At 38.6% G+C, this 72,089-nt stretch overlaps 6 protein-coding genes across 6 annotated transcripts; 2 read left to right on the top strand and 4 right to left on the bottom strand.

Annotated features, from left to right (window-relative positions):
- Positions 1-33,203: 33,203 nt before the first annotated feature.
- On the bottom strand, positions 33,204-34,385 carry LOC130719378 (uncharacterized). The gene has a single exon (XM_057570001.1). The coding sequence runs from the start codon at positions 34,383-34,385 to the stop codon at positions 33,204-33,206; it is 1,182 nt and encodes a 393-aa protein (XP_057425984.1).
- Positions 34,386-39,331: 4,946 nt separating this feature from the next.
- LOC130721308 (MLP-like protein 43) lies at positions 39,332-40,336 on the bottom strand. The gene is made up of 2 exons (XM_057572072.1): positions 40,064-40,336; positions 39,332-39,828 (listed from the first exon to the last, which is right to left on the bottom strand). The coding sequence occupies exons 1-2, from the start codon at positions 40,245-40,247 to the stop codon at positions 39,557-39,559; spliced, it is 456 nt and encodes a 151-aa protein (XP_057428055.1). The 5' UTR covers positions 40,248-40,336; the 3' UTR covers positions 39,332-39,556.
- A 4,082-nt stretch (positions 40,337-44,418) lies between these two features.
- On the top strand, positions 44,419-45,108 carry LOC130719377 (uncharacterized). Its single transcript, XM_057569999.1, has one exon. It carries the CDS (start codon positions 44,419-44,421, stop codon positions 45,106-45,108), a length of 690 nt encoding a protein of 229 aa, XP_057425982.1.
- A 45-nt stretch (positions 45,109-45,153) lies between these two features.
- LOC130719376 (uncharacterized) lies at positions 45,154-46,179 on the top strand. Its single transcript, XM_057569998.1, has one exon. The coding sequence runs from the start codon at positions 45,154-45,156 to the stop codon at positions 46,177-46,179; it is 1,026 nt and encodes a 341-aa protein (XP_057425981.1).
- Positions 46,180-62,130: 15,951 nt separating this feature from the next.
- On the bottom strand, positions 62,131-65,870 carry LOC130716591 (uncharacterized). Its single transcript, XM_057566565.1, has 3 exons — positions 65,312-65,870; positions 63,987-65,204; positions 62,131-63,898 (listed from the first exon to the last, which is right to left on the bottom strand). Exons 1-3 carry the CDS (start codon positions 65,868-65,870, stop codon positions 62,232-62,234), a joined length of 3,444 nt encoding a protein of 1,147 aa, XP_057422548.1. The 3' UTR covers positions 62,131-62,231.
- Positions 65,871-65,967: 97 nt separating this feature from the next.
- On the bottom strand, positions 65,968-68,392 carry LOC130716592 (uncharacterized). Its single transcript, XM_057566566.1, has 7 exons — positions 68,059-68,392; positions 67,851-67,904; positions 67,674-67,754; positions 67,325-67,405; positions 66,850-66,951; positions 66,326-66,764; positions 65,968-66,239 (listed from the first exon to the last, which is right to left on the bottom strand). Exons 1-7 carry the CDS (start codon positions 68,159-68,161, stop codon positions 65,969-65,971), a joined length of 1,131 nt encoding a protein of 376 aa, XP_057422549.1. The 5' UTR covers positions 68,162-68,392; the 3' UTR covers position 65,968.
- Positions 68,393-72,089: the final 3,697 nt, after the last annotated feature.

Genomic DNA, 72,089 nt, shown 5'->3' with positions numbered 1-72,089 from the left:
TTTTAGGATACATTTCAAGGGGGGTGATCTATCATTGGTATATATATCATTCTATGTAAGGTGTTGCAGCAGCTTTGTTGATTTCACTCATTTGTGCAATTCCTTTCATGGATTTGCTTTACTCATGTATTTTCACTTGTATTAAGGGCTTGGGGCACCCCTTGTGCTCCCTTTAATACAATCTTTGCTTATAAAAAAAATAGAGAAAGTGGGCATGCTGTGTTTATGTGTTCTTGGATTGGGAGTGGAAGGGTATGTTTTAAATTTCATCTCTCTGTTTTTTCTAGTTCAATTTTATTGGGCTTTTCTCTAGGTTTAAATTTGTCTGTGCTGCAAGAGACATACCATCTTCTCAATGATTTTGGGTTGAAGGATTTTGGTTTTTGGAAGGGAAAAATGGTTGGGGTGAGGGAGAGTGAGAGAGGGAGGGGATGAGGGTGGGAAGAAGAAGAAGGATGAAGAAGATGGAGATGGAGAGAGGGTGTTGGTGGTGGGGAGAGGTAGAGGAAGATGGGGAGTGAAAGAAATTGTTTTCAACCATAGGGACTACATTGAAATTTTTAAAACTTTCCCAACATTCAAGGACTAAATTGAACCATTCCTAACGTTTACATGCCACATCGGCCTCTGCCTTAAAAAAAAAAGCCATGTCACACTTCCGTTAACGGACGTGAACATTTTTTAACGGAGGGACTCCTGATGAAGGAGATTTGGCACATCCAGGGACCACGGGCGTCATTTTGAAAGTTTAGGGACGAAGTTGAAGGCGGCGAACACTTTCAGGGACCAACTTGGCTATTTATCCATCTTTCATTGAAAGGGGCAAAAAGCCCAAAGGCACAGGGCCAATACAAAGACTAGGGGATGTAACCCCGGTTTACACTGTTAAGAGAGTGAGCGATAAAATAAACAGCAACGGGTCCTAGTCAACAAAAGTAGGGGAAACTCATAAAAGTCATAAATTCCCAGATAACTACCCCACCCAATTCATAACCGAATCTCAATAACTTGGGGGGAATAAACATTAGTAGAAAAACAGTTCCATTTGCTTCTACACAGGTAAAGACAACAACCACGATAGATTCCCAGGGGTATTGTTTCCTCTATAAGCAAGTGCTTTCACACCCCATCTTGTGCTAGCATGGAATCTCTCACCAAAGCTCTCCTTACGAGTGGGGGAAGGTTGAAGAACCAGGATCCTTGGAGCTGCCCTCTTCTGCAGAGATCTGCAATACTGTGTGTTGTCTCGTTGCAAGATCTGGGTGCCCAGCAAAAATCCTTCCAATTCATATGCCTGGTAAGTTCTTTGATATCTCTGACAATATTATGAATTTCACCCACCTCCTTCCTGCCTCTATAAGCTTCAATTAAGGTTCTATTATCTGATTCAAAGAGCACATGAGACCATTCCAGGTTGTGAGCCAGGGTAACAGCTTCTCTCAAGGCAATGCCTTCCGCTATGAGGGGGGATGGAGCATGGATAATTCTTGCAGATCCAGCCAGCGGTTGGCCTTGGTGATCCTTAGCAATCAAGGCAATACTGTGATTCATGGTCCCCGGGTTCCAACTCGCATATGTATTGATATTTGTTGTGCCCTGTATAGGTGGTTTCCAGATCTTCCGCCCCTGCCCTCTTATGTGTTCATTTCCTTGAGATTCTCCTCTGATAACTTGAGTTGTGCTTGTTGAGTAACACTCTGCTTGGAGAGCTCGAGCTTTCATGATGGTCTTAATTGGGTCAGGCTCAATTCCTTGGAAGGTCCAATCATTCCTACCTTTCCAGATTTGCCATAAAATGGTGCTGATGGAAATTAGCACTTGCTTGAGGAGATCCAGGCTGTTCCTGAGAGGGAAAATATTTTCTAGTAACCAGGAGTCCATCCTTGCTAGTTGTTGTATGCCAGGGTCCCACTGGAGTTGGGAACCAAACCATATTGGCCTGGTCCAGGGGCAGTGCAGAAGCGCAGCTCAATGGTTTCAGGAGCACCACAACAAATAGGACAGGTGGGGTTTTGGATAATTTTCCTTTTGAACAGGTTCTCCCTGACAACTAGGGAATTATGACATGATTTCCATAAGAACATTCTGATCTTTTGAGGGATTTCCACTCTCCAAATAGTGTCCCGAAACTCCTTAGGTAAGGTCACGGAAGTTGAGGGAGCTTGAGCATGATGTAGTCTTTCATCCTTGGTTGCATGGTATCCAGATCGAATTGTGTAATCCCTATGGTTGTGTGCGGCCAGAACAATTTATCATTAGATCTAGTTGAGCTCAAAGGGGTCTGTTCAATTTCTTTCACTACCTCTTCTGGGAATAAGTGGTGTAGCTTGTAGGTATTCCAGGATTTTGAGGATTGGTCGATGAGATCCTTCACCATGGTGCAAGTGATGGTTCTGAAGGGAGATAGATTGGTACCATTAGCTACCCAGTTATGGTCCCAAATGTTTATTGCTTCACCATTGCCTACTGACCATTTTCCTTTCCTGAGTAAGAAGTCCTTTCTTTCAAAATGCTTGACCATATCCAGGAACAGTTCCTTTTCCTCTGTATTGCCATGAAGTTAGTGTTTGGAAAATAGATTTCTTTCACTATCTGACCCCATAGAGAGTTGGTTTGATTGTATAATCTCCAAGCTCGCTTTCCTAAATAAGAGATGTTCTGCTGTAAGAAGTCCCTAAAGCCCAAACCTCCACTGCTTTTACTTATAGAGATCTTCTCCCAACTTCGCCAGTGAATCCCTTTATCTTTACCTTGACTGCGCCACCAAAAACGTGCTACCACTGAGTTGAGGGTTTTGCAGAAGCTCTTTGGGAAGAGCACCACGGCCATGGCATAGGAAGGTAATGTTTGGATGACAGCTTTGATTAAGACTTCTTTTCCGGCGTGGTTGAGGTACGATTCTTTCCATCCCTCAACTTTGCTCTTGACTTTCTCTAAAACCCATTCCAACGCTTTCACTTTGGATCTTCCCCATATTGATGGCAGTCCCAAATACTTCCCCGGGTCATCCCATAAGCCCATGTTCAGAAGTTGGCATAATTGTGATTTAATAGTTGGCGGTGTCCCTTTGCTACACGTAAATCCTGACTTGCTATTATTGATCCTTTGTCCCGAGGCTCTAGAAAAGGTGTTGAGGGTGTGTATGATGTTGTAAGCCTCAGAGGGGCAAACCTTAGCAAAAAGGAGTGAGTCATCCGCAAAGAGGAGATGAGTCAAGTTTGGTGTCGTAGGAGCAAGCTTGATACCCTCAATTCTTCCTTCCCTTTGTGCCTTGAGTAGCATGTGTGACAAAACATCAATAGAGAGGACAAAAATATAAGGGGAGAGAGGATCACCTTGCCGGAGACCTATTTGGGGAATCAACCTCTTACTCAAAAAACCATTAACTTTGTACCGATAGGAAACACCTTTGATGAGCTTCATAATCATGGTCACCCAATTCACATCAAAGCCATATTGTAGTAATGCTCGCTCCACAAAGCTCCATTCCAATCTATCATATGCTTTGCTCATGTCAAGTTTGATTGCCATTTGGCTCTCCATGGGATTAGTGTTTCTTTGGAGTGCATGGAACACCTCATGTGCTATGATAATATTATCTTGTATGAGACTTCCCCCAATAAAAGCACTTTGGTTAGGTGATACCAACACATCCATGTAATAAGCCGAGAGACACAAATTTTGCTTATGATTTTATAGAGAAAGTTGCAACAACTAATTGGCCTGTATTGTTGGACACTTTATGGCATTGGGATTTTAGGGACCAAGGCTATTACAACTTCATTCACCTCCTCTGGCAGCGCACCTGTTTGGAAAAAAGTTTTAATGGAGTTGCAAATGTTAGTTTTGATTGTTTCCCAGTGTGTTTTATAAAATAGCCCATTCAGGCCATCCGGTCCTGGGGCTTTCAAGCTCCCTAAACTAAGCATAGCCTCCTTGATTTCTTCTTCACTCACATCAGCCCTAAGGTTAGCATTTATCTCACTCGCAACTAGTTTAGGGATCCCAGTCATGCACTGATCAAGCTCATTTGTAGGGGAGGCGCTGAAAATACCTTGAAAGTGGTTGGTGATTGCTTGCATGACTTCACTTTGGCCTTCCACCCAGACTCAATTCTCATCTTTCACTCTTTTCATGCGGTTGTGCTCCCTTCTCTGGATTGTGGTGTTATGAAAAAAACTCGTGTTCTTGTCTCCCAGTTTTTCCCATTTAAGTCTAGAGCACTGGCCCCAATAAGCTTCTTCTTGCTTCCAAAGGTCACCCATTTTCCTTTTGACTTCCGCAACTTCTTCCCATTGGCCCTCTTCACTGTTAATATGAAATCAGTGTCGGCCCAAGGCCCATATGCACCAAGTAAGGGACTTAGATCCCAAAAATAAATTTACAAAGTAAAATGTCTCTCACTCATGTAATAAGTTCAATGTCTCCGAAGGAAAACTCAAATGGTAAGAGTTAGGGACATAAGGGTTGAGTGAGATGTTGGGTGAAGAGTTTAGGGTTCGAACCCTGAGAATGACTAATTTACTAACATTACTAACAACTAACATTTGTCTATAAAAAATGTAATAAGTCAAATAGTCTTTTTGTAAAACATGCCTCAAATAAAAATCAAGGTGTCATCAGTTCAAAAAATCAAGTCCGCTAGTCTCCATGAAAAGAAAAAAAAAACACAATCTCACGTTAAATCAAATTGATTATGATAATTTAATAAATGATTTTTCATCTCAAAAAACTCATAATATAAATTTTAAATAAAAAATAATTTTTACATAGAAAATTTTACTAAAGTAATATGTTTTTAGGTAAAAAAGTCTTACTTTAAAGTTTGTTTTAGGGCTCATTTTGTAACGCCCCAATTTCTCAACTGAGAAATCACATTGGAAACCTATCAAAGTCTAAAGACTAATTTGCAATCCTAAAATACAAGGGTAATTTTTTGTTTGAAAAGAACTAAACACAACATCGTTAAAGCGAATACACCTGCCACTTGTTTGATAAAAACACTTCAACCATAGGTTTAGAAACATAACATAACCTTAATTAAACAACTCGTTCCTGAATACAGTAATAGTTATTTACAGTATCATAACAGAGTTCAAAATAAGTATGCATATTTAGACAGTGGCGAAAGCAAGGTTTCAATAACAGAGTTTTCAGATGGCGAAGAAGACTTATACATAGTCTACAAAAAGAAAGTTAAACTGTTTCTCCCATCGCTACTCTGACGCCTAAAATCCTGGTCTCCAACTCGACATAGCTAAACTTCGGCAGAAGGACCTCCATCGCCTAATAGCGTTAAGCGCCCAAACAACAAGTAGCAAACAGAAAGGGTTAACTCCATGCAATTACTTCACATAAAAGAGAAAAGAATGTTATTCAAATTGAAGTGCATAACATGGCACATGAGCTAGAAACTTAATTCAAGATAGATGAGAACATATGTCCAACAACAGGAAATCAAATCATATATCAACAAAATCAACAATATGGATTTAAATCAGATATAAACAGAATCAACAACATAGAATTAAATCAGGTATAAAATGAATCAAATATTAGTGCCCTATAATGCGACTATATGCTGCTACAAAGATGGATCGATCAATAACGTCTTACAAGACGGGATGATCACATGGGACAATCACCACCACACCACCACTTAGCGCCTCAAAGGATGAGACAATCACGTGAGACAATCACCACCACATTGCCACTTTAGGACATCTCGAAAGATGGGACGATCCCGTGGGACAATATCCACCATATCGCCACTTTATAACGCCTCGAAAGACGGGACAATCACGTGGGACAATCACCACCACATTGCCACTTCAAGTTCAAGCACTATATGCCAAAGTTAGTCAACAACATCTCATCAAACTCATTGGTCACTTAATCAACAAGTCCAAGTCCAATAATCAAGTCAGAGTAACCACATGTTCTTCATAATTTCAACAATAATCAATGGCCGAAAACCCTAAAAACGGAGACGCACGTCTCTATTGTTTAACAATGGCCGAAGCCTCAGAAAATGTTTGATAAAAGCCTCAGAAATAGTCAACATAAGCTAATATAACGCTGTAAAACATGTCAATACTTCAATTAAATGCCAATCAAAGTAAACACCTTCATCTCAAAGGCAAGCAGTGCGATTAAAGCATGCAAGACTCAAAGACACTCTATACTGAGTTACCCTTACCTTCGCCACTTTCTTTTCTAAGTTCTGACTTCGATCCAATCACGTCATCGCTCCTCGTACCGGCTAGCTTTCCTTCCATTCTTTAGCTCCGACACGAGCACATTATCGCACTTTCTATCTTTAGAAAATTAATCGCTTTTAAAAATACTAAGCTTCAAGATCCTAGCTTTCGCTCAAAAAATTCAAGAATTTCCTCACACTCAAACCAAAAACCCAGGAACTTTGTCTAAGAATGAATTCACTCACAATTAGTAGTATATGTGTTTCAATACTTGTGTGTGTTGCATGGATGGTGAATTGATATGAAGAAAAAAAACTCAGTACGTGCCTTGCCTTTTATAGGCTTCAAAAGATTAGAAAATAAACGAACTTCTTGGTGAAGAAATCAGAAGATGTGGATACATATGAGGAAAAGCAGAATGCGTGAGCTGTGTGGATCATGAGAGCTAGAGTTGGAGGTGTCAAGTTGTGATAGATGGTAGAGTATGTGTTGTCAAGAAACTAGAAAATGATTCAACATTTGAATATATGTGTCATGCTTAAAGAAATTTAAGAACCTGCTTCTCTGCCACGGACATAATATATTTAAGAATTGAAGTTATATAATATATATATGAAAATAATGTTTCCTTCTAGAAGCCTATGCCACATGTCCCTTCCTAAATAATTCATTTTCCCTCCAAGAAAAAAAAAAAGACATCCCACTTTTTTGTTACAACATATTTCATCTCTCACCCTATTTAATTTCATTTATTATTAATAATTCCTTATTCCATATGATACACTTGAATGTATATTTTTAAATGTTATATTTATGAAAGTTTGTAACAATTCAAGTATTATTACGAATCTTTTTCTTTTTTTTTAAATTTTAAATATAAAAATAACTTGAAATTATTTTAAAAATAAATCTAACATTAATTTTTTATTACAAATTCAAAAATATGATACACACCAAAAATTGGAATCCTTTGTATGTGCAACTCCAACAGCAGTGTTGATAATAAATATTGAAACTTTTAATTTAAAATATCATTATTTTCTAACCTATAACTATAACTATATCTATATATATATATGAAAATAAGGTTTTCTTCTAGAAACCTATGACACACGACACCCCCAAAGTCTTCCATTTTCCCTCCAAGAAAAAAAAAACTCATTCTACTTTTTTGTCCCAACATAAAACCATGACTCACCATAATTGTTGTGGGCTAATTTAATTACAATTTTCATTTTCAGTTTTCTTTTATAATCATAAATTTGAAACAATTGCAAAACACATGCCTAACATTCAAAAAATTAAACAATACGGCTAACTTAATTACAATTTTCATTTTCAGTTTTCTTTTTTTTATGTAAAAAGAGATATTAACAAAAAAAGGATTGAAACCCAGATTCTTTTTTATTAATTTTTTTTCATAGCAAAATATATTAAAACCCAGCTTTTTTTTTATACAAAATTATTACAACACAGCTTTTAAAATAAAAATTTCATAATGTTTTAACATTATAAATAAATAATGCAAAATTATAATTTAAAAACCCTTTTTTTTTATCAGAAAAAAACCCCATATTTGTTTTTTACAAAAAAAAATACAACACAGCTTTTAAAATAATACCAAAGAAAAGATGATTTGCAATACAATTATATTAAAAAAATTCATTCAAATAATTTAAAATTTTTTCATATTTTAAACAACCATTGTTTTTTTTTGAATCTAAACAACCATTGTTAATACCGCCAAACTCATTAAGTTTCTACCTAAATTAGAAATGTTTTCCTATTTTTAATAACGATCAATGCTAAACAAAACACATGCCTAACATTCAAAAAATTAAACAATACGACTAATTTAATTACAATTTTCATTTTCAGTTTTCTTTTTTTTTTATGTAAAAAGAGATATTAACAAAAAAAAGTATTGAAACCCATATTCTTTTTTATTGATTTTTTTTAAAAGAATTTAAACACGTATTTTGATGCAGTGGTTATTAACAATTGAAAACTAATTCTAATGGTTTTCAAAATGACACCCCCAAATTCATCCACATTCCCTCCAAGAAAAAAAATAATTCTATTTTTTTGTCACAACATACAATCAAGACCCACCCTATATATTATTGTCTTATTTAATTAAAGTTTTAATTTTGGTACTCCCACATTTTTTATTTCATATGATCATCTCGGCAAATTTCAAAAAAGAAAAGCATATGATCATCTCTCACCCTATTTAATATCCTCTACTATTATAAAATTTCATATTTTTAATGTAAAATTTACTTGAAAATATTTTTAAATATATCAAATATTATAAGAAAAATAAGAAATTCAAAAATATCAACATATAAATATTATATCATTTATTTTAATTAATTTACAAATATTAAATAATTTATATAAGTAAAGTTTTTCAAATTTGAATTCAAATTAGTTAATTAAGGAATATAAAGAGCAATTGAAACCAAATAATTTTTACTACATTTATGACTCTTATTGTTACAAAGATATATGTGCATATATTGGTCAAGAAATTGTAATGCCCCGTATTCAAGTTCTCTACTTCGCATATTTTAATTATTTAGTTAATTTTATAAATACTTTAAACATTTAAATTAACAAGTGCTTCAAATTCAAATCATTTCTTTAACACAATCAATTTTGTGATTCAATTATAAAAATACATTTTTAAATGTTTTCCATTATTCAGGGATATCAACTCCTAATCATTCCATGGAATGAAAAAAACTATTAATAATTCCTTATTTAGTTATTCTAATTAATATAATATAATAAAAAATCAAATCAGAATATATTTTTTGTTAGCAATTAAGACACACTAATTTAAATTGTAATTCTTATATGTTTACTATAAATTATAAACGCGAGACCTTCCCATTCGTTGTAACTCACGTTTCTTCATTATTTTTACTCATTCATGTTTCTCTTTGGTTGCATTAAGGAGTTTGTTCAGATGCAATAACAATTTTTTAAAGGTACATTCTTTTTCACTCACGTTCTCTTCCCCTCTCATTCACTCCACCAAACTCATGTTCACCCATTTCCAACAGTTTCATTCATATGCAGAGTTGATTTGCTATAGGTACTTCTTTAAAATGTTTTTGCTTGGATAATATACCTTTAAAATTAGTGCCATACACATTTTTCCTCTTTAATGTTTCTTCCAGGTAGCAGATGCTTCATGATAATTAACTAGATGTTTTGAAGAAAGTGATTCTTTCCTTCAGAGTTTATTTTAAAAGCTACGTTTTCCAAATAATAATTTATCTATATCTATATAAATATGAAAAGAATGTTTTCTTCTACAAGACCTAATGCCACATGTCTCCTCTTAAGTAATTCATTTTCCCTCGAAAACAAAAAAATTTATTTCAACTTTTATTATCACATGAATTGCTAAGTTTAATAATATTATGGCCACATACACAATACATTAATAATTTTAAAAAATGTTTAGAAAAATAATAATATATCAACAAAAGTAAATTGCCACATACCAGTAACCACATTTATTTTATTTTTTGTTACACTCAGAGGTAAATTCTTTTTTAATAATAAAACATAAGTAATACTTATAAAAACTATCAAAGTAAGGATATAAATTCCAAATAATATTATTTTCAGCCCCTCCAAATTTTTGAAAAGATGATACAATACATGAACATCTCTGAACCTATTTCATTTCATCCATGATTAAATTTTTTTATTATATTAAATTTTTTTGCAAATTAATCAATTCTGATTGTAAAAAAATTCAATTTATATTTTCCCTTAAATTCTTTTTTTAAGATATATCAAATATTAAAAAAAAATATTACAACTTTGCAAATATGATTCATAAAAATAATTGGAATCCTTTTTAATTTTAATTAATAATATACTAAATACCAATAATAAATATTCGTATTTATTTCAAATAAAAATAAATATTGAATTTTTTAAATTTTCAGCATCATTATTTTTTATTTTGAATTTTCCAAAAAAATTCCAATTGAATAAATACTTCCTATTTTAGATACTACAATTTTTATTAGGGGTGTAAACGGGTATGGTCTGATCCATGAACCTGATCAAACTGATCCGAACCAAACACATTATGATGGATGAGATTGGATCATTGGTTCGGTTCAGATTTTTTTACTGAATCTGATCACCATCGGTTCGGGTATCATATTTGGGGATTGAAACACTTTCAGCCCATTACATTACATATTTATATTTGTATTAGAAGTGTTATTTTTATTTCGATTATATGGATTATGTCATTATTGAATGTTCTGTTCTTTGAAAATGTTAGATTTTTCTATAGTTTTTTATAATTTTTCACGTTTTTAGAAGAATTTTCGTGCATATTTCCAAATAATATTTTTTTATTTCAAATCCGACCATCCGGACCGAACCAATCCGAACATGTTAGAAGTAAAAATCATAAATTAGAATCAATCTGATCCGATTACACCCTTAATTTATATTTCTTATAATTGAAATTAATGCCTCTAATTAATTCCTAAATTTAATGAGTATAATTCATTATCTTTTTGAAATTCAAATTTTAAAAACGTTGATGCTCAAGAATTGATAATTTATTGGAACAATGAAATAGTTTTTAATAAATAATGAAAAAATTTAATTATATTAGACAGGATTAATTAAAGAATTGAATTTTCAAAATGGAATATTCCACATTTTCGAAAATAAATTGATATAATTTAGTTAATGAATCCTTAAAACATTAATACTTACAATTTTGTTGATATGTTTGATTTCTGATTAATTTTTCATTGACAAATAATGAATATTTCATTTTAGGAAAAAATTAAGCATTGATAAATCAAAATTATTAATTTAGGAAATAAAATTACATGTTAAATTTATAGCATTAGTAACAATTTCAGCATCAGTGTGTGCATATCTCCTCGACAACAAGGCAAGGACTTCCATTTTCCTCCTTTTTGTATTCATCCTATACTTCTTATTCCCATTTTTTGGATTTCTTATGAAAAAAAACTCATCCTGTTTTTTTTTCTCCGTTCGTCTACTCCATGGTAAGTATTTTCAACCTTCTTCCATATTTTCCATACTCCACTCTTTCCTCCCTTTCATTTTTCTATTTCTCAATTCGTTATTCGATTTCATGTTTATGAACTTTCACCTTCAAATTTTCTTTCATTTGAAACAACTATAGAAAAAAATAATTTATCAATCATGTGCAAGGTAGTGCAAGGTAATGCTTTTTATCTTAATGCGAAAATAATTAATTTTGCTATACATGCACATTGGTTAGAATTCATTTGCTCTTTTGAGACAATTCTCACATTATTTCTTTAATCTATAACATTCTCTTTCACCTGTTCTTTGTGACATTGTTTAATAAGTATTTTGATTTATTGTTTTCAGAGTTTTATTCCATTTTTTATTTTATAATTCTCCACCACCACTGTATGATCGCAATATTATTAGTTTATTATTATCCTCTTATTCACTCCTTTTTATTTGTTGTGTAAAATGATTTATTTCATGTTTCATGATAGGGTGCTCGCGGTTCGGTTTTAAATGATAAATTCATCCGATCCGATCGTTTCAGTTTTATAATTTAATCATTCAATCTTTTTTTTTTCAAATCCGATCCGATCCGATCCAATTTTTATTAGTTTGGATTGGATTAGATTGAATTTCAGTTTTTCAAAGAAACTAAAAATCTTGAAATAAATAACGAAATAGAAAATAAAATCATAAAACAAAACAAAAAGAACTGGAAAAGTTACAGAGAGAAGATATCATCAATATTGTAAAAAATGAATTAAGTACGCTTTGATATGATGATTGTAATTTGTAACATTACTGTATTTCATGGACAATATCTAATTAACTCTATCTAAATTGATTATCAATCAATGTTAATTACAAACGTGTTGTTTTGAGTAAGAGACAAAGAAGCAGAACATTGATGGTTTCACTTTCACTGAATGAAAAGAAAACATATGTCTCCTAACTTGGAAAAGGTTAAACACATTACTGTAAAGGTTTGAGTATACATGAAATAAAACATTATAAGTATGGTTAAATGGGTAATACTGCATGTCAAAATTTAAATAAGTAAATACTTTTGGTTTGGTTTGGATCGGTTCGATTTTGAACATGGGAACCAAAAACCAAACCGATCCATTAACAAAATATCGGTTTTTGCGGTTTTCAGTTTTTTTGGTTATCGGTTTTGGTTTTTTGGATCGGTTTGAGCGGTTTTAATTCCTCTGGTTCGGTTATAAATACCCATATTTCATGATCCTATTATTTACTCATTCTTCTCGATTCACCATTATATATCGCTTTTTATGGGTGTTTTGATGGGCAATTGGTTTTGTTGGATGCTCCTTGATTTTACTTCTTTTTGGATGGTCTTTTCACCTTTCTTAAGGGTTGTGTATTCATGTCTTATTCCATCATTTATATATATTTCTATTTTCGGAAAACATAACAAAAGTCACCCGTGCAGGGCACGGGTAATTCCGCTAGTATAATAGTGTTATTGAGAGTGAATATTTATGTATGAGATAATTTTAGTAGTGTAGGATTTTACTCAGTGCTATAGAAAAAATATAAGGAAAGTAAATTATTTTCCTAAAATTTATTAGGGACTCTACACTACCGCAAAACTTACCTTTAGCGACACATTTGTAGTGGCAATCACTCTTTTGCCGGAAATTTAACTAAAAAATTAAAAAATTTGTTAAGCTTAAAGATTAGTCAGATTAATTTAATGTACACCGGCAATTAGTGATAACTGCACGGGAAAACACACTTAGCTCTTCATTCCCTCATTTTGCTTCTCGTTTCCATATCTGATTGCGAAGGCTAGGGATTGATCTGCTTTCCTGTGAAATTGAACCACAAGGTGCGTCAATAGTGAGAGAATCGGAGAGGACGGTGACGGCGAATCAGAGGTGGCGGCGCCGATCACCTTAATAGCTATGATATAATTTAAGATCACTTTAAGTAAGTTTAAGTGATCAAAGAACAAGTGTTAACTCAAATATTATTATTAAGTTATATATATATATATATTCCAAATCACGTAAACAATCAATATCTTCTTCTTCTTTTTTTCTATGTAAGTCACTTACGTGACATTATTTTTTTCTTGATTTTTTTTTTTTAAAATCCTTATAATTGTAATAAGAAATTAATAATAGAAATGACACAAACATTTTTCACAAAATGAAACATATATCGTGTATGAACATCGGAGGAATCCAATTCTTGTTCTAATCCTAGTAAGGGTTTTCTATGATGTTCCTACGGCGAAGCGCCGTTAACAAATTTCTCGGAAAACGAACGAATCTTATGATGTCGTTCTGAAACACATCATGGCAAAGATTAGCTCATCTAACATGAGTCATAGACATATATTCTTATATAAAACACACAAGTACAATAAACACATCAACTTAAACTTAATAGAGCTTATCGTCCTTAAGCCGATAATTAACTAGTTAATTAAACGCTTAGTCTACCTGGGTCTTAATAGCGCTCATTTAGGGTTGATCAGTTGAAAACCAATATAATTGAAGTGTATATAAAAATATGTACATATATTGGATCAGAATTCTCTGATGTGAAAAATCCTTTCAAGTGTCATCATGTGATAGCTGGGATAGGAAATACGGAATAATGTTGCTTTTACACTCCTCTTTGAAGTAGAAAGATATGTGGAAGGATGAGAGAGATAAAAAGAAAAGAAAAAAAAATGAGAGAGAAAGTATGAAATGTGATAAATAATAAAAGAGAGATAAAAATAAAAATAGATGAAATGAAGTGTATAAAAAATGAAATGTGAATTGTTGAGAAAATATGTGAAGTATTATCATTTTAGTTAACAAAATATATTTTATTTTCTTAACTTTAAACAATTCAGAAATAATAAAAAGAACGCGCACAAATTCCCCACTATTTTTTGCACCTCTAAAAAATTCAACACGTTCTTCAAGACATCACCCAGATTGATCTTTATTACATAAAAATTAAAAGGAAAATGATTTTTCTAGTGGGTCTTTTGTTTACTCGGCTAGTTATGTCATTTTTTGGTGGGTATCGAGCGATTTGTTTCATCGTTTTTCGATTTCAATAGGGACTTATCTGGTGGGTAGATTCTAGGCTTTTAGCCATGTTTTCGTGCTTCTAGGTTTTTTTTCAAGGTGTTTGCTATAGTTGCAGAGTTTTTGTCGGCTTTATGCTGCTAGGTAACTTTACCCATGTTAAGAGGGGTTGTTTCTCAACACTTTATATTTATATATAATTATTCTTTTACTTTCAAAAAAAAAAAATATAATATATAATACTAATAACTCTATCTCTTCCAAAGCCGAAGTACTGCCAATACTAGTCATCACCGCTATCTCCAACTCACAACCGAGGCTTTGTTGTTAGTTTTCTCGAGTCTGCTCCCTTATCTGTTCCATTGTACCATTGTATGTTGTCTAGTTCGATATCCATTGAATTTAGGGAAAATATTAGGCCTTGCAATTGCGATGATTGAAAATAGAAGGAGAAAAACTGACTTATCCGCTGAAGTTGATCAAAGCTTGCTAAAAAATTAGAATCAGAATGGAAGTGATAAAAATGGCAAAAGAAGAGAGAAACGGAAAGTATTAATGAAGTTGTTTACACGGATTTTTGGTAAACAAATATCCTCTTAGTTCGACTAAAGGAAGTTTAGATTTCAGGGTCCTTTTGAGAAAACGCTTTGCCAAAGTGTTGTGTGTACATGAATGTGTTTTCGACCATAACAAACAGCTCAGAAGAAACTGGAATTAATTGAATACGAGTCGATTACAAAATAGTCAAACAAACTAAAATAACATGAAAACTACATGAACTGCAATTCGACAAACAAACTGCACAGAAGAACTGGAAATCAACAAACTGAAATGTGGGGAAACTAAAGTGTTGGTTCTGCAACGTACTCCTTCATCATCACGTTTTGCTCCTTGAGTCTCATTGATGCGGACATTAGAGCTTTCTGGTGAATTTTTCAGAGTTTGAGTTGGGAACCTTCTTTCTGAATTGGATTCTCCTATTTATAGAGTTTCGTGTTCTGCGTGTTAGTGGGTCTGGTTTCTCCCACGATCTGATGCTTGCTCCGGAAGTTCTGCGCATGGTGGTGGAGATCGTGTGCTTCAACTGCTCCAACCGTTTCCTGGCCATGTTTTCGACCATCGTGGGGGGAATTTGACTTGGTCAGTGTGGCACGTGTTACATGTGCCTGTGTTTAACAGTAATTGTGGTTGTCGAGTTTTGCCGCCCCATTAACTTGGTGCAACTTCCTCTTCCTTTCTTTAGTCAGAATTCGACTTCCTCGAGAGTTTTGGGCTGAATGCGTTTTTCTTTCTTGGGCCAAAATGTTGGGCAAACAGATGCCCCCCCAAAAATGTTGATTCTCGACTACCAGTCCTTGGAGAGATCAAGCATTTTTCGCTCGTGCATTTCGACGGACCTTGACGGCTGTTCGCGACTTTTCCTTTTCTGATTTCAAGTCCCATCAGAGATCCAATCGTTTGACTTTTGCTCCAATCAGAGGCTTTAGCGTCTGACCTCGTCTGCCGTGTGAGAGTAATCATGGCCTTTTCCTAGCCTTTTCATTAGGGTTTGCGGTTATATAATAAAATAACCGTTGGATTTCAAAAATTTTATGCATCACCCTGTAATGCAGCTTCATGTCCGACTATTCGCTTGCCTATAAATACGCCATTGTTGGCCTTCTTCAAGCTTTACCGTTCTTTCAGTCACTCACGCTTTCAAATCCTCAAGCTTTCGAACACTCAAACTTTTGCCTGATTTTGCTTGTGACCGCCTTCCATCGTTTGGTTTCTGTTTTCCCGGTGTATTCTCTGAACATTTCCATGGCTTCTGGTTCTGGTTCTGACAATGTCATCCCTTTGGCTGCTGCTTGTGAGGTGAATGAAGCCAAGCGCACTCCCATTCCAGATCCGCCGTATGACGTGGAGAAACGGGCTATCTGGAAATCCCAGGTATTTATTCCTATTTCTGTGAATGGCAATTTACATGCCATTTTGGGCCCTTTGAAGAAGGCGAAGAAGGGCAGGCCTAACAGTCTCCCTGAGGACTACGAGCATTTTCACCCCAGCATTCGTGGGGATGAGCTCATTCTTGCATTCCAACCTTCTTACCGCTTCCCTTTTCTGAAAGATCCCAAAAGGGCTTTCAGGTCTGCGCCTCCTAACCCATCTGCTGGTGAAGGAGCCTATCTGAGATGGCTCAACAGGGTGGAGGCCAGTAAGTCTGGGCATTGGAAAGTGACTGGCATTTTCGACCTCATTCAGTTGTCGAGGTCGCCGATTACTTACAACCCTGCCATGCTTCTGAGTTCTCTTTTCTTTTGGGAGCGGTCCACCAATAGCTTTCATGTCCCCTTTGGAATGCTTTCTCCTACTCTTCTCGATGTTGCTGCCATCACTGGCCTTTGGGTGGTGGGTGACGATTATCATTCTTCTGCTGTTCCCACTGATCCTATCGCCATTCCGACAGACAACATTGCTTTCAGTAAGTTTATTAAAGATCATTATGTCGAGAATGGTGAAGTCTCCGATGCTGAGCATGTCGCGTTTCTATTGTATTGGCTTTCTGCCTATGTGTTCTGCACCAAATCTTTGAGAATTCCGGCTAAACTTCTTCCTTTAGCCAATCTGTTGCACGAGGGTCGAATTATCGCCATGGCTAGGCTCGTGCTCGGTAATCTCTACCAAATGATCAATGAAGCAATCGCCGATATTCGAGATCCTAAAGTGGCGTCTTTGAATGCAGCTGGTCCTTTCTGGCTTCTTCAGCTTTGGATGAATGCGGTTTTCGAACCGTCTCTTCCAGCCAAGAACTCTCCTCCTGTGGTGTCTAACACAAGGATCGACGCTTTCAGGCTTGAAGCTCTCACCCCTCCTTATGATGCCTCCACGTTCGAGTTTGACTTTAAGAAGTATTTCACCATGTTTTTCGAGCTGAAACGTTTCCGCTCGAGCTTTTTACCGTATCACAAACCCTCTTACGGCCCTCGGTGGCTAAGGAATTCATATCCTAATCTTCCCGGTTCGGAAAACCTTTCTCAACACCAAGTCGAGCTTTGGCAGACTATATTGTCTCCCAGGGTGTTAACCATCAACTTCGCCAGTAATGATTTTACTCTTTGCGGTTACAATCCTCAGCTTGTGTCTCGACAGTTTGGACTGAGTCAAGATTTGCCCAATACTTGTTCGACAAATCCCTCATCCTCTATCCTGGTACCATCACCAAACGTAGTGTTTTCGACACTACCATTGGTTACTATAACGATGAGGAGCTACTTGGTCTTAGTCCTTTCAGTTTCACTCCATCCTTTTACGTCACCCAGGCGTTTAAGGCGTGGTGGTCTGCTTATTGGCATGATATTTCGACGCCAATTGAGGATTGCTTCCAGCGCATAACAAACGTTTTTCTTTTGCAGAGACAGGCCCCAAAGAAAACCAAAGGTATGCATACATCTGAGATCAACGCTTTTCAACAATTCTTCGGTGTAGTGTACTTTCCGGGTCCTCGACTTCAGGAAACGGTTGCCAAAGCAGCTCAAGTTCTCAGGCAAATGTGGGAAGCTAAAGCCAAGAAAACCCGATTGAACCTTCCTTCTGATGAGGACGTCTTTCTTTTATTATTCGAAAAACTGGCTTTAGGTTCCCACCATTGCCTACTTGTAAGTATGCTTTGGCTTTTCCGGTAGTGCTTCCTAAGTGGGTTGATCATGTAAGTATCAAAAACTTTTACCACAGTGCACTGCCCCCTCGGAAGCGGGTGACCTGGACCAAGCGTTACCTATGGAATTATCCTCTCCATGTGCCGGTTGAAATCTTCAACCACATATCGATAAGATCGCTTATTGGTCAAGGTAATCATTTCGACCTGGCATCTTTGCGATATTTATGGCTTAATCCTCCTTTGTTTTCTTTTTGTAGCTGAACCAATTCCTCGACCGACCCCTCAGGCTTCTCCTCGGGTGGCCTCTGCGATTGTCGAAGTGGAGGATGATGATGACGATGATGTTGCCTTGGCTGATAAGCTCAAGATTCCTAAGGTAATACTGAACCTTGTGAAACTCTGACTTTTACTCGACGTGTATATCTTTGTGATCATTTGCTTTTGTCTCAGAGTCGAAAACGGGGAGCCACCCCAACTACTTCTGCGAGCCAAAAGAGGGCTAAAGGCGCTGGTGAATCTTCTGTGGGAAATCCCTCCCCGGCTAAATCAGCTAGTCGACGTGAGGAAGTGCAGCGAGGTGTCGAACAAGGTGTTGATGAGCAGGCTTCTAATCCTCTGCTTCAAGGTACTACGCCAATTCCTGTCGAGATGGCTCAAGCCAAGAAGACCTCCGGGAAAAGGTCTAGTCGCAAATCTGGCAGCTCCTCTTCCCACCATTCTAAGAGTTCAACCAGTTCCAGTCCCCTCAGAGCATCTGGCCCTAAGGTGAATCATTAGATCACATCTTGTTTCAATTTGCTTCCTTTTCCTCTTTCTCAATCACTTTTACTTTGATTCTTCAGAGGGTTGGCATGTCTAAAATGGCTGTACCTCGGGCCACGTGGTTTTCTTCTAAACCTTCACCAATTGCCCTATCTAGTTCTTCGAGCGATTTAGAGTCCTCTAGCTCGAGTTTAGACTCTACTGAGTCAGACCCTGTGTGGGACAAACTGACATTCTATTTTAACTCGAAACCAATTGCTTGGCAACATCCTGGTTGTGAACCCTATTATACTAAAGAATGTCGAGATAACCTTTCTAATTTTCCTCCACAGGATATGCAGAACCTGCCTTCCCCTGCTCGTGAAGAAAGCATGCCACATGATGAAGTGCAGGGTGGTGAGGGTCCAATCATTCAGCCTGACCAAGTGATTGGCGTAATGCCCCCACCCAAGGCTGATGTTCTGTCCTCTGTTCATTCCGAACCTTCTCCTCGACAGCTTCAAACTTCCCCTCAACAGCCTCGACTTTCTCCTCAGCGATTTCAACAAGATGCTAGAGCCGCTTTGATCTCACCTCATGCTAAGGGGGATTCAGCTTCTTCTAAGACGGCTGCTTCTTCTCATACTTCTAGTGAAAGGCTCAGTGCTCTTTTGGTCGAGGATCCTCTTTCCATCTTCCAGAGCTTCTTTGATGGTACTTTGGATCTCGAGTCTCCGCCGCGCCAAGCTGAAATTGCTGAGACTGCTCAGTCTGGTGGAGTGCCCGATGATAGCCGGATTGAAGCGGCTCTTGTTAAGTTAAAAGGGCTGGTTTTCGATACTGGCTTCATTGGCAGTGTCCGAGTCAATCCTCAATTAGGCCAAGAAGTGAAAGAACTGCTTGCCTTCCTCTTAAGCCAACAACTTGATCAAATTCAGGCAGATGCTCTCGTCGAATTGCAAACTCTCGTGGTCGATGTTGTGGCCACGCTTGACAAAGCCATTGCAGTGGAGCATTCTATTGAAACTAAAAAGACACAAGTGGTTTCCAATACCAATGGCCTATTGCCCGCAAAAGAAGAGGCTCTCAAGCTGACTGCTAAGAGGACTCTCATTGCAGCTGAGCTGTCGAGTGTTGATGCTCGACTGGATGAGCTTCACAGGGAGGTAGCCAGACTCGAGAAGCAAAAGGCTATGTTGATTGATGAAGGCCCAGCTGTGAATTCTCGACTGAATGCGCTGGCTGCTGAGTGCACGGGCGTGATGCTCTCGACATCTCAACTTTCTAAAGAAGTAGCAGCAGAACAGCGTATGAAGCAAAGCTTGGATTGTTGGATTGCTGCTGCTGGGGTTCAGCTTGAAGCCTTCAAGTCGAGAATTTAAGCTTCATAATTGTTGCTTTATTGTAACGGCCATGGATCTATTATGGCCTTTGTTGCCAACTTTATCATTCCTGTCCTGTAACTCTATTCGATTTCTAACTAATGAATGACTTTGTATTGGCAATGCTCGACATGCTTTATTTCTCGATTTGCATTTTATCGTTGAATCAGCCTTCGCTACATTACTCCTTGCATTGAATTGCTAAGCCTCACCATTTGACTTGGTGCTTAATCTAACCTTTCAGCTTCCAAGTTTCTTGGAAAACCACGATAATTTATAACGCTTTTATCACGTTTTTGTTCAACGACTCAAGAACTTCCTTCACTTGTGGTAGTGGTTGACGTGGCTTGCCGTGTTTGGCTGACGCTTTGGTAACTGCATGCTTGCATTAATACTTCTGTTTGTTACTTCCCTACTATAAATGAAGCAGTTTTCTGCTCGTTTCTCAACAGCACCTCTTTTCTTTCCCTTCTTCCCTTCTTTCTGCGATCCAAGAACCTTTCATTCTTCACCATGGATAGCAGACTAATTCTTCGTCGTATCAAGGACTTGGCTTTCCAAGAGAACCTTTTCCAGAACCTGTATGACTCCTCTGCTGGCCTTGATGAGCTTTTAGGGCTCATTGATCAACTACTTCATAGGCCAATCGTTGCGCGCGTTAGAATTCCTCTTAGGAGTTCCAGGGGCTTCTCTTGGAGGCCAAGCCTCTGTTCGAAGAGTTCCGGGAACTTTCAGTAATGGTGTTCTTTCAAGAACACCAAATAGATGAGTGGAGGGATAAATTCGATTTTCTCCAGGCCTCTTTGGATCAGCAAGATCCTGAAGGTCTTGTTCAGTCAGTTGTGGCGATTCTTGCAGCCTCCCTTGAAGACCTGGTTGCTCGTCAAAAGAAGGCTCGACTTGAGGGCCAGATGGTGGCGCTGGTGGGTCGATTAGCACCTATGCAAGCTAAATATGACGGATACAGAGCCATTTTTCCTTTTTAGGTTTCTAGTTTTACTTGTATTTTGCCATACTTGTAATGTTTTTCGATTAATGAATATAATTTGGCAATTTTATCGTTCATGTTTCATTCGATTTTACATTCGTGCAACATTGGCTTATATGCTTTTAAATACTTGCCATTTATCGTAACACATTGACTCTGATTGCCCAATTCCTTGATCACGTAAGCATTATTGGGTAACGTTTTCTCGACTGTAAATGGCCCTTCCCAACTGGGGGTCCATTTTCCATAAACTCTATCCTTTTTATCCATTGGGAGAATAACTTTCCACACATAATCCCCTGTAATAAAAGATCGATCTCTAACCTTTTTGTTGTATGCTTTAGCTATGCGATCCTTTTGCCTTGTTAAGACGTCTAGTGCCAAGAGCCTTTCTTCGTCGAGGTTGACAATTTCATCTAGCATCATATTCCAGTAAACGTCGCTTGGGATTTCTTCTTGCCTTTGAATTCGACATGATTGCAAGTATACCTCTGCGGGCAATACGGCTTTTGGCCATAGGCCAGTCGAAAAGGCGTCGTTCCTGTCGCTTCCCTTGGTGAATTCCGGTAAGCCCATAGGACTTGGCTTAAAGATTCATGCCAGCTTTTTGGTTTTCGACCCACATGCTTCTTGATCAAGCTTATTAGGACTTTGTTGGCTGCTTCTACTTGGCCATTAGCCTGAGCGTAGTAAGGGGTCGAGGTCAAAAGCTTGATGCCCCAAGATTCTGCGAAGGCTGCCACTTTGCGTCCCACAAACACCGTGCCTTGGTCCGTTGTAATGGACTCTGGCAATCCAAATCGATATACAATGTGGTTTTGTATGAACTCGATCACCGTTTCCTGTGTTACGTTTTGTAGTGGGATGGCTTCGACCCATTTAGTGAAATAGTCGACTGCCACAATGATATACTTGTGCTGCTTTGATGAAGCTGGGTGAATTTCGCCAATTAAGTCTATTGCCCATCCCCTAAAAGGCCATGGCTTGATAATAGAGTGCAATTCACTAGCTGGCACATGCTGGATTCCTGAGTGTTTTTGGCAATCTTGACAACCTTTTGCGTACTCGATGCAATTTTTCATGATAGTTGGCCAATACAAACCTTGTCTAAATAGAATCCATTTCATTTTGGCCCCTGCTTGGTGAGCACCGCACAGGCCATCGTGAGCAGCTGATACTGCTATAAATGCGTCGTCTTCGCTTAAGCATTTCAACAGTGTGCCGTCGACGTTCTTTTTAAACAACTCATTGCCTAAAATGGTGTAACTTAGAGCTCTATACTTGACTTTTCTATCAGTTGACCCCACTGGATTCTGCAGGTATTCGACAATTGGCTTTCTCCAATCGTCAGGAGTTAGATTATCAATGACCATAATGTCGAGATCTGAAGGACTCAGTTTTTCTTTGATCTTGATTAACTCTGTTAACTTTAGTCTATCTATCATATACCCAGAAGCAATCTGCGCCAATTCATTGGCTTCTTGGTTCTCTATTCTAGGAACATGTCCTATTCCAGCTTCGTCGAATTTAGCCAACAAATTGCTTGCTTTCACATAATATTTGGCTAGATGCTCACTAACGCACTTGTATTCTTTGGTAAGCTGCTTTACTACCAACTCAGAATCCCCTTTCACGACAACATTCTTTGCCCCGAGAGCTAGCAAGATCTCGAGGCCTGATATCAGTGCCTCATACTCGACCTCATTGTTCGAGCAATTACTCTTGATCCTAAATTTGAATTTAGTGGGGATGCCCTGCGGGGACATGATAAACATCCCGATTCCAGTTCCATTCTTATGGCTGGAACCGTCGAAATATAACTTCCAGGGCTGTATGCCCACATAGGTTATGATCTCTCTAGGCATGGTGTGATCTGCCAAAAAATCAGCAACCGCCTGCCCTTTAATCGCTTTTAATGGGGTGTAAGTTAATGAATATTCGGTTAGGGCCAAAGCCCATTTACCAATTCGACTATGCAAGATTGGTTTGGATAACATGTGCTTTATTATATCATAATGAGAAAAAACCATTACATCGATTGGCTTTATATAATATTTCAACTTTACACAAGAGAAGTACAGGCATAGACACAATTTCTCGATCATAGTGTATCGAGTTTCTGCGCTATTTAACACCCTACTTAAATAAAATATGGCTCTTTCGTTGCCATCTTCATCTTCTTGAGCCAGCATGCTCCCGATGGTTTCATCTGTGGCAGAAATATACAGCTTCATTGGCCTCCCCTTGATGGGTGGTACCATTACAGGTGGATTGGACAAGTACTTCTTGAGTTCATCGAATGCCTTTTGGTGCTCTGCCTCCCAGCGGAACACATCTTCCTTTTTTAGTCGAAGAAGCGGAGAAAATGACTTGGTCTTTTCACTGAGGTTGGTAATGAATCTTCTTAGGAAGTTAATCTTCCCCAATAACGATTGTAGTTGCTTCTTGCTGGTTGGTGGACTTGTGTCGAGAATGGCTTTAGCTTTATTTTTGTTGATTTCGATGCCCTTTTTGTGCACCACAAAACCCAAAAAATCACCTGCAATAACACCAAAGGCACATTTAAGGGGATTCATCTTCAAGCCATATTTTCTCATCCTCTCAAAGGATTTCCTTAGATGCGACAAATGGTCATCCCTTGATGGGGATTTCACCACAATGTCATCAATATAAACCTGCATGAAGGTTTCTATAAAATCATGAAAAATGGTATTCATTACCCTTTGGTAGGTCGCGCCAGTGTTTTTCAACCCAAATGGCATGACCACCCACTCGTACGTCCCCAAGGCACCGGGACATCGAAAAGCTGTTTTCGACACGTCCTCTTCTGCTATGAAGATTTGGTTGTAGCCTGAGTAACCATCCAACAAGCTTAAGTATTCATGACCTGCAGCTGAATCCACCATCATCTCAGCAATAGGCATGTGATACTCGTCTTTTGGAGTGGCAGCGTTAAGATCTCGGAAATCTATGCAAACTCTCATCTTCCCATTCTTCTTGATTACTGGAACCACGTTGGCTAACCAGGCCACATATCGAGCTGTTCTGATAAATTTACACCTGAGGAGTCTTTCGATTTCTTCCTTGATTTTCACCAACACATCTGGATGGAACCTCCTGGGCAGTTGCTTGACTGGTTTCTTGTTTTCTTTGATGGGTAACTTCAATTCCACCACTTCTCGACTGAGGCCAGGCATTTCATCGTAATCCCAAGCGAAACAGTCTTTGAATTCCTTGAGTAATTTCACCATCCTGTCTTTTAGCTCCGGGTCAATGAGAGCACTAATATACGTTGGCCTCTTTTCTAAGCCATCACCCAGGTCTACTTCTTCTAAAGGGTCTTGCGCTTCCATTTTCTTGGACAATTCGACCACTGGCTTCTCGAAGCCTAATGGGCCGTCATCATAGATGCAATCTAGCCTCAGATTGCAAAGGTCCTCGAATCCGCATCCCTCGGCACTCTGCTTGTTTACTTCTATGCACGTATCATCCTTATTTGTTGTTGTCTCCTCCTGAGGTGTCAATTCGACAGGCAGGATTGAGACATTAGCTTCGTCTATAGCCATTTCTTTGGCCATCCTTTCGGCCTCCAAGGCCGTTCTTATTTTGTTTTCGGCTGCGTAAGCCGAAATTCGAGCCATGCTCGAATTAATCATCTTTATCATTGGCTTGCCACCCATCAGTGGCATCTTTCTCTTCATCACTGTGCCATCCACTCATGGCATCAGGTTTACATGCTTCATTGAGGTTTAGGCCCCGGATGGGGTCTAACGTTACTGAGTACTCTGAGTAGGGGTTGAAGTACTGGCTAGCCACTGTGTCTAAAGGAGCAATTGTGGCTAAACTCTTCTCGAAATTCTTCCTACCAACGTAGCTTGTTTCTGCTAAATAGTAGCTTTGATCTGCTTGTACATTTTCGACAACTCCATCAGCCTTCCAAATGGATATACATTGGTGTAAGGTTGAAGGCACTGCCCCCACGCCATGAATCCATTCTCTTCCTAGCAGCAAATTGTAATTGGCTTTCGAAGGGACCACAATGAACAATGTGGAACGGGCTACTGTTCCTACGGTTATGTTCAACATGATTGCCCCTAGGGAAGAACCTGTCTTTCCTTCATAATCGGAAAGCACCATGTCATGTGAGATTAGATCCGCTTCAGTTTTACCTAACTTCTTGAGCATAAATCCGGGCATGAGGTTAATTGCAGCTCCCCCGTCGACAAGGACTTTGTTAACACCCCTCTCCTCGACTCTGGCCCAAACAAATAGCGGTTTCAAATGGCTCTTCATTTGCTCGGTTGGCCTTTGGAAGATAGCTCTTTCATCTTCGACGGATCCTCTCTGCATCACATAATAACACAAAGGATTGTCATCTGGTTCGTCGTCGACATAGTAGTCTTCCTCACTTTCAGTGACCTCTGAGATTCTATCGAATTCTGCAGGTAGGATGGACACGATGCAGATGATGTTGAGCTCTTCTCCCTCACTGTCGTCGAAATCTTCGAGCATGTCTTCATCCTCATCCTCGACGACATTCTTCCCTTTTTCCTTAGCTGGATTTGGTGGTATGGTTGTTCCCTGTTTGATAGCGTGATCCAGCTGGTTGATAATCGACGCCACACTAGGTTCATTGCGAGAGTTATCTTCTGGCTTTATGTCCCATAGTGAACGGAACTTGCCACCGCTTTCCCTCTCAGCTTTCCTTTTCCTCAGAAAACGCCTGAACTGAGTCCTGGTCATCTGTTCAGGGGCATAGTAGTTCTCAGAGCCATAGGAATAGCTTCGTGACACACGGGAATTGTTGATGTAAGAGGATCCCTGACCTAAGTCGATTTTCTGCCACTTAGGGTATGGTTTTGGCCTTGGAGGCGTTGGCCTGAACCATTGGTTTCTTGGCAATCCAGCATTGGGGAGGTAAGTTTTGTCTTTACTGCTTGTTTTTTGGCCTTTATGGCCATCGAGTTCCTGGTCTCTTTCGACCCACTCCTCGTGAGGGTACTTCAGTCTCCTGGATACAGGAGCCTTCCTCTGATAATGCCTTTTCATTTCTGAATCTTGATAGGCCTTGGCTGCGGATTTGTCGAAAACAGCGCTGCATCGAGGGCACAGCATAACCTCTCTCTCGCCGTCTTTGCTGCGGGATAGAAACTCGACAAGGGTTTCTCCAGCCTTGGGGTAAGCCTCTTCCAAGTTCACTTCTTTCACGACGTCTGGTTCTTCGACAGCCGTGTTTTCCTCCTTTGCCTCCTCGAGTGTCAGGCCCAGATTCAGCTTCTCGGAAATGTCAACCATGCCAATGTAGAAAGGTTCCACGTAGTTGGCTTCAGCTACCTGCAGTGGGTCGGAGTCAATCTTCATTTGACTTTTGGCTTTTTCGTCATACTTGAGCCTTCCTGAGTCCAATGCCCCCTGCACGAGGTCCCTGAAACGAACACATTGTGAGGTCCAATGACCAAAAAAGTTATGATATTTGCAATATTTCTTCCCTTTCCTTTGTTCAGGAGAAGGAAGTTTTTGGTCTTTGGGGACCACAAGCAAACCATCAGACACAAGTATATCATAGATTGCATCACATTTGGCCACATCAAAAGTATAAGTTTTTACAGCAGGAATCGTGTTCTTGGGATTTTCCTCCCCAAGTTTGTTTCCACGTGGTTTCAATGCTTTACACACATAAGGATCCCCTGGCTGAAGTTCAGCCAGATTGACATCATTCAAATCAACGTCCGCAGGGACTTCTCGATAGACACATGGATTCTGACCTACTGAATCCGCATCTATGTACGCTACCTTCTCCTTCTTTGGCCACTTAGTAGTCTTGGCCCTTTCCTCTGACTTTTCGGCCTTTAGCATTTCGATGTGCCTCACTCTATCTGCGAGCAAAGACATATCTCGAATATACTGAGTGTCGATCTTCTTTCTAATAGAATACTCTAGACCACCAGCGGCTAAGACAACTAGCTCGTGTTCAGGAACATGGGTGAAGCATCGAGATTTAAGCATCCTAAACCTGTTTAGGTAATCATCAATAGACTCTGCTGGCTTTCTTTTGACACTAGCCAGGTCTTTCAAACTTACTTTGCACTCTCCCCTAAAGAACTGTTCATGGAAAATTTTTTCCAACTGGGCCCATGTACGGACTGACCTAGGAGCGAGGGTGGTGAACCAGGTAAATGCATTTTTGGTTAGAGAACTCGGGAAGTACTTCATTTTCAAATTCTCATTGATGGCTAAGTCTCCTGCTTCGATTTGGTACCTGGCTATGTGTTCTACTGTGGACTCTCCTGAATCCCCTGAGAACTTAGTGAATTTGGGGACCTTCCAGCCTCGAGGAAGTTCTGATTCGAGAACCTCCTCTGTAAAGGCTGACACAAAATGGGGTCTATTCGCGAAACCCACGTTGAAACCATGTTGGTTCAACAATTGCTCCACCACAGCAGCAACATTTTGTTGCCCCCCAGCGTTCTGATGTCGAATTCTTTCTAGCACACCATCAGCGTGTTCTTCCCTGTTTACCATATACACATTTTGCAATGGTGGCTGCACTGCCTCGTACAAAGGGTTTGCCCTCATCTCTTGGTGTTGCGGCGCTTGATAGCGCACCGGGGCAGGGACATGGTTAGGCAACGAGATTTGGTTAATCCCTGGTGCCGGTTGGACTTCGACTGGTGCCCCCAGGGCTGTCGCCAAACGATCCATCTGTCGTGCCAAATGCTGATTATTGGCATTATTATTTTGGAGCACAGGGTTGATTAGCTCACCTATCTGTCGAGATAGCATGTTAACCATTTCATGGTTACTATCATCTACTTGCTGTCTAATGGCTTGAAGTGAACCATTATTCATACCTGTAGATAAATAAATTTGTGAACTAGATCCAGGAATAGGGGGACTAACTCGACTTCCCAAGTTTAACATTGTTCCATTTGCCCCAAAAGGGGGTATGCTGAATGGGGGAACATTTTCAGGGAACGTCGAATACGTGCCTTGTATGCCTTGCATCATAGATGTAGGCATACCATAAGGCATGTCCCTCGTAATCGTTGGAACAATTTGTGCCTGTACTGATGTAGATACAGGCATTTCTGCAACTGCAGAAATTGCCACATTCTGGGTTGGCATACTGGTGCCATGCCCCATTCCAGTAGACACTTCTTCATTATTATTACCACTACTTCCCCCGGGACTACTCTGATTACCCACGTTAGATCCTTGAGGGGAGGTTCTTCCTCGATTGCTTGCCATACTTATAGTCTTACCACTTCTCAGGCGCATATAAATCACAATCAAGGCAAGTAGCAAATACCAAATAGCATGCAGCAAACAAAACACACAAAACGCTTCTGTAAAACTTAGTTTTCACAAAAATTGTCCCACCGGGCGTGCCAATTTGTTTACACGGATTTTTGGTAAACAAATATCCTCTTAGTTCGACTAAAGGAAGTTTAGATTTCAGGGTCCTTTTGAGAAAACGCTTTGCCAAAGTGTTGTGTGTACATGAATGTGTTTTCGACCATAACAAACAGCTCAGAAGAAACTGGAATTTATTGAATACGAGTCGATTACAAAATAGTCAAACAAACTAAAATAACATGAAAACTACATGAACTGCAGATTTCGACAAACAAACTGCACAGAAGAACTGGAAATCAACAAACTGAAATGTGGGGAAACTAAAGTGTTGGTTCTGCAACGTACTCCTTCATCATCACGTTTTGCTCCTTGAGTCTCATTGATGCGGACATTAGAGCTTTCTGGTGAATTTTTCAGAGTTTGAGTTGGGAACCTTCTTTCTGAATTGGATTCTCCTATTTATAGAGTTTCGTGTTCTGCGTGTTAGTGGGTCTGGTTTCTCCCACGATCTGATGCTTGCTCCGGAAGTTCTGCGCATGGTGGTGGAGATCGTGTGCTTCAACTGCTCCAACCGTTTCCTGGCCATGTTTTCGACCATCGTGGGGGGAATTTGACTTGGTCAGTGTGGCACGTGTTACATGTGCCTGTGTTTAACAGTAATTGTGGTTGTCGAGTTTTGCCGCCCCATTAACTTGGTGCAACTTCCTCTTCCTTTCTTTAGTCAGAATTCGACTTCCTCGAGAGTTTTGGGCTGAATGCGTTTTTCTTTCTTGGGCCAAAATGTTGGGCCAACAGAAGTTCAGTTACTCTCGTGTCTCTTCGTGCTCCATTTACTCGTGCCAAATAGCAGCATTGGAATTAAAAGCAAAGAATCAACAAAAGCAAACAAGTCATCCCAGTTCTACATGTGAACCTTCCACCACCGATTATATAGATAAGCTTTTACTCAAGCCAAAACAAATATAAAAATGATGAAACCTGTTTGCATTTTTCAAAGATTAAAAACCTGTTTAATTTGACTTGTTAAAAACTGTTTTCTTTTTTAAAACGGTTCTCAATTTCAGTTTTCAGTGAAAAGATGTTTTCAGTTTCTGTTTTTAGTTTTCACATAAAAGTTTTCTAAATGTTGGAAACATGTCATTCAAACTAGTTTTTTCTTCTCAAAATTGTTTTTAAAAATTATTTCTGAAATCTGTTTTAAAAACTAAAGCTGCAATTAAACAGACCCGTAAATTGTGGCGGTCGGTTTTCTTATATTATGGTGGTTTCTTCCGACATAATTAAATGGATGGCGGTTTGACCAACCGACATATATAATACGATGGTTCAAACTATACCATCACAACAACTAACGTACAATACAAGCTATAAAATGGCAGACGATATTTTTGTGCAGCGCACAAGTTATAAGTTATAGCACTAGTTAATTTGTGTAGTTACATACTCCCTCTGTTCCCTATTATAAGTCACATTTTTTGAAAAAAAATTATTACAAAATATAAGTCACTTTCTAATATCTAGGAAGCATTAAATAATTTTTTCCAAGTTCACCATCATATTTTTTTTTTGAGAATAAACCAATATATTATAAATAAAAGGGAAGAAACGGTGCAAAGCACCCAGTACAGAGGAACGAAACCGGAAAGAAAAAGAACAGGCAAAGGAGCAAAAACAGCTACAACTAAGGGAGAAAAAAACAGAACAGAACAAAAACAAAATAAAGCAAGAAACAACAATTAACAAAAAGGAAAGCAGGGATGCCAGCCTCCAGGATCACCAGCAGCAAGGAGACACGACACTAAGGCAACCTCACAACGAACCGGAGCACCACCAAAGAGAATTTGTTCTGCTGCACCCCGCTTTAGCCACCGAGTCAGCAGGACCGTTGGCTTCACGAAATATATGAACCACCTTGGAGTATTTAGTTAGTACCATCAAGGAATCGATCTGGTTAAGCTCATTCAGTAATTTCCAGGGCCTATTTGCTTTGGAATTAACCCAACCAACAACGATTGTCGAATCGCTTTCAATCACCACCCCCTGGATTAGGAACTCCTGGCAGAACAGAAGGGCTTTAAGGATGGCTCGCACCTCAGCCTCAAAAGCCCATCCAAACCCAGCATTAATTGAAAAATAACCAAGGACACGATTCTGGTGATTACGAAGGACACCCCCCAGGCCACTAGGCCCCGGATTCCCCTGAGAGGCACCATCAACATTAAACTTCAGGGTTCCAATTGAAGGGGGATGCCATGACGCTGATCTAGGAATATGAACCTTCCTAGAAATTTTGATATTGCAGAAGTTTGTGCTGAATTGATCCGAATTGAAGGGGCAGTCCTTCCAATAGGCTTTCACCCACCAAACAATCCTCAACACATGGAGATCCCATACCTCTTCCTTGCTGAAAGGTTTGTGCCTGAAAACCACATCATTTCTCCCCACCCACACAGACCACACCAACGAGTAGGGAATCAATTTCCAAAGCAGAGGATCAGAAGCTACGCACAGAAATTCCCACTGATTTGCCAGATCAAGCAGAGATTGAGGAGTAACCCACGAGATACCTTATCTTTTCAAAATACCTCCCCACATATCCCATGAAATGGGGCAATGAATGAATAGATGATCAGCAGTTTCAGCACCTAGAAAACAAAGTGAGCAGGAGCCATTATCTTCCAAATCCATCCCTCTTCGTAATAGGTTGGCTTTGCAAGCAATCTTATTGTAGCAACCCTGCCAGAATAGTAGACCAACTTTTGGAGGAATCACTTTTTTAACTTGTGAGGGAACATTCCATTTGTCACTTTCAAAAACCTTGTCTTCTACCCACTTGCAAATATCCCTTGACAGAAAACAGCCCTGAACTATCAAAACTCCAGCATATCCGATCACAGGTTCCAAGGGAAGGGAACTTGCTGTTAATTTGAGAGACAAACGAATTATGAATTTCCAACTCCCAATCAAAGAAATTGCGCCTGAAGGACAAATCCCATACCCATTTCCCTTGAATAAATACACCTACTTCAGCAATCATACAAGTTTTATTTAAGCTCATAGCAAAAAGCCTTGGATACTTGTTGCGGAGAGAGATATTGTCCACCCATGGATCCTCCCAGAACCTGGTATTAGCTCCATCACCGATATTAATTAGCAGCCCTTCTTTGAGTCCCTTTGCTAGCAATGAGTCTTCATAAATAATATTCACAATGTCCTGCATAATAACTGACCAATTCTTTCCCTCCACCATAGCCACATGTAATAACAAGATTCTAGGATTTAGATTGTATTTGGCTATGAGAAATCTCCTCCACAGGCTCTTGTATTCCACTCCAAACCTCCATGCCCACTTTAGAAGAAGAGCTTTATTTCTCCATCCTATGAAGCCAAGTCCAAGGCCACCAAATTCGTGAGATTGACAAATCATTGTCCATGGTATCCATGCAATTTTCCTCCCTGCTTCCTCTTTTCCCCATAGGAAGCTCCTTAAAATCTTCTCTACTTCCCCCACAACCTTTAGAGGAGCTTTGAATATGGCCATTAAAAACAGTGGAATCGAGCACAGTGTAGCTTTCATCAATGTCAACCTGCCGGATAATGAAATGAATTTTGAATTCCATGTTCTTCTTTTTCTTCTTAGTTTATCCAACATTGGTTCCCAAAAGGAGGCACGGCGAGGATTACCGCCTAAGGGAGCACCAAGATACAAAATTGGCAATTGACCTATGCTCCAACCGTACATACCTGCCACTCTTTGAGTCTCCCGGACATCAACATTGCACCCAATGATTGTTGACTTATGCAAATTCACCTTAAGTCCAGAGGTGAAGAGAAAGGACAGGAAGGTATTACATAACAAGTCAATTTGGTTCTCATCATTTTCACAAAATAACAGGGTGTCGTCAGCAAACTGTAGATGGTTCAAGGCTAATCCAGGTCCAATTCTCACCCCGCTGAAATTTGAGTCATCTAGGAGCTGGTTCAACAAACAAGACAGCCCATTAACACATAAGTTGAATAAGAATGGAGAGAGCGGGTCACCTTGGCGCAACCCTTTTTCCATTTCAAAGAAGCCTGTAGATGACCCATTTACCAAAATTGATAAAGTAGCCGTAGAGACACAAGTGCGTATCCAATTGATCCAACGGTCTCCAAAATTCATTTCCTTGAGAATGTCAAAGAGGAAACCCCAATCTATGTTGTCGTAGGCTTTTGCGAAATCAAGTTTAAGCAAGAATCCCCCTCCTTGTTTCTTGTTTAGAAAATCCACCACCTCATTTGCAATGAGAATACAATCTGAAATTTGACGACCTTGGGCGAACGCAAATTGATTTTCCGAAATCAGCAATGGTGTAACTACTTGGAGTCTTGAAGCTAGCACTTTGGATATCAGTTTATAGGCACTACCAATTAAACTTATTGGTCTGAAATCAGAAACAGTAGAGGGACAGTTGTGTTTAGGAATAAGAGAGATGAAAGTTGCATTGAGTCCCTTGACTAGCTTCCCAGTGCTGTGAAAATCCTCAAAAAATTTCACCACATCCTCCTTCACAATACCCCAGAACTGTTTAAAGAAATTGAGATTAAAGCCATCGGTCCCAGGTGCCCGATTGCCATCACAGGATTTCAATACTTCCCAAATTTCACCTTCTGAAAATTGTTTTTCCAATGACATCTTGTTTGCTTGACTGAGTCTAGATAAGTTGGCGCATCTAATTTTTGGCCTTAACCGATTCTCACTAGTGAAGAAAGATTGGAAGTGGCTGAATATTGCATCCTTGATCATATTTGGGTCTTCAATAGAAACACCCCCACCACTAGCTGCGAAATAAGTTTTTTGGACTTCCGAATTTTACTAATAGAATGGAAGAAGGATGTGTTTCTGTCCCCTTCACGCAGCCATCTAACCCTTGCTTTTTGTCGCCATCGATACTCTTCTTTCCTATATTCTTGCCAAAGCCCTTCAAGGATAGTAAGCCGATTCTTTCTGAGCTCGATCCCTGGCTCTTCAGATGCTAACCTGTCCATTGTGACCTGTAAATCAGCCTCTATTGTGTTTATCCTAACTCTGCTCACTGAGCTTGCATAGCCTTGCCACTCTTTGATCCTATTTTTCAAGCCTTTTAACTTTTGCTGAAGCACAAAGGCGGACCAACCTACTGTAGTTGCTGAACACCACCAGTCAGACACGAGTTTCTCGAATTCTTTATCTAACAACCAATGGTTGTAGAACAAGAAAGGTTTGGGACCAAAATTGATCGCTCCCAAGGATAGAATAATCGGCCTACGATCGGATAGGCCCCAATTTTCCACCGATTGGCTTATCCCATCAAATTTGTTGATTGCATCTTCACTGACTAACCACCTGTCTATTCGACTCCATAGTCCACCGGCTCGGGAGCTGTACCAGGTGAATTTATCACTTTGGAGGGGCAGATCAATAAGATTGGAATCAGCTACAAAATCAGAGAAGGAGCTTTCCACTCCCATCTGTATCCCAATCCTCTCCCCTTCGTTTAAAATGGCATTGAAATCCCCTCCCATAATTTTGCAGAAGCAATTATTCAGACTCAGTGCTTCAGATAATAGATTGAAGAAATCATACCTCTCACTATCGACATTAGGGCCATACACATTCATAATGAACAGCAACGAGGAATCAACTAGTGCTCTCAGCAGCAACCCAATGAATCTAACATTTTTTACTGCTGATTCCATAGCATAACTAGCAGGGTTCCAAAGAGAAATTAGACCACCAGCGGATCCTACGGCATCTACAGACACATAATCCATTTTGACAGCGTTTGCGAAAGCCTCAACAGTCTTGACACGGCTAGAATCAAGTTTTGATTCCTGGACCAAAACAATTTCCGGTTTCAAACCACTCAAAGCTTCAACAACGGCCCTCCTTTTTTCTGCTCTACCCAACCCCCTCACGTTCCATGAAACCCACCGCCGTTGCATCGTGATTCTTAGCTTTAGCTGATAATACGCAGTTCTTCAACTATTCCTTCAATGGCTTGATCATCGGTCCCTTCAAATTGAAGACCAAGTGACTTTCCCAGCGCCCAAGCCTTCTGGGCCCTTGTAAAGTACCTTCGATTACCTGAAGACTCCGCCAAAGGGACAGAGGGCGCCGCCGGAGGGACGGAGGTCGCGCCGCAGGGAAACACCGCCGCTGAGCTTGATAAGGGGGACTGGAAGGAACTGGAGCAGTTGCTGTCCGACGGGCCAACCACTTTGATACTTGATAGAGCCGACGGAGAAGGCCTATATGAAAGCGATGATAAACTTTAGAAGTATTAACTTGGAGAGAGAAAATTATAGGAAAGTAAATAAGGGTAATCTAGGAAAGTAAATCATTTTTTTCACAAATATATTACTAGTAACTACTTTTCTCAATCTAAGAGAATTAGTTATTTGTGACTTATATATAGGAATAGAGGGAGTATTTTTTAATAAGCTTAATTGTCTCCAAATGAGTAATTAAGAATGGAGTATTTATCTCTTGTACTACTACTACTAAATTGCCAACATCATAATTATCAATTATGCCTCATTAATGATTGGCCACCCAATCTACGGGACTATTGTTGCCTCATGCATCATAACTATGCCTCATTCATAATTATATTATGTCTCATTACAATTCTGGATAGGAATCTGATGGAGCTTTTGCCAGCACTCTCGGACTATTTTTGGTTATCCTGCCAGCTGGTTCTGACATTCAGTTCTTGTAATTTTTTATTTTTATAATTTGACCGACGCAAGATAATTTAAGACTTAAGGGATTAATTTTTATTGTAAATAAATTTTACGCAATTATTTCATTTTGTTAGCTCATAATTAATTTTAAATTTAATAATATTTAAAATAGGAAATGCATGGTTGTGTTTGAATGACTGTGTAAAATTTTTTATACCATCAATGTATAGAAATTAATCTCAAGATTTAAAACATTAATAAAAAAATAAAAAATGCTCAGGGCCGGTCCAACACTAAATGAGGCCTAAAACAAAGTTTAAAGTGATGTCTTTTTACATAAAGAAATATTTTTTTATTAAAACTTCTGGGGCCTTTTTTACTTAGGTAGTGTTTGGTAGACAGGTGGGAAAGGAACGGAACATGACCCCTATGTTTTGTTATGCGTTTGTCATGCTTTTAAGATGGAACGGAAAGACAAAAAGGCTCCAGGAACAGGACATTATAGTTCCCAGGAAAAGGGTGGAACGAAAGAGAACGGAACATAACACTCTTAAAACTTTTACACAGTCAAAAATACTCCTAATTTATATTTGAAATCTATTGTATCTAACAGTTTAAAATCACTTCTTAAAGTGAAAAGCATTTATTATATTTGTAGACAAAGTTAAATAATTTATGCTTTTTAAGAAAAATCACTTAAAATAAAATCAATTATTTTTGTCAAAAGTAAAATTGCTTTTTTTAAGCAGGGACAAACGAGCCAATTAGAGTGCATTTGAAAAACGAGCCAATCCCGTTCCATTCTATTCTGTCATGTTCCGTTCCGTCACCAAACGCTACCTTAGTAAGAAAAATTTGGAGGCCTTTTTTACTCAGTAAAAAAAATTATTTTGAAAGCTTAAAGCCCTTGCTTGGGTGGCTTAGCACTTGTGCCAGCCTTGAATATGCTTGCACAACAAATAAGCACATTCATGGACTTGCATATATATATATATATATATATATATATATATATATATATATATATATATATATATATGTATATTTTTGGTACATCGGAAAATTAAAATCAACAAAAGAAAAACTACAAGCCTAACAAATCCCTAGCCAAAATGAGAGAAAGCTCTTGAGGTGGAGCCTGAAGCAATTCCAAGGGGCATTGAAGGCTAGCGCCTAGGCCAGCAAGACACTCCGCTGCTGTGTTAGCATCTCTAGAGATATGGTGAAGCTCTATGTCCAGTCACGATCCAACATAGACTTGATGTCAAGAAGATCGGAGGCTAACTCATGGAACTGAAGTCTGTTCCCAGTCAGGCCTCCACAATTTCAAGACAATCCACTTCACAAGTTGCTTTCCGAATGTTGGCATTCCACAACAAGCTCAACCCATGCTTAAGAGCACCAATTTCCGCACGGAGAGGGTCAGCCCCACTACAGCCAATGTAAAACCCAGTAACCCAAGCACCCATATCATCCCTCACCAAGCCACCCATTCCCATTCCAGTATCATTCAAATGGAAAGACCCATCAGTGTTCAGTTTGACAGTGCCAGCAGGAGGGGCTCTCCAAAACGCTCCCCCACCAGACCCCAAGGACGTGGACAGATCGCTCGAGAGGAAGGAGGAGTAAATCATGATGTTCAGTATGTATCCAATTCGCAGTGCTCACTCCATTCCAAGTCTGATCACCCAGGATAGCATTGTTTCGCCATCTCCAAATACCCCAAATGGCTTCCACGAACAAGGACCCATGAGGGCCACGGGCATGGCACTTGATCCACTCCTGCGCATTCCCTCTCAAAAAACGATGCCACGATAAAGCATTAATCCGGTTCCAAACCTCTCTAGCAAACCGACATTCTCTCAAACAATGTAACACATCTTCCACCTGATTCTGGCACCAAGTGCAGGAGGGAGAATTCACCAGCTTACACCGAAAACGTAAGCTATTAACCTGTATTGCATCTTGCATAGCTAACCAAACGAAGACTCTCATCTTCTCCGAGGCTTGAATCTTCCAAATCCAACTCCACGAATCAAGGCTTGAAGTAGGAAGTTGCACATTATCGTTAATAAGCCACGAATAAGCTCCAGCAGTAGAGTACATGCCATGCCTATCAAATTTCCAGGTCCAGTGGTCCATTAGCCTCTGATCAATAGTAGGGGTAATCGCAAAGAACTTTTGCACCACCTCTGGAGGAAGAATAGTGTAGAGCCTGTCCAGGTTCCAGCTACCATGCATAATAACGTCTCGAAGGGCCAAATTCGTATCAGTAATATTAACGAAAGGAAGCTTCGCAGCTAAAGGCTCATAACCACTCCAGTCCTTAAACCAGATGGAGGTTGCACAATTGCCCAGCTTGAACCCAAATCCATCTTTGAGAACGTCCCTGGCCTTCAAGATTCCCTTCCACAACGGGGATGAGGTAAGGCTAGCAGTAACTTCAAGAATCGACTTCGAGCTAAGGTACTTGTGAGTCGGTACTTGGGTCCAAAGCTAGTAAATTAAAAAATAAACTATATGCTTTAATCGGGGAGAGTCTAGAAAGGTATGTAAACTTATAGAAATATTTTGTAAATAAGTGTTTAGGATAGAAATAGTGATAAAATAGTATAGTATTTATCACTGTATTTATCTATCTCTCGGCCAAACCTTCTCTCACCTAAAGCTCAATGTCCTCCTTTGATTGTATCAGGATGGAGATCATAGAACGTGAGAGATAAAGTTCGAGATAGGGAGAGTGGGATCGAGGGAGAAGAGTCCATGGAGCCTGGAGGACCTCACGATGGTGGTGATGCAGGTGCTCACGGAGAGTGAGCTCGCTAGCTTAGATAAAGGCCACAAAGCAGTGGTGGCGCTCTGATATGGCGGGGCTTGATAGTGCGGTTTGGGTTAAGTAGTACAAGGTTAGGCTTGGTGGCGCAATTTGGTCGGCGTCGCGGCTGTGCTGGAGGGATTCACGACGGGGGGTTTGCAGAGGTTTCACTTTGCTAGAGTCTTAGGTCTTGGGTCGAGCTTGAGACTGCGATTTTGGGCACGCAGAATCATGTAAGGTGTGTGATGTCGTAAAGGGGTAGCAAGGAGAGCCTACAAAAAGGATAGGAAAGGATAGACTTAAAAAACTCGATGAAATGCATATTTAATAGACTTGGGCCATGATACCTTAATGAACTTCAACCTTGAATATTTAACTATTAAATTAGTGGTAGAAATTTATGCCCCATTTGGTGGCCAGGACATGATAGGATAATAATCATATTCTGTTGTTATCTGTTGTTTGTTGCGCCAGCAGAATAGGATAACACTATCCTGTCTCTTATCCTATCCTGTCAATCATGTGTAAAAGTTATCATGAGGGGGGAGCTAGGATAGAACATGATAGGATACCAGTTATATATTTTCTTTCAGTATCCTAACTCCAAATTAATTTATTTTAATATTATATAATTTTTAATTTTTAATAATATTAATTAATAAATATAAAAATATTAATTTAACTAAAATAAATAAAAAATAAAATTATAATTCATAAATAGTAAAATAGACTACTCATTTACAAATATTGATTTATTAATAATAATAGAATAATTTAATATTTTCATCTCCTATTATTTAAAAAAGCCTATCATTCAACCCGAAGAACATCAGCACATTACATAATGTTTGTTTAAGTTAAGACCTAAGTTACATTACTCTGGTTTAACATTATGTTGTTCATTTATGTTTGTATTGGAGATGTTGGTTTTAGTTTGTTTATGTTGGATTATATGTAGTATGAAATGTTTTGTTTTGTTTTTTTTTTTTTTTGAGATGTTGGATTACATACAGTTTCCATATTTTTCTTTATAATTTTTCAATTTTTTAAAATAAATATTTTATAAATTTTATAAATTTTTAAATAATATTTTCTTATTTCGAATCCAACCATCTGAACCCAGCTAGCCCAATTGAGATCGAGTTGGTTTGGTTCGGGTCAAACAATAAAAATCAGGAAATTTGAACCAACCCAAATAAAACGTGTTTGATTCATTCGGACATTTAAACACCCTAAGTTCGAATAAACCTGTTGGATAACACCCTTACTAACCTAGATTCTTAAGAGTAGTATATTATACTCATGTATAAATTGGCAACTTTGATAATATCCACTGCAGAATGAAACATTTGGCTAATCAACCTAAATCAATTCAAAAACTATAAAGAGCTAGCACACATAAATAATCATTTATTTATTGCATTATGACGATTAACGAAGAGAACACCAAGATGCATCCTTATTCAATACAAACAAACGATCAACAGAAGCAAACAAGGATCTCCAGTGAGCTACATATTAAACTTCACACCGATTACATAGATAAACACTTCATTGTACTCAAACCAAGCCCATTTATTTCTTATATTTGTTTTTTCCTTCATGATTTCTTGTTCTATGCCTTGTGAATCTGGTTATCAACATCTCTAGTGAGCTTGTTAAAGTACTCCATGTAGCCATTTGGAGGTTCAATGTCTTCATGGAGCTTCTCATATTCAATAGTCCACCTAGCAACAGCATGGCTATCTTTGTTATCAATCACTTGTAAAATCAGCGTAAAGTTCTTGTAGTGCGGATCGATGTCACCACCGAAAAGGGTGTATTTGTTTGTTTTGTTCTGTTCATCAATGGCTTCAACACGCTCCAGGCATGTGATCACCTTGCCATCTGTTGTTTCACATATATATTAAGATCACAAACAGAAACGAGTCTGTTAGTTAATAACATGTAATTCATTGGGTAGATCAAAATTTAACATAGTTCATCTCATAGAACTGCGCATATTAGATTAGAAATAGAGAAAAAATTGATTAGCAATCGATTCTACAATAAAAATAACTAATCGAGTATTTATATATTTTCTTTTGCAAATTGATTTAATTAGAAAATGATGAATACATACCTACGACGTAAGTCCAATGTTTAACTGAGCCAATACCATGCCAGTCGCCTTCATGAACCTTGGTTTCATGCACTTTTTCAGCGTGCTTTTGAACATCGTGAAGCTGAGTTGTGAAGAGGTTGTAGAACTTGTCAGCTGGGGTTTTGACCCCAACTTCAGTAATAAGCTTACCAGCAAGTACCATGACTGTTGATGAAGAAAGAAATCAAAGCAAAAGAAATAGATAGAAGGAAGGAACCGTGGAACTAGAAAGGGATGAGAAATGAGGATGGGTATACCGCCTTATATAGAAAAGAGAAATGTTGGATTTAGAGACGGGTGAAATTAGAAGACTAAGAAAATTAAAAGAAAGCGAGAAAAAACTATAAATATGTATGGATTCTCAACAGTTAAAGAATTTTTAAACTCATGCAATCATTTTTTTTTTTATACATCGGAAAATTGCAAAATAAAACAAAAACAACTAAGGAGCTCCTAGAGAGTCTTGGAGCAACATAACTTGCAGCTCTTGGGAAGGGACATGAAGCTATTGAAGATTGATATTCCTGTCCCTTAGGCCTTGCTTTGCCATCCAATCCGCAACGGAGTTAACTTCCCGGGGAATCCATATGAGCTCCACCCGCCACCCTTTGTCCAGTAGGTTGCAAATGTCTTGTAGTAACGCAGCTTGGACATGAAAACTGTGTCTATCACGCCTCTGCAACAGGTCGATGAGCTCCTTGCAGTCAGACTCACAGACAAGATTTCTAGCACCGTGGCTCCACGCCATTAACAGACCATCACGAAGAGCAGATGCTTCTGCAGTAAAAGCATTGCCCGACGCTGCGTGGCTCATGAAACCACAAACCCAGCTACTAGTATGATCTCTGATTAAGCCTCCGATAAATATAAAATTTTAACATGAACAAATAAAAAAAACAATTATATGAGAGTTTAAAATCGTAAGACATTAGAAAAAAATCATAAACTAGAAGTTTAGAACTGTATTAATACTAATAAAATTGATTAATACAATGATATATAAGTGTGTAAGTTGGGATGACAATGAATATGGGTATGGGTAGGTAGTACTCATTATTTTAAACAGCTAAAGCAATTTATTAGAAAGATAGCGGTGAGAACAATCACTCTCAGCTATATATGATACTCCCAGTACAGCACAACAATAATCAATATAGGAAAGTCCCACACTGGTCCAAAAACAATGTAACTATACAACCCTATACGATAGACATACAAATTATTGGTACTTGTCCCATAGCCGCATGTGTTGTAATTTGAATATTTGTCATCGTATATCGTATGGGTATGCATATATGCTCTTACCCATATTTTTTTTATAAGCCAAAATATAATTTCCCTATTCCATTTCTCAATAGAAATTTTTTTAACTGCCATTATAAATTAAAAATAATTAATTAAAAATATAAATGATCATCCACATAATTAATAAATAAAATTATTAATTTTATTTCGGAAAGACCATCCTCCAGAGATTGACCTCTGATCCCAATTGATATGTCACTTGAGTTGTCCTTGGGGGACACAAAAATTATGTAACTAAATAAAAATATTTTAAAATTAAATGATTAAGTGATAAAATTATAAATTTATAACTTTAGATTTTTTAACATGGTTCTAAAGTTATAGGATACTAACTTACATAATTAAAAAATGCGTGGAAGATACCTTACTTACTACTTATTTAAAAATAAAATTAAAAGTTATAACTATTTTTTAATGTACTACAAAATATAAATGTACGTAAAATGCCAGGGGCGGATCCAGACCTTATATATCAGTGTGACTAAATATAAAAGAAATTATAGACTAAAATATATTGAAAATATTTTGTTTTCCGAAAAAGAGAAATATTATAGATAAAACCATGAGAGCAAGTTTCTTATGGAAATAGAAGAGTTTACAGTCCAAGAAGGACTAGACTTACAACGAAATACGACAAAAGAAACAAAGTGAAAACAACAGTACAGTAAAGAAACAGGAACAATAAAACAGGAAAAATACAATAAGAAGACAACAATATATACTATACTAATAGTGGAGGCCGAAAAATAGGAGGTGCATGAGAAATCCACAGCAGCACATAGCATGTTACAGCAAAATTTCTTCTAATGAAATTTTTGAGTAGCTTGTAAAGTGCTGAGTGAAGGTTTTACCGTTTATTATTATTTATATGTTTGAGTATATTCTTCTTTATATATGTATTGTATTGGATGACATGATGAGCACAATAATTTAAGTGAACATTAATTTCATGATAGATATAAACAACAGACACAGTGTCAAATACATTAATGAAGAAAATAAAATGAAAGCAACACACAATTATGAGAGCATATAAAAAATTCTTTAGAAAAAAGAGATGGACATAAGGGAGTGGCTGCTACTCATGATGAGGGCGAAGGGACAAACAATGGTTGTCAATGAGGATCCTGAGCTTCAATGTTAGAGGGCTGGGTAGTAAGGTTAAATGGAGAGTGATCAGAGACCTTATTGCTCGAGAAAAGGTTGACTTGGCTTGTTTCCAAGAGGTGAAGCTTGATACGTTGAATCCTAGAGTTTGCCACCAGATATGGGGTGACGTAGACTGTGATTGGGTGTTCTCCCCTGCTGTAAATCGCGGTGGAGGTTTGTTGTGCCTTTGGAAGAAAGGTACTCTTGCAGTTCAGAATTGTGTAATAGAGCCTGGTTTCATAAGTATTAATTGTTTGTGGGGTGAGTCTGCGATTGAGTGCAGCATCTTGAACATCTACGCGCCTTGTGACATTGAAGGCAAGAGGAGGCTTTGGGTTAGCCTACTAGAGTGGAGGAACAGAGCTGTTAATCAGACTTGGTGCTTATTAGGAGATTTTAATGCAGTCCGCTCGCTTGAGGAAAGAAAGGGAGCTTCGGCAGAGTCTTATCTTAATAGGAGGGATATTGATTCATTTAATGAGTTCATCAATAACATGGAGCTGGTAGAAATCCCTTTCATAGGCAGAAATTTTACTTGGTACCGACCAAACGGCACGGCGATGAGTAGGTTGGACAGGGTATTGGTGTCCCCGGATTGGCTCTCTCAGTGGCCAAGTTGTGTTCAAGTAATCCTTAATCGGGATTTTTCAGACCATTGTCCGGTCTTACTCCGCTTGTCAAGACAGGATTGGGGACCGAGGCCGTTTAGAGTCTTAAACAGCTGGTTGCAAGACTCCCGTTTCAAAGCCTTCGTGGAAGAGGAATGGGAAAAAATTCAGATCCAAGGTTGGGCCGCTTACGCATTGAAGGAAAAGCTGAAAATTCTGAGGCTCAAGCTAAAGCAATGGAATCTAGAAGTGTTTGGGGATCTGAATATAAAGAAGAAAGAAATTGCAGAAAAATTGAATGATTTAGATAAAGAAGCAGAATCTGCCATTTTACCACAGAATGCACAAGGTAGACGAAAAGAACTCGAAGCTGATTTCTGGAGAGTAGCAAACCTCCACGAGTCCTTGTTGCACCAAAAGTCCCGTATTAGATGGCTTCGGGAAGGTGATGCGAACACCAGATTCTTCCATGGAACGATGAATTGGCGGAGAAGAGCAAACACCTTGGTGGGCCTTAATGTTGATGGTTCTTGGCAAGAGGAACCGAGTGTGGTGAAGCGGGTAATAAAGGAGTATTTTGAAAGACGATTCCAGAGAGAGGTGGGGGTTGCTCCAAGACTAGATGGGGTAAATTTTAATCAGCTATCTGCGATTGATAATGAAGCCTTAGTTGCAGATTTTGGTATAGACGAAATTAGGGAAGCTGTTTGGTCTTGTGAAGGTGATCGTTGCCCAGGTCCGGATGGGATAAATTTTAAATTTCTAAAGTTCTTTTGGGACTTGATTAAACAAGATTTCAAACGAGTGTTGGATGAGTTTCATGCCAATGGGGTTTGGCCAAGGGGCTCTAAATCTTCCTTTATTGCTCTTATACCAAAGGTGGATTCTCCGCAAGGTTTGAACGATTTCCGGCCAATCTCGCTTGTGGGTTGCATGTACAAGGTGGTGTCGAAGATCCTAGCAAATAGACTCAAGTTGGTGCTTGGAAAACTTATTGACGAGACCCAATTTGCTTTTGTGGGAGGTCGGAGTATGCTGGATAGTGTTGTCATTGCTAATGAAACGGTGCACGATATGAAGAGGAAGAAGTCTCCAACTTTAGTACTCAAGGTGGATTTTGAGAAAGCGTATGATTCAGTTAATTGGGATTTTCTTGAGTATATGCTCAGAAGGATGAGGTTCAGTGAGAAGTGGATCGGATGGATTCGTGGTTGCTTATAGTCCGCTTCGGTTTCAGTATTGGTGATTGGTAGCCCCACTGCTGAGTTCAAAATGCATAAGGGCCTTCGTCAAGGCGACCCTTTGGCGCCTTTCCTTTTTGTAATTGTGGCGGAGGGGCTTAATGGTTTAGTAAAAAGGGCTGTCTTGTGTAATAAGCTTAAGCCAGCTCGCGTGGGGAAGCAAGCACCTATTGAAGTCTCTTGCCTACAGTTCGCTGATGACACCCTCTTCATAGGAGAAGCCTCGGCTCAAAATGTAGTGGTGTTCAAGTGTATCCTCCGGTGCTTCGAGCTAGTGTCGGGACTTAAGGTGAACTTTAGCAAGAGCAAATTGGCTGGGATCTCGGTGGCTGGTAATCTTTTGAGGAGGTACGCTGCGGTGATGAACTGTAGGATCATGTCGGTTCCCTTTTCTTATCTCGGTCTTCCGGTTGGAGGCAGTCCTTGTCGATTGTCCTTTTGGGATCCGGTGATTCTAAGAATACAAAAGAAGCTGTCAAATTGGAGGCGGAACTCTTTATCCTTCGGTGGCAGAATCTGTCTAATAAGGAGTGTTTTAGCCTCAATCCCTTTGTACTTTCTGTCAGTGTTCCGAATGCCAGTGGGAATTAGAAAGAAATGTAAGAGCTTGATGAGGGGTTTCCTTTGGGGTGGGAAGGAGGGGGAGAACAAGATGGCTTGGGTGAGTTGGGATGTGATTTGTAAACCGAAAGCTATGGGAGGTCTCGGGCTGAGAGATTAGGGGGATTTTAACAAAGCGTTGTTAGGAAAGTGGCGGTGGCGATTGATGACGGATAGTTACTGCTTGGTGAGTAAGATGTTATTTGCAAAATACAATGGTAATGTGCCCGCTACAGCATCTGCTTGGTGGAAGGACCTGAATAGTCAGTGTTACGGGGGTCAACATGGCGCGTGGTTCGATACTGGGCTGCTTAGACGCTTGGGGGAAGGGGATTCTGTTCTCTTTTGGAAAGATGTCTGGATCGGGGAAGAACCGTTGCGTGATAGATACGATGCACTTTATTGTGCTTCTGCTCAACAGGACAATCTGGTTCGGGATTGCGGAACTTGGGTCGCAGGGGAATGGAATTGGGAATTCAATTGGAATCGGTTTCTGTCAAGGCAGGAGGAGGACCTACTGGTGAATCTGAGGATTGTGGTCAGCGCTTTTTCACCTTCGCGGGGCAGAGCAGATTATTGGGCATGGTCAAATGAGGTGTCCGGAAGTTATACCGTAAAATCTGCTTACGATGTTCTACATAAACAGGTTCAGCCGGTAGAGGGAGGAATATTTAAGGACTTGTGGGCTGTTAGGGCTCCCTCTAACGCTTTGGCTCTTGCGTGGAGAGCCATTTTGGGTAGGATACCAACCAGAGATAATTTGAGACAGCGAAATGTCCTAACAGAAACTTCTGATTTATCCTGCCCCTTCTGCCTGCACTCAATTGAGAGCATTCCTCACCTTTTCTTTTCCTGCAATCTATCTTGGAGGGTCTGGATGTTTATGTATAATTGGTGCGGAGTTTCTTCTGTTTTACCGCAGGACTACGCTGCGAACTTCATGCAATTCTTGCAGGGATATGGAAATCAGAGATGGAGGCAGGGTGCTTGGGCCATATGGATTGCAGCAATTAATGTCATCTGGTATAGTAGGAATGCACTGGTATTCAAGGATGAAGAAGTTAATATTCAAAAGGTGTTAGACTTGATTCAATTAAAGTCTTGGTCCTGGCTAAAAGCCAAGATAAAGGGATTCTCGTACACACTGTTTGAATGGCAATCTCACCCAATGCTATGCTTGGAGGTTATTTGATGATACTATTAGCTATCTAGTTTCTGTCAAAGGCTGTTTAATTATCTGGTGTACTTTTTGCTTTCTTTTTCTTTTCTCTTCCCTCTCTTGTATTAAGGGTTGGGGCACCCCTTGTGCCCCCTTTTAATGCAATTTATGAGTAATGATATATACACATCTCATCTTTTAAACACTTCATTTCCACCTATTTTTGTTTCTACCTCTCTCCTCTTATCATCTATCACATCTCATACTTTCTCTCTCATTCTTTTTCTTTTCTTCCTATCTCTCTCCTCTTCCACCTCCTTCCACCTCAAAATGAGGTGTGAAGAAAACATTTTCCATTCTTTGGCCTATCCAAAAAAAAAAATATATATAAAAAATTCTTTAAAAAAAAAAGAAAAAAACTGGAGCCACACCTAGCCTCAAAAATATTTTAAAATTAAATGATTAAGTGATAAAATTATAAATTTAAATTTATAACTTTAGATTTTTTAACATGGTTCTAAAGTTATAGATACTAACTTACATAATTTAAAAATGAGTGGAAGATACCTTACTTACTACTTATTTAAAAAAAAATTAAAAAGTTATAACTTTTTGTTAATGTACTACAAAATATAAATGTATGTGAAATACATAATAAACTAGGCATTATACCCGTGCGTTGCACGGGTTTATCTACAATATTTTTAACATTATATAATAATGATTATAGTTTAAATTATTAAATAAATATTAAATAGTTTTTATTTTAAAATAAAAATGATAATTGTGTTTAACATTTCAATAATTTCCAAAAAAAGGATTTTTCAATAGTATTTGAGTTCTCTTTGTAAATAATTAATATTACTCAAATTTAATAACTAATATTTAATAATCAGCCTTTGATCATTCTATAAATTTAATTATTTGTTTTTTAAATAATGTGAAAAATAATACAATCCATTTGAAAAAAAAATTAAGCAATATGTTTTTAATACCATCAAAAAAAGTTGATTTACCATTTTTTATACTTTTTACTGAGAAAGGAATTTTTTGGGAAGGGCAATCACAATTTCCCAAACAGCTTTGCACATGTTAAAATCGAGAAAAATAAAGTAATTTCATTTTTTTCAACTATAATAAGATATAACTAAATAGATTAAGTATTACGTAGTAAATTTATATTTATTCAACTTTGGTCATAACTTTTTTCTACTAAGCTTGTTCAAAATCGTTTTTACTAATATATAATAAGATCATAAAATTATATTGAGATTGTTTCTTCAAGTAAAACACACATATGTTATAGTTAATGGTAAATAACTTATAGCGTTATTTTTAAAGTTAAACTATTTTATCTAAATTATTTATTGATAACATTATATTGTTATTAATCAAGTTTAATTTTTGTTATTTCCCCTTATGCAAAATTCAAGTCAATTTTTCAATTTAGGCAGTTGAATTACTTTTGACAATACAATTTTTTCAGTTTTTAATTTTATTATTAATATATTAATTACAAAGAAATTTGTTATTGATTCCTTTATTTTAATACAAACGTAGGAAGATTTTACTGCTTAATTATTTAATTAATTTTTTATGATAATTAAATTAAAAAATAAATGACTTATGACGAATATTTTTGTGAAATATTTTGTATCTAATTAAATATTTTATTAACTCATATTAACCTTCCTACCTCAAATAAAAGTGTAGATTTTATTTATTAGAGTGTCTTGTTTCGTTTTATTTTTTTCACTATTTTTTAGAGAACTAAAGTGTTATGTTTCAGGAGTCGTTTGTCATGTTCTATTCTACCTTAAACAACAAACACGAAAATTAGTTGGTAGTTTAACAACTAATTGATTTGAAAATTTTAGGCTTAATTCCACTTTGGGCCCCTGATGTTTCAGAAATGAGCGATCGGGGCCCCCCGTGTTTAAACGTAGCGGTCAGGCACCCCAACGTTTCAAAAACGTGCGATCCAGCCCCTTCTGTTAAGCTCCGTTAGTTGACCAAACAGAGGCTCTTTCATTAATTGACGTGGATTTTCTTTTTTAGTTTAACATTAAATTAAAGAAAGGAAGAAGAAGAAGAGAAGGGGAGAAGAAGAAGCTCGAAGAAGAAGGAGAAAGGAAGAGAAGGAATTTCCCCAAAATTAGGGTAAAAAATTAAAGAAAATCCCTACCCAGAAAACTGATTCCATAAAAAAAAATCCCTAACCCCATCCCCAAATCTGCTTGACTCCCACCACCAAAATCCCTAATCCAATCTTCTTCTGGACGATGCCAGCGAGGTCAAGACGGTGACGGGGAGTCGGGCTCACGAAAGGGAAGAGTTCCGGGGAGCTGAAGGCGAAGGAGAAACCATCGCGTGCGATGGGCAAGGCATTCGTCATGAAGGCGTTGAAGGAGGACCTGAAGGTGAAGGACGAGGTGCTCCTCTTGTTGGACGGTGACAGGGACTTCACGAGGGCGTGGGTTTGGAGGTGATGGGGTTTGGTTGTGACGGTGGTTGGTGGGATGGAGGAGGAGGAGGAAGAAGAGGAGAGTGGGTGAAGGTATGAAAAACGGTAGAAAGGGGGGGTTTGAATAACGTTTTCAGAACAAAACTTCCACCTTAAAGATTTTGACAAATCTTTCGAGAACTTAAGTGCTAAAGATAAGAGATAGAAAAGCACACAAGGATTTTATCCTGGTTCACTTGATAAATCACTCAAGCTACTCCAGTCCACCCGTTAAGGTGATTTCTTCCTTCTTAGAATGAAGGCAATCCACTAATCAGGTAAGAGTTACAACTGCACTTGAAACCTACAAGTGACTAACAATTACACTGACTTTGCTCACACTAAGATTCACTCTCTTAGTCTTCTCTAGGATCCGATCAACCTTGATCTCCTAAAGGAACTAAACAAACTGTTTATCAAAGAATTGTTTACAAGAGATTTGCTTCTAAAAAGCTAATAGTAAACACAATGAATTTCAGATGAAAGAAAGCTTAGAATATTTTGAATATGTCTTGCGCGTATGTGTGTTTCTTTCTTCTAGCCGCTTCTTTCAATCTTCAGCCTCTATATATACTCCAAGGATTAGGGTTGAGCGTTGCATGGGAAATGCTACCGTTGGAGGGCAGTTCTGGAAAATCCAGCTTCTGCTGTGGCTGAGAACGTTAGGTAGGTCGTCAGGAAGGTACACTTGCTTTTGTACTTGGATAGCGACTTGACCTTTTAACCTAGGAGACTTCTGATCAGGGGAATACTTCATATTGGAACTTGTGAAGCCGGTTGATCAGAGTCAGAGGGAAAGCACAGATCCTCTGACCATTGTATCTTCTGATTCTGAACTCAGAGGGAAGAACATGGCCTTCAGAGTTTCTTGCTTCTGGACTTCAGAGTTTCCACTATTCAGCTTCTGGATCTTCAGAGTCTTCTACACCATCAGAACATCTAAACCTTCAGTGTTTCTTGGTTATCAGAACTTCTGGATCTTCAGAGCTTCTAGCGACTGAGTCCACATCAGAGTTTGTATAGCTTCAGAACTTCTGAAGCTTTTCCACTGTTCATACTGAACATGGTGAATGCGAAAGCGTTGCTTGGGTTACCCTTTATACACAGTGCTTCTGATTTGTGTGAGATTGAGTTAAGGTCAGAGCCTGTAAATAGCACACTCAGAAAAACACGTTAGAGTACCACAATTGTTCATATCAAAAGGTTAACTTGTAATCATCAAAACATAGAGTTGTACTACTAGATCAAAACTTGATCTTACAATCTCCCCCTTTTTGATGATGACAAAACTAAGATTTTTGATGAACAATTCTTAAACATTAAACTGAATTCACTCAGAGTTTAGAGATATAGAATAAGACTTATCCTGATGTGAATAGTTTATCTTGCTCATTCTGAATTCAAGTCACTGCTTGATTCTGAGCTTAGCTCCCCCTGAATCTAATACTTGATGAAAACGTTAGTAAAGTCTAGATTCTGAGCTAAAAAATATAAGAGTTCAGAGTGAAGGTGCATGACATAGATGAAATAGAATAATCAGAGCGCATAAATATTCAGAGTCAACGATAAGTGGTATCAGAGTCAAATAGAATCACTTCAGAAGAAGTGAAATGTATTCCTTGTATTTGCCCAGTGACACATCTATGGTCATGAAGGTGGAACTCTTAAATTCTCCAAAAGAAAAATAAATCACACTAACACATCTTACACATCAAAAACTGGGTTTACTCCCCCTTTTTGTCATAAGCAAAAAGCTTGGGGTGTGAAAAACTTAGCTTGAAGTACAAGGTACTCCCCCTTAGAGAAGGTCTAAGTTTAAAAGAAAATGAAAACGATGTAAGAATCAGAGTTAGGCGAAAATAAATAGAAGAGTTAATGCAAGGGATGAACGTTTACCACCGGTCAAGTGAGTAAATAGAAGGGTCAGTTACCAAGAACTTAACCTCGAGAAACTGTAAGAGCATTAACTTTCAGAGAGAAAGTGAAGCCTATAAAAAGCGTTGGAGAGAAAGGTAAGCTTCACACCTCGAATAATTTTCAGTAAAAAAAATGGCATCATACAACGTAGCACTAGAAGAGCTGAGGAAGAAGGCCTTTGAAGAGGACTTGTTCCTGAACATTAGGCATCCAGAGGGTACAACGACCATCGCGGAGCTAACACGGACACTGCTGGAAGAGGACCTGCGTCCAGAGTTGGAGAGAGACCTGAAGGAATTTCTTGCCTTCGTGGAGGAGGTGCAAGAACTCAGCCGGCTTGAACTCAAGCTGCTTGAAGAGAAAGAGAGTTTGGAAGAGAAGCTCAAGACTTCAGAAGAGATTCTGGAGAGGGATGAGCTGAAGAACAGGCTCAGCAACATCCAGCATGTACTGGATCGTCTGGAGAAGGATAGGTCAGAGCAGCGCCAGGAGTGCAGAAGAATGAGGAGAGATCCTCCATTCTAGACTTCTTAGGGAAGAAATGTATGATGTAAACACAGAAAGATTATGAATAAAACGAGTTTTGCAAACATATGTGACACAAATATATATATATATATATGCATATATAATCACAAACGAACAAAAGAGAATAAATAAATAAAATGAAACAGAGTTTAACAAAGGAAAACAAAGGTAACGAAAAAGAAGAAAAAGAAGAGATCCTAAAACTAAGGTTTGTCAGTGCGTCGCAGAAGTTCCATCATCATGTGCTTCATCTCAATCAGCATGGATTCATGAGTGTCAAGACGTTGTTCCATGATGTCGAGTCTGGATGAGCTTGTCTGAGTAGAACTGGAAGGAACATTCTGAGCAGCTTGAGGATCTGGAATGGAAGCAGAAGCAGCAGGAGTAAACACAACTGGTGCAAGTGCTTGGCATCTAAGGGCTTCAGCCTCAGCTTCAAGTCGCTCTGCCTCAAGTCTGGCTTGTTCAGCTTGAGCTGCGGCCTGACGTGCAGCTTCTTCTGCTTGTTCTTTCTTTCTCTTGGCTTCTTCAATAGCTTCAAGAAGCTTATTTCTCTGTTCTAGTTCATGAAGAGCCACCCTTCTAGCAAACCTTTGCGTTGCAGCCTCAATGCTCTGACTGCCCTCTGCATGCAGGAGCTGCATCATAATTGGAAACTGAGCCACTAGCCAAGTGCTCAGATCGTTCCACTCATCAGCCACATTTTCAGCATTCTCACTGAGATCAGTCTGACCGTGCACATTGCGGAGCCTCAAGGAGGCTTCATGATAGAAGATATTGATGCACTCAGAGAGAGATGTGGGTTGAAGGTGAGTATAGGGAATTATGGAGAGGTTGGGTGCAGGAGAGGCTGGGTGATTGCTGCTATGAGCTTCAGAGGCACCTTGTGGAGAACCAATGTTAATCATGGGAGCATTGGGTTCAGAGGTTCCAAGGTGAGGGTCTGAAGTTTCAACCAGAGGGTGAGGTGATCTAACCGAGGATTGGTTAGACACTGATTGTTCGGGTTCAGGGTCTGGTTGAATGGGCTCTTGGTGGTCAGGGACAGGGTGAGCTTGTTGAACCAAAGGGTCTGCCTCTTGTAAGGGATTGGCCAAGATAGGTTCATCTGGGTCAACTAGACGTTCAGGTCTAGGGCCAGGATATCTCCTAGGGCTTGGACAAGTAAGGTAATATTCCTCTAAGGTAGACACCTTTTCTTTTCTAACCTCCATGAATTTTCTAATAGATTCAGAGTTATTGGAGGGAGAAGAATCAGCAACATTGGTTGGAAAGGATACAGGTGTAAAGGCTGTTGAAGAGTCTGTATCCGTGGTTCTGACAGCAGGACGTTCTGATGCTCTGGGAACAGAGTGATCAGACGTTCTGGGTTGTGGTTCTGTTTGGTTTGGCTCGGGTTGGTCATGGATGATGGGTTCAGAAGATAATGGGTCGTATGGAATGGTAATGAGAGAGGTTGGATCTTCTGACCTAGAGGGTTGGTTCTGAAGCAAATTCCAGAGAGGTGCTTCAGTAGGAGAAGGTTGAAAGAAGGAGGATCGTGGGGAATGTGGTGGAGAGGTGGTTTGTGCGGCTGGTTGGGATTCAGGAATAGGAGTGAGGGGATTTGAGGAGTGTTGAAGCAAGGCAGAAATAGGAAGTGCATCAAATAAATTCAAATCATCATCAGAAGCAAGTGCAGGCTTACTTGAATGTGCTGATGATCGAGTCACTCTGGCAGGAGGTTCAGTCCTTCTGACCACTGCAGCAGCTGGTTCCACCCGAGTAGGCTTCACCACGATTCTGACCTTCTTCTGCTTCTTCTTTGGAGGACCATCCTCACTATCACTATCATCACCATCATCAGACTTTCTCTTTGTCTTCTTGACCAGAGGGACATCAGATTCTTCAGAGGATTCTTCCAGAACCATCTTCCTATGAGCTTTCTTCTTGGGAGGAGAAGGAAACTCTGGAGCTGGCGGCAGTCTGCTGAAGAAATCATCAAGATCAATCTCGAATCCTTGAGCCCTGAGGTCTTCAACATAGCATCTGATGGCTTCAGGATTGTCTGCTTGAGTCCACAGTGGGTAGTCATTCAGAGGCATCCGTCTGCTTCTGATCTCAGAAAATGTGTCTTCATGAGCAGGAGCAATCTTCTTCTGGACCAAACCCATCTTCTTCAGAGAGTTGGCAGTGAAGACATCGCTGACAATTGTGCTCAAGTCCTCTGTGCAACCAGCATTGATCAGGTCTTGAATGAGGCCACTCTCAATGAAGAGATCAGACAGCAGTCTCCCAAAGGGGATATACTTGATTGCTGACTTGATTGAGGCAGTAGTCCTAGACTTCCGGATACACTCCTTCAAGTAGGAGAACAGGAAGTAGGGAAGGCAGATCTTCCTCTTGTCTTGAATGAAAAACAGCATCGCCTTCTGGTTGAAGTTGATGTAATCTGGGGAACTGCCCTTCGGTCTCTGATTGATGCAGTTGAGCAGGATCTTGTGCCAGATCCTGAGTTTGGGGTGAAGGTCCATCACCTTGTAACTTGTCTTGCCCGGTTTGAAAGTGGTGTACAGGGCCTGGTTGGTTTTGTCTTTGGTGCTGGGTTTCAGCTTCGACTCAGTGAATTGGAATCGAAACCCATAAGCAGTGTCTGCACCTAGCAGATTCACGAATGACTTCTCCGTGATGATGATCTTCCTGCCAAGAATATGAGATACCACTTGAGTATCATCGCAGTCGGCGTGCTTCCAGAATTCCTTGACCAACTTCTCATACACCGGTCCTCGAAGTCGGTTGAAGTAGTTTCCCCAACCTTGAGCTTGGACTTCAGGACGAAGATCAAACCCATTTGCAGCCAGGTTGTCGAGGTCGAATCTCCATTCTGCCAGGACTTGGAGTTCCTCAGGAGCAAATACACAGTGAACGGCACAGCCCCGTTCTGCAATTGGAACAATCTGCTCTTGAGCTTGAACTTGTTCTTGTGCCGGGTTCTCAGAGCCCCTTTGACCCGTTGCCAAACCAACTACCATGTGAGGGAACTGAGGTGCATCTGCAGTAGATCTTCTGGTTTGTCTCACCATTTTGAAGAGGTTGAAGGTTTGAGGTAGAAGATGAAGTTTGAAGGATGAAGAGAGATCGAGAGAGAAATCAAGAAAGAGGCGGTTTTGAAAAGCAGAGAGTGCGAGAGTGAAAACCGGAAGTGAACGAGAACGTGTGTGTATAGTGGGTTTTATCAAATAACCGTTGTTGATTCAAAAAGCACTTTAAGATCAACGGTTGAAAATTAAAGATAGATAGTAACAGTAAAATACACAATCACACACAGGAGATAAGCATATATACACGCAATCATAACAGACTGTCACACGGGCACAAGGAATTATGCATCAGAAATTCTGACACACGTGTTGTTGTCTCAGCTTCAGAGTCAGTACCAGTGGGCACACACACTCTGATTGAGTTACCTTCTGGACTAGACATCTTCTGATCAAGAAGTATCATAGTCAGAGGTTCTGATCCATCTTCACTCTTGACAAAAGTCCATGTTTAGATTTTTCAGAATAAAATTAAATCTATCCTCTGCTAAGGGCTTTGTAAAGATATCTGCCCATTGATGGTCAGTATCAACAAACTTCAGAAGAAGTACGCCCTTCTGTACATAATCTCTAATAAAGTGATACTTTACCTCAATGTGCTTTGCCCTTGAATGCAAGATAGGATTCTTACTCAATGAGATTGCAGCAGTGTTATCACAATAGATTGGGATATTGCTCTCAAGGATCTGATAATCCTCCAGCTGATGTTTCATCCAGAGCATCTGAGTGCTGCATATTGCTGCTGAGATATATTCTGCCTCTGCAGTTGATAGTGCAATGGTTGATTGCCTCTTGCTTGCCCATGAGACAAGATTGCTTCCCAGAAATTGACAATTTCCAGAAGTACTTTTTCTCTCTGTTCTATCTCCAGCATAATCAGCATCACAATAACCTGAAAGCTTATACTCTGATGTTTTCTTATACATCAAGCCAAGGTTAGTGGTGCCTTTCAGATACCTTAGGATCCTCTTAACAGCAGTTAAGTGGGTTTCCCTTGGATCTGATTGGAAACGAGCACATAAGTGAACACTAAATAATATGTCTGGCCTAGATGCAGTTAAGTATAGAAGTGAACCTATCATTCCACGATAGAGCTTCTGACATACTTTACCACTTTTATCTTCTTTCTCCAAAATGCATGTAGGATGCATTGGAGTCTTGGCCACTGTAGATTCCAGCATATTGAACTTCTTCAGAAGTTCTTTAGTGTACTTGCTCTGATGGATATATGTTCCTTCTGGTGTTTGATCAACTTGTATTCCCAGAAAGTACTTTAATTCTCCCATCATACTCATCTCAAATTCAGCCTGCATCATCTCAGAAAATTCTTTGCATAGAGATTGATTAGCAGAACCAAATATAATATCATCAACATAAATTTGCACAATTAAGATATCATCTTTATAAGTCTTGCAAAAAAGAGTTGTATCTACTTTACCCCTTACAAACTCATTCTCCAGAAGGAATGAGCTAAGTCTCTCATACCATGCTCTGGGAGCTTGCTTCAGACCGTAGAGTGATTTCTTCAATTTGAACACATGGTCTGGTTTCTTTTCATCTTCAAAACCTGGGGGTTGATGAACATAGACTTCCTCTGAGATATAACCATTTAGGAAGGCACTCTTTACGTCCATCTGATGTAGAACTATGTTGTGATTTACTGAGAAGGAGATCAACAGTCTGATTGCCTCCAGTCTTGCTACCGGAGCAAATGTTTCAGTGTAGTCTATTCCTTCCTGCTGGCTGTAGCCTTGAGCAACTAGCCTTGCCTTGTTTCTGACTACATCTCCTTTCTCATTTAGCTTGTTTCTGAATACCCATTTCGTTCCAATAACATGGACATTCTCAGGCCTCTTCACTAAGCTCCAAACATCGTTCTTGGAGAATTGATTTAATTCTTCTTCCATGGCCAGAATCCAATCCTTGTCCTGAAGAGCTTCATCTATGGACTTGGGTTCAATTAAGGACACCAATCCTTTCAGACTCAGCAAGGTCTCTTCAGAGGGTCTGAAGGCAGATCTGGTTCTGACTGGTTCATCTTTGTTGCCCAGAATCAATTCCTTAGGGTGAGCTGCAGTGATTCTGCTCTTCTTCAGAGTTTGTGAGTTAGAGGGACCAGCTTCTTCCTCTGGTTCATCTTCCTCTGGCTCAACTTCCTCTGGAGCTTTGCCTTTGTCAGAAACATTAATGCTTAAATCTGCAAACTTTTCAACTAGCTTTGACTGGTCAGAGTCAAGCTTATCATCAAATCTAACATGAATAGATTCTTCAATAGTCTTAGCATCAGTATTATAAAATCTAAAACCTTTAGATCTATCAGAGTAACCAAGTAATAGACACTTGGAAGACTTAGCATCAAATTTATGCAATCTATCCTTAGTATTGAGAACATAACAAACACAGCCAAAAGGATGAAAATAAGAAATGTTGGGTTTTATGTTCTTCCACAATTCATAAGGAGTCTTATTCAGAATTGGTCTCACAGAGATTCTGTTCTGAATGTAACATGCTGTATTTACTGCCTCTGCCCAAAAGTGCTTAGCCATGCCAGTTTCTTGGAGCATGGTTCTAGCCATCTCCTGAAGAGTTCTGTTCTTCCTCTCAACAACACCATTTTGTTGGGGAGTTCTGGGACAAGAGAAATCATGTGCCATTCCATAGGAATCAAACAGACTCTCAAACTTGTCATTCTCAAACTCTCCACCATGGTCACTTCTGACACGCACAATCCTACAAGCCTTCTCGTTTTGCACTTGAGCAATGAAGGTAGAGAACACTGCATGAGACTCATCCTTGCGGGTTAGAAACTTTACCCATGTCCAGCGGCTATAGTCATCAACGATAACCATCCCATATCTCTTGCCACCTATAGACTCAGTTTTCACTGGTCCAAACAGGTCGATATGCAGAAGTTCTAACGGCCTTGAGGTTGAGACAACATTCTTTGCCTTGAAAGGGACTTTTGTGAATTTGCCTTTCTGACATGCTTCACAAAGAGCGTCTGAAGCGAACTTCAGATTGGGTAAGCCCCTGACAAGGTTTAGCTTGCTCAGCTGAGAAATCTTTCTCATACTGGCATGCCCTAACCGTCTATGCCATACCCACTGCTCTTCATTAACAGACAGAAGGCACTTCACTTTCTGAGCCTCCAACTCAGATAATCTGATCTTATAAATGTTGTTCTTCCTCTTGCTGTTAAACAGAACAGAGCCATCGATCTGACTTACAGCCCGGCAGGACTTTTGATTGAATATAACATCATAACCCTTGTCAGCTAATTGACTTATAGACAATAAGTTATGTGTTAAGCCGTCTACCAATAAAACATTATCAATGCATGGACTACTATCTACACAAATAGTACCAGTACCAACAATTTTACCCTTTTCATTTCCTCCGAAGCCAACTTCGCCTCCAGGCTTAAGTTTCAGCTCTCGAAACATACGCTTTTCTCCCGTCATGTGACGCGAGCATCCACTGTCCAGATACCATGATTGGTGTTTCAGTGGAGCTATCAAGGATATCTGCAACATAGATAATCTTGTCCTTAGGTACCCACTTTCTGGGTCCTCTTTTGTTAGTTACCCCAGAGGTTCTGATCACCTTGGGTGTCTCAACATAATATTTTAAAGGAATATTTGCATGATATTTAGTCATAGAGAAAGATCCCTTTTTAAGAGGGTTTTTAGCAATTTTAGCAGGTACAGGATCAGGCAATATGGTACCAGAGGGAACAAAGCATTCATACAAGGATTTAGCTTTAGACACAGAAGGCTCATTTCTAATTGGTTTAGAATAGCCAATGCCATGCATTCCATTTCTGCTTACGCCATAGATCATTGAAGCCATTAAGCTTCTATCCACGCTTTTAGCTAGGAATCTTTGAAAAGACTTTTCATACTTAGATTCATTTCTACAATCAGAGGCATCACAGGCAACAATTTCTTCTAACTTAGCAATCTGGTTCTTAAGCACAGAGTTAGAATTTACCAAAGCATGATTTTCATTTTTCAAATCAGAAATAATTTTCTCATGTTCAGAAGGAGTCTTGGAAACAGCAGATAAGTTCTTTTTCAACTTTTTATGCTTAGACAATAAAGAGTTATACTTATCCATGATATCAGACAAAGCATGTTTCAGTTCAGAGGTAGAGAAAGAAGAGAATACCTCATTTTCATCGTCTGAGTTAGGATCTCCTTCTGATTCTGAGTCAGAGTCAACAGCTTCCTTTGACTCTGCTCCTTTGTCTTTGACAATGGCCATGAGTCCTTGGACTTCACCATCAGAGTCAACATCCTCTGACTCTGATTCATCAAATGTCACCATCAGACTCTTCTTGGTCTTGAAGTGCTTCTTTGGCTTCTTGTCCTTCTTCAATTTTGGACAGTCACTTTTGTAGTGCCCTGATTCTTTGCACTCAAAGCAAGTGACTTCCTTGATTGAAGACTTCTTCTGGCCTGAGGACTCATACTTTCCTTTTGCCTTTCCAGAGCCTTTGAACTTGCTCTGCCTGTGCTTCCAGATGCGGTTGAGTCTCTTGGAGATCAGAGTCAGCTCATCTTCATCAGAATCTTCTGATGCTTCTTCAGATTCTTCTTCTTCAGCTTGAAGAGCCTTTGACTTCTCAACCTTAGCCTTTTCAGATTTGGATTTCAAGGCTATGGACTTTTTCCTCAGATCTTGCATCTCTGAGCGTTTCAGCTCATGACATTTCAAAATGCTGATGAGTTCTTCTAAACTCATATTCTCAACGTCTCTCGTGAGCTCTATTGAAGTCACCAAAGGCATCCAACTTTCAGGAAGACACCTGATGACCCTTATGACATGATCTTTTGTTGTGTAGCTCTTGTTGAGAGGTCGTATGCCAGCTACAAGCAATTGAAATCTGGAGAACATTTCTTCAATGGACTCATTTGGCTCCATGATGAAGGATTCATACTTTTGGATCAAAGACAATGCCTTTGATTCTTTGACTTTCTTGTTTCCTTCATGAGACATCTTCAGAGATTCAAAAATGCCTTTAGCAAACTCACGATCTGTAATCTTCTGGTACTCCTCATAGGAAATAGCACTTAGAAGAATTGCTCTTGCTTTGTGATGTTGTGAGTACAGCTTCTTTTGATCTGCAGTCATCTCTGACCTTGGGATCTTCTTGCCATCTGCATCAACTGGACGCTCATAGCCATCCACAATAATATCCCAGAGATCTGCATCGAAACCCAGAAAGAAACTTTCCAGTCTATCTTTCCAATATTCGAACCTTTGACCATCGAACATAGGAGGCTTTGCGTTGTAACCATCTCTTTGAGTTTCACTGGTGGTGGCAGCCATTGTTTTTCACACCGGCCCGGATCACTGAACACTGTTAGGTGTGGTAATCAGAACTTGTGCTCTGATACCAATTGAAGGTATGAAAAACGGTAGAAAGGGGGGGTTTGAATAACGTTTTCAGAACAAAACTTCCACCTTAAAGATTTTGACAAATCTTTCGAGAACTTAAGTGCTAAAGATAAGAGATAGAAAAGCACACAAGGATTTTATCCTGGTTCACTTGATAAATCACTCAAGCTACTCCAGTCCACCCGTTAAGGTGATTTCTTCCTTCTTAGAATGAAGGCAATCCACTAATCAGGTAAGAGTTACAACTGCACTTGAAACCTACAAGTGACTAACAATTACACTGACTTAGCTCACACTAAGATTCACTCTCTTAGTCTTCTCTAGGATCCGATCAACCTTGATCTCCTAAAGGAACTAAACAAACTGTTTATCAAAGAATTGTTTACAAGAGATTTGCTTCTAAAAAGCTAATAGTAAACACAATGAATTTCAGATGAAAGAAAGCTTAGAATATTTTGAATATGTCTTGCGCGTATGTGTGTTTCTTTCTTCTAGCCGCTTTTTTCAATCTTCAGCCTCTATATATACTCCAAGGATTAGGGTTGAGCGTTGCATGGGAAATGCTACCGTTGGAGGGCAGTTCTGGAAAATCCAGCTTCTGCTGTGGCTGAGAACGTTAGGTAGGTCGTCAGGAAGGTACACTTGCTTTTGTACTTGGATAGCGACTTGACCTTTTAACCTAGGAGACTTCTGATCAGGGGAATACTTCATATTGGAACTTGTGAAGCCGGTTGATCAGAGTCAGAGGGAAAGCACAGATCCTCTGACCATTGTATCTTCTGATTCTGAACTCAGAGGGAAGAACATGGCCTTCAGAGTTTCTTGCTTCTGGACTTCAGAGTTTCCACTATTCAGCTTCTGGATCTTCAGAGTCTTCTACACCATCAGAACATCTGAACCTTCAGTGTTTCTTGGTTATCAGAACTTCTGGATCTTCAGAGCTTCTAGCGACTGAGTCCACATCAGAGTTTGTATAGCTTCAGAACTTCTGAAGCTTTTCCACTGTTCATACTGAACATGGTGAATGCGAAAGCGTTGCTTGGGTTACCCTTTATACACAGTGCTTCTGATTTGTGTGAGATTGAGTTAAGGTCAGAGCCTGTAAATAGCACACTCAGAAAAACACGTTAGAGTACCACAATTGTTCATATCAAAAGGTTAACTTGTAATCATCAAAACATAGAGTTGTACTACTAGATCAAAACTTGATCTTACAGTGGGTTGGTGGTGCGGTAGTTGTGGTGGTGCGATGGAAGAGGAGTAGGAGGTAGAAGAATTGGTGGTGCAGTAGTGGTGGTGGTGCGGCCTCGTCGGCGCCCCATCCAGCTTCGCCGCCGACCATCTTCCCAAATATGAAAGTTTTTCCCTTCCCAAATCTCCTATTTTCCCTCTTCACTATTTTCCCTTCCCACCATCTCCTACTCCTTCATCTTCATCATGAAGCTTTTCCAGAATTTATCATCATCATAATTTTTCTCTTCCAAATCATCACATCATCTCCTACTCTTCATCTCCGATCCTCCTCCTTCTTTCCTTGCACATTTCCTCTCTGGCCTGCAAATTAACACAGCAAATGAAGATTGTGCATTTGTTGAAGAAGAAGAAGCAATTGATATGAAATTGGGAATGGGTCAGATTGGATTAGGGTTCAAATTGGGGTTAAATTAAGGTTGAAAGGGATTTAGGTTAATTTACCAAAATTAAAAAAAATATTATCATGTTTTAATATGTTTTATTAGAAAAATGAATTTTTTTATTAATTAAAGGGTCCCACGTCAGCATTTCCGTTTGGTCAACTAACGGAAGTGGACGGAAGGGTCCAAAGTTAACGTTTCTGTAACGTTAGGGGCCCTGACCGCACGTTTTAAACACGGGGGGTGTCAATCGCACATTTTGAAAACATCAGGGGGCTCAAAGTGGAATTAAGCCAAAATTTTATTGATAAGTTTTCAGTTTTTTTTGTTACAGTAGGAAATAGATAAGTTTTTAGTTTAGTTTAATGTATATAATACAAAGGATTTTTTTTTGTTTTTTGCTGTATTTATAACAAAATTTCAATTGAGTTGTACACTAGGATATTAACCCGTGTCCGTGCAATGCACGGACGCGCAATTTTACAATTTATCATATTTAATTAATCATATGTAATTAACTTACACAAACATTTTATGGTTAAAATCACCGCTAACCTCAAAATGTCGACGGTGCTATAAACTAAACATAGGTAAAAGACATACAAAATGTGTTCCGCAGAGTAAAAACTAACACAAAATGTGTTCCGCAGAGGATCTTATAGCTCAACATCCTCGGACAAACAATTAATTCCTTTAAGACTTTTTTTTACAAAAAATAATCCTTTCAAGCTTTATTTTCCAAAACTTATCAATTAATCTCCTGAACCATAAATACACGTAGACACATTACAGCTTATCAAAAAAAAAAACGTAGACACATTACATTCGTAATCAAACGTAGACATTTTATCCTTCTCATTGCTAGTTGTTTCAGATGATTTAAATGATAATTAATCCAAACAACAACTACACCAAAAACTAAATATACTAACATGAATAGCTTTTTTACATCTGACATTATATTGTAATCTGCAACAATGTCTTTAAAAAAACAAACAACAACAACATAATAATTAACCTCCAAATTTAACTATAGATTCTTTGAAAAACCTCCTTATACACAATATTTTTTGTCACATCTCTTTTTGTAATATCCTCATTGCATACAATAATCTTGAGACCTGCTCTTGTCTTTACACGAGAAACAGCAACGTACAATTGCCCATGTGAAAAAACAGGACTTGGCAAATAAACACCAACATGTGACAATGTCTGACCTTGCCTTTTGTTAATAGTCATAGCGAACGACAAAAGAAGAGGAAATTGTCTTCTTTGGAACCTAATTGGTATGTTCTGGTCAGTGGGTATCAAATTCATTCTACCAATAAAGGTTTGCTTTCCAGCATGAGTGCCAGAAATAATAGTCCCTCCAACAACATTTGGTCGAAGATGTGTAACAATCAATCTAGTGCCATTGCACAAACCAGCAGATATATCTAGATTTCGCATTAGCATAACATGAGAACCTTCTTTGAGAACCAACTTATGGTCGGGAATACCTGAGCATTTGATATCATTAAGAAATTCAGTTGTAAGCCAATCCGCTTCAATGGTAACCTCTTCATCAACACCCCATATTGAATCAGAGCTTAAATAAGTCCTCTCCTTGGCATTGAATAAAGACAACGTGTATCGATTAACAATATCAACAGCATCCAAAGTTGGAGCAAGTATAGCCTTGTCTTGAAAATACTGCACACAACCAACATTTTGTTGGATATTTGGATACATTGAGGATACAATGTCACTCACAGGATTAGAAGACTGGAGAATCAATGTTTCATTTGGCACTCTAATCACAGATTCACCATCATTATACTCTCCCAAGTTACCATCTCCAACATCTAGCACCCACTTGGAAAATTCTCTAGTATCATCAACATTTGAAGCATTTGGATTAGAAAGCAAACGCATGTTTTGTGATAGTGTCAGCACCTTGCAAAATCTCCACAATCTAGATGAGTTTATAGTAGCCATGACAATCTCTGCTCTACTACCTTTAGGGATGACAGGTAGAATTTGTCTAAAATCACCACCTAAAACAACAACTTTGCCACCAAATGGTTTATCACAACTACCAGGAGTAATGAATCTCTTGATATCTCTCAATGTCCTATCTAATGTCTCGAAAGCATATCTACTAACCATTGGTGCTTCATCCCAAATAATAAGACTGGTTGACTGAAGTAATTCAGCTTTTGGACTACCTTGAACGATTCCACATACTGAATCCTCATTAACATTTAGAGGAATGCAAAAAAGAGAATGTGCAGTCCGACCACCTGGAAGTAAGAGAGAAGCTATGCCACTTGAAGCAACATTGAGTATGATTTTTTTTTCTGATCTTAACCTAAAAGTTAAAGTTTTCCACAAGAATGTTTTCCCCGTACCACCATGTCCATTGACAAAGAAAAACCCACCATCACCCTTATATACTGCAGAAATTAATTCCTCATACACTTCAACTCGACAACTATTTAACTTGTGAAAGTAATCAGCATGCAATCGATTCATCTCGGCAATGTCAAAGTTCAACTCATTGAATAGTAGAACATTACCATATTGGTTTAGAGTACTTTGCTCAACCTGGGGCATATTGGAAAAATCTTTAAGTGATTTCCCATTCATCATCAACACTTTCTCTATCTCCATTAAGCATAAATCTTTCAATTGTTCATCCGAAATTACCAACTCTACACAATAATTAAAATAATAATTCAACAATAGCAATTATATGATAACGAATAAAATCTTACTAATGTTAACACTATAAACACATACCTCTATTGTTATGCTTTCTTTGCAAATCACAAGCAATTCCATCAGCCAAAACATGCCAAGTCTCATTCCATACATGCAATGGATTACACATGGAATTTGGCAAAAGGAATGAAACAAACAAGGCTCTCGTGTAAGCCCCACCAGCCAATGTAGCCACATCAAGTATACCATCAATAAATTCCCGATCATCTTTCAACAATCCCAAAGCCTCACATGCACCTCTAAAAGTATCATGTACATTATTGTTCACTGATCTCAAATCTTCATACTTCGTACATCCCCTTTGTACATTCAACAACATTCTCAAGTAGTACAACTCACCTGTGCCAGGCGGGACGAAACTCATTCGACCAATAGATTCACCTTGTTTCCTTGGATGCCATGACTTGCTCTTTGGATCATAAACAAATAATTCTGGAAACTCAACATATGTCAACTGTCTACCATGTACATACTTACAATTTGCATCCATCCACACTAAGAACATGCTATTCTTAACTATATTCCTCCTAAGTACATCCTCAATTGCTTCATTTTCCTTAAACAACACAACTTGCTTCCTAGGCAAATGATATGTGAGCTTCTGAACAGGCGGCCATTTATGATGGATATCATATTGAAAGATTCTCCACACCGCTTCACACGGCGACAAATACCTGCAATCAAAGTATTGCTTGATCTCATCATCTTCCACTGGTTTATCTTGTGTAGTTCTACCAGATGACATAGACAATGTGACCCTATCCACTCCCTTGTTTATATATTTGAAGAGGTATTTTATAGAGTTTGATTTGTTGCAATACTCAATATTGATGTGTGCTTGGTATTTCATCAAAAGTTTGGGGTTATACGGAACAACAAACCCATTGTCTAAATCAACCCCCCTCCTATTGGTAGAAACACCAGTATTCCTCCTTCTATACACCGGATACCCATCACTATCAAATGTTGTGACATCAGCATATTTTTTTGGGAAAAATTTTGCACATCGCCCATTTTTCATGCAAGGAGATTCTCTTCTGCTTAATCCACAAGGCCCATGAACCATATAATTAGAAACACATTCAAACAATGAAGGATATAGTTTAGGGTCTGGTACCTCAGCACATATAACCGAGTCTATCATAGCAATGGAATTTAGTTTATACTCAGCACTCAACCATAAGAGAATATGCGCATGCGGTAAACCTCTCTTCTGAAATTCAATGGTGTACATACCTACATATAAATAAAGTAATTAGATCATATTAAGCAAAAACCATTTGGTTACTGTGTTACAACTACAGCAAATTGTATTGCCAAAACTTTTAGCCAAAAATACTTACCAGCCATGGCCTTCCCAAAGAATTCACCTTTCTTCAAATCTGTCATGAGTTGATCTAGTTTCATACGAAAGACTCGGCATACAATATCTGGCCGATCATATGCAGACAACAAATAACCTACAACATGCCGCTCAATCTCAGGCCATTTCGGATTGCACGTCATTGTAAGAAACAGGTCCGGATAACCATAAGTCCCAGAAATAGCCATAGCATCCTGACAATTTTCAAACATGTACCGTCTTCCGCCAGTAAAAGATGATGGGAGTATAATTCTAGAACTAATTGTTGAAGAATTAGTATCACCACGGGTAATAGCATCCTCAAGCCCAGCAAGAAAATCCTTGCGAATGGAGTCCTGATTGTACCTAATATAAAATAGTCTATTTGCTTCAATCATAGAGTAGCAATCAACCACAAATTGTTGCAACAATCTTCGAGACAATAATATCCTCTTGCACTCAAATTGCCTTTCATGAAGTCTAAACGCTACCCATTCACATAGAGACATATTCTCCCGCTTGTAAATAGCATTGTCATATTTAATGCCACCAAAACCCATTTTTTCTGAAAAGCCTTCTTCCCCATATGGAAACAGCAATGGATATTGTAAGGGGAGAAAACATGAATGCGTCTCATAAATCCTTTCTAACTTACCACTTATTGATCGAAGTATAATACACGTCCACAATCAGAACTATCAAAGTCACCAACAATTAATGCTGCAACTTCATCTACACTTGGGAGATTGTATGTGTTAGAGTCATACACACGACTCCTAAACAACCTTAATGCAACTTCAGTGGAATCATGTGATTCAACATGATCTCGTACCCTTCTAAAAGATTTGGCTAAAACATTATGCTCATCAATCATTCTAATCAAATCCACCACTAAATTGCTTTCAAGTGTACATTTGCCACAAGAATCACTACAATTTCACAAAGATAGGAAAATACTATCAAACACATATCAACATAAATACCTCCTAAATAAATAATAAAAAATAACAATTACCTGAAATGACTCATTCTATTCTGAACTTCGTTTTTTGTATCATATATGTATAACTGAGCAAATTTGGGGTTGTCACCTTCAGTTGGAACTAAGCTACCAATACGGTGATAATTTTGTCCACTAATAACAAATTGCGGAGGGCCACGACCATCATTCAAACCACAATCCACTTTGCCACCAATAGATGTGAATGCAAACATGCTATTGTAAGACCTGATATTATCCAGAAAATGACGACTCCTTGTATCAGTATTCCTCAGTAAGTTAGACAGTAATTCGGGACAATCTGCCAAATAGGGTAGCATAACTTTTCCCTTCATACAACATATGGAGAAATCCGGCGAAGCGGATTTTTGAGCTTTTACAGATCTCTCGTGATACCAAAGGATAGCTCCACAATACTTACATGCCATATTCATATCACCTAGATCAATATAGGCTGAAAAAATGTACTCTGCATTAATCTTTTATCATAAGACAAGAAAAATTTAAAAATTACCGAATGTAGTCGTCCTAACTCTTACATTGAAACTCAGCCACATCAAAGAGCAAATTACGGTTGTCAAATTTTGGCTGCACTCCCTGCGTCATTGGCCGCGAGCCAGACTCTTCATTACACTCACTCACTGAACAAAAAAATTGAAATTTAAAAATATTAGTTTTATACGCAAAATGAGTAAGAAAACCTAAAGTTAAACCATCGAAAACTAATATAAATCAAAAAAATATTAAAAATATCATAAAAAATACAACGTTAACTAACAAAAATCCTACAATGCTATGCATCCATAATCAATAAAAGTATAAACATAAAAGAATATATTAATCAATACCATTGACAGAAAAAAAAAACTCAAATTATTTACCACCAACTAATCCATTAGAATATTACTAAATTAATCCATTAAAACTCAAATTATTTACCACCAGAAAAGTTTCCATAGTACTTCTTCCATGCGCTTATATGTGAAAGCTAAATATAAAATTAAAAACACTAACTCATTGTGATCCTCCTCTTTGCTCGTTGCAAATTGGGCTTTCGTATTGCACGTCCACGATTTGACCTCTTCCCCAAAATTTCTATAACACAACAATTTCAAAAAAAAAAAAATTAAACATCACAGAAGACGAGCATAGTTTATCCAACTACGAATATTTACTTCTACCTATTAAAATATTTAACTAAGGAAACTTACGCCAAAAAAATACTAATAAACTACAACTTATTCTAAACCTAACAAAACACTAAAATAACTATAACACATATATTAAAATTAACATCATATTCAAATTTAATAAGATTTCAATAAAAAAGTATAAACAAATTTGTGCTTATGATTTCACTTACTTGTACCACTAACTACATGTGGCCCTACTGGATTAGAATCTGCTACACTACAAATGTTTTCTCCTCCTGTCACATTCGATCCTGTTCATATAATGCAAGGTTAATAGCCTAATAAAAACACCCAGGTAATTACGAATAGTTAAATACAAAATACAAAATTGAAGTATAAGATCATACCACAACTACTGCGCCCTTGAACACAACTTGAGAATTGACTTTCATTCGTAATATCTACGACATGGTTAAATATAAATCACTTGAACATTTAATTAACATTAATTTCAATATGCATATATAGCAAAATAATATCTAAGATGCACAAATATGTACACATCAAATAAAACACTGAGCATGTAGAACGCGAAAAACAAACTATATTACTAACCTCTAAAAGGATAAGCCATGGTGTTTATAGATACAAAATGGTAGCTTATAGAATCATTTTCCAACCAATGTACACTCCTGAAGTACCTGCAACTAAGAATCATAGATAATATTTATTACCAGGAGTAACAAATAAACTCATGTCTACTAACAACTTAGATTAAATTTTTTCGTAAGTTCTCACTTCATAAATCGGTAACACCAAACCTGTAGCCACCCATGATCCTAGCTTAAATATTGATTATGAATATAAGGAACTAACGCGTCACCTGGGTAAATGGCAAGGATAAGTAATTAGAACATATACTTTGAAGGACTCATGAAGATTGTAGCATACAAAGAAGCAAGAAGATTGTAGAATGAAAATGAGCTTGCTTCAAACCTTATCATATATATAGAGGGTATATAAATAAATATTATTAGATAAATTAATCCAAAACAAAATTTCGGTTGATTTTTTTAATATGAACACATCAATACAGCTAGCTTTAGATTTGGCCTTTCTGAATGGGACTTGTGATGATTATATGAAATAGTTGACTACCAAACTAAGTCCAAGTGTCTGCAGAGCCTGGGTAAACAACCTAAAATTATTACTTAATTCCATTATAATACTTACTAATGTATAAAAGTACAAAGTCAGTGCAATAGTAGTTAGGGTCATTAAATGCATAGCAATAAATACATCTTAAAAAAAGTACCAAAAAAAAATAATATTTATAATGCTAACCAATAAAATTCAAACAAAGGTGCATAGCATTTAATGCACCATTAGGTCATAGGTCAATCAAGTGAACAAATTATACAATCAAAAACTCAAAGATTGATGTAACGGATAAAGAAACGAAACATAATGACCACACACATTGTACTTACAGAAAATTAAAATGCAAGTTATCTTGATGTTACAAGTAAAGGTGCATAGCATTTAATGCACCATTAGGTCATAGGTCAATCAAGTGAACAAATTATACAATCAAAAACTCAAAGATTGATGTAACGGATAAAGAAACGAAACATAATGACCACACACATTGTACTTACAGAAAATTAAAATGCAAGTTATCTTGATGTTACAGCTTAAATGCATTTTGTGCCCCTGATGTTTTAGGGGCGTGCAAATGACACCCTTCTTCTAATTTTGTCAACATTTGTACCCTCAATGTTCTGAGAAAGTATAGCGAATGCCCCTCCGTCAAATTGACGTTAAAAAACTAACGGAGGGGCTGACGTGACTTTTCTTTTTATTTTTCTTTTATTTCCTCAAATGACACGTCATTAAATAAAAATAAGAAACTTAAAAAGGGGTGGGGGAGATTCGAACCCAAGACATGAAAGTGGCAAAACACACACTTTACCAGTTAAGCTACACAAACAATTAGTAATATTATGAACAAAGATTTATTTATATCATGTTTATTCATCAAAATGTGATAAACATAAACCCAAATACTTCCCACTATTTCATTCCCTTCATCTTTTTGAGTCTCTCCATTTTCCTACGAATCAAACCGAAACAAGAAAGCAAATACAAAAAAACTCTGATTAGCTAACTAGTTGAATGTGAATTCTGAAAGAACTTAACATTGCAAGTTTATCTCTAACTCTGAGTGTAAAATATCAAAATCGAAAGCATGATTGATTCGAACGAATTGAAAACAGAAACCATCAGAGAATTGCAACAAGTTGAAGCGTGATTTGATCTCTGTTCAAGAGAATGAGAGTTGAAATGCGAGGTACCTGTGCGGAGATTCAAACTGCAGAGAAGAAAGGGTTGCTGGTTGCAGATTCAGAATGTGGAATTTGAAAGCAGCGATGTTTATTGCATATGAAAAATAGTAACAATGGTACCAGCCAGTAATTTAACCTGAGTGAAGCCAAATTACAAAACTCAAAAGGGATTGATTTTGAACCAGAATACCCAAACGGATACAGTGAAGAACCAGGGCACAACCTTCTCTTGAAGTGATCCTCCAAAGCTCCATCAATTTGTGCTTCTCTTCTCAGATCTGGAAACAAAATCCAGAAATCGAACTCAGAAACAAACCCAGAGATCCCATTTTTCTGCAAAATCAAACCTTCTCAAACAGACTTTTCATATATTCATCTCATCTTCATCCAGAACACACCCCAATACCATCGAACCCACACCCAGCCTCACGTCATCCCCGCCGCAACCCAGAACCACCCACACCAGCAAACCACAACTCACCCGAACCCCAAACCCACCACACCCAACCTCACTTCATCCCTACTGCAACCCACAACCGCAAATCGACCCCCACCCCCATATTGGAAACCCAATCCCCAGCCTCACCGTCGCGCCGCTTTACTCCGCCGCCATCACCCAATCGGCCACCACCGCATCCCACCCCACCCCCACCCCAAAAACCAGAAACTCACTCACCTCCAACCACCACCGCAACCCACCCCACCCCACCCCTTTCCTAGAAACCCAATCGGTAACCACTCAAAGGGAGTTTTACCAGAAATTGGGGGTGAAAGATGAAGAGAAGGAGAGAGGGGGAAGGAGGGTTAATGATATAAATAAAATTGTGTTACTAAATAAATCAATTCTCTATGTAGCTTAATTGGTAAAGTGCGGTTTTGCCACTTACAGAGCCTGGGTTCGAATCTCCTTCTCCTATTTTTTCAAATTTTAAAGTTATTTCCACGTGGCAACTCCAAAAAAAATAAAAATAAAAGCCACATCAGCCCCTTCCGTTAATTTTTAACGTCAAAGTGACAGAGGGGTACTCGTTACACTTTTCAATAACATTGGGGGTACAAACATTGACAAAAATAAATGAGGGGTGTCAGTTGCACAATCATGAAACATCAGGGGCAACAAATGCTTTTAAGCCTAAAGAAAATTAGTTGCACTTTGCCATACTTTTTTTAAAAATCAACCAAATTCACGGCCTTGGAAAAATACGGCCAACACAATTATTTAACCTTTTTATAACTAACTAAATAAATAATCTGGAAAAGTTACTCATACAAATCCAAATATAATTCCCCTTATCATTCTAATTATCCACCAAACTATAACTACATGAGCTAACTTCAGGTTTTCATTACTCAAATATAACTAAATTATATACAAAGTAAGAGCATCTCCAATGGTAGAATCTTATTTTAAAATTTAACTCACTTTTTGTGGGTTTAGACTGCCACATAAGATTTAAGACACTCATAAAGTCTTAATGCACATTTCACTCTAGTGGTTGAGATCTTATTTTACTTTCGACTGGACCCACGGTACCTAATATATTTATATTATTTATTTCTCACACTACTTTTAACTTTTGTTCTGGTATTGAAAGGAGGAAAAAAATATTATTTTATTTAAGATCCGGGTTTTGAGAGTACCTGAGTTAAGGCCCGGATCTTAACTTTTGCTAAGATCTCATGCCATGTAGCAGTGCTCCAATGGTGAGATCTAATACGATCCGTATCTTAATTTAAAATCTCAAAATAAAGACTCAATCGGAGATGTTCTGACCAAACCTAATTATTGTCTTTTTAAGGCACAAAATAAAAAAAATTAAGTTCTTTAACTTCTAACATTGCTAAAGAAAAACACATATTACTATAATAACATACCAAATCCCCATTCTATTTAGAACTACGTGTTGTGAGAATGACGGCTCTCTTAGGTCTTAGGTTTTTTGGTGGCCACGTGCGGTTCTTGAGCGCCACCGTTTGAGAATTTCGTGCCGTTGTCGTCTCTCGGTGCCGGTTGTGATCATTAGTGGACTATTTTTTTACTCACACATATTGCTATCAATACGTGTGTAGATCTGTGTGCTTCTTGACTGTGGTTTTCTTCTGGTTTTCGTCTGTTTTCTTTAACCCGAGTCTTGCTATTTCTGCACTTCATCTCAGCGCCATGACGTCGCAACAGTGGGACCTGGATTTCGATCTGGAAGGTGAAGAAGCTGTGGTTCTGAAAGTTCGGAAGCTAGCCAAGCGCCCAGAGGAGGATTCGAATGTGTGGCTTGTCGGCAGGGCTCTGGTTAACCATTATGC

The sequence above is a fragment of the Lotus japonicus genome, chromosome 5 (assembly GCF_012489685.1).
Source record: "Lotus japonicus ecotype B-129 chromosome 5, LjGifu_v1.2".
Lineage (NCBI taxonomy): Eukaryota > Viridiplantae > Streptophyta > Magnoliopsida > Fabales > Fabaceae > Lotus > Lotus japonicus.
This window is presented reverse-complemented; position numbering and strand designations above follow the sequence as displayed.

Excerpts from the sequence above, each read along its gene's own strand:
- LOC130719378 (XM_057570001.1), bottom strand. The coding sequence starts at position 34,385 with ATGCAACGGCGGTGGGTTTCATGGAACGTGAGGGGGTTGGGTAGAGCA.
- LOC130721308 (XM_057572072.1), bottom strand. The coding sequence starts at position 40,247 with ATGGTACTTGCTGGTAAGCTTATTACTGAAGTTGGGGTCAAAACCCCA. Across the intron at positions 39,829-40,063 it reads ACATTGGACTTACGTCGTAG|ATGGCAAGGTGATCACATGC; the intron begins GTATGTATTCAT and ends GTGAAACAACAG.
- LOC130719377 (XM_057569999.1), top strand. The coding sequence starts at position 44,419 with ATGCATAAGGGCCTTCGTCAAGGCGACCCTTTGGCGCCTTTCCTTTTT.
- LOC130719376 (XM_057569998.1), top strand. The coding sequence starts at position 45,154 with ATGACGGATAGTTACTGCTTGGTGAGTAAGATGTTATTTGCAAAATAC.
- LOC130716591 (XM_057566565.1), bottom strand. The coding sequence starts at position 65,870 with ATGGGTTTTGGTGGCATTAAATATGACAATGCTATTTACAAGCGGGAG. Across the intron at positions 65,205-65,311 it reads CTTTGGGAAGGCCATGGCTG|GTATGTACACCATTGAATTT; the intron begins GTAAGTATTTTT and ends ATTTATATGTAG. Across the intron at positions 63,899-63,986 it reads AAGAAAGCATAACAATAGAG|AGTTGGTAATTTCGGATGAA; the intron begins GTATGTGTTTAT and ends ATTATTGTGTAG.
- LOC130716592 (XM_057566566.1), bottom strand. The coding sequence starts at position 68,161 with ATGATTCTTAGTTGCAGGTACTTCAGGAGTGTACATTGGTTGGAAAAT. Across the intron at positions 66,952-67,324 it reads AAAGAGGAGGATCACAATGA|TGAGTGAGTGTAATGAAGAG; the intron begins GTTAGTGTTTTT and ends TTTTTTGTTCAG. Across the intron at positions 66,765-66,849 it reads TGATGTGGCTGAGTTTCAAT|CCTATATTGATCTAGGTGAT; the intron begins GTAAGAGTTAGG and ends ACATTTTTTCAG.